The 72,089-nt window shown below is 42.9% G+C and overlaps 1 long non-coding RNA gene across 1 annotated transcript; it reads right to left on the bottom strand.

Moving 5' to 3' along the window:
• Window positions 1–30,912: 30,912 nt before the first annotated feature.
• LOC132249166 (uncharacterized) lies at window positions 30,913–41,785 on the bottom strand. Its single transcript, XR_009460574.1, has 3 exons — window positions 41,551–41,785; window positions 37,116–37,372; window positions 30,913–31,168 (listed from the first exon to the last, which is right to left on the bottom strand). It is a non-coding gene; the product is annotated as an uncharacterized LOC132249166 (long non-coding RNA).
• Window positions 41,786–72,089: the final 30,304 nt, after the last annotated feature.

The following is a 72,089-nucleotide window of genomic DNA, read 5'->3' as shown; positions in this document are numbered from 1 at the left end:
GCAGTGTGCTCTGTCAGGAAAACTGCCTATCAAGAGGACAGGGCTAAGACATTTGTTCCCTCTGGTCTTCTCCAAAGGTCACCAAACCACACCTTCACCCCACATATGTGCTAAATATTGTGTGGGCGACTGAGCAGAGATCCTTAACCCATAAAACACAACCATTGAGGATATGAAACAGGTTAGATAGGAGAGTCCTAATGGATCTGAAGATGGTCATTACCAAGGAATCATTGCAACCAAACGTGCCGGTATCTATCATGGATCGTCCACAACACTGTAACACATAGCACTGGATATAGTGGAACAACTCCACTCTGCTGAGCTGCTTCTCACTAGCTCATATCAAAATTATCTGCATTATACAACTGCCTGCTCTTGCAGCATGATGCTGATTTACCTGGTCTGAGGTTGTCTGCAGCTGCCAGGGAAAAGTTGAAGTTAAAGCGTAATCAGAACCACCAATATGCTGTCGCCTACCAGGGAGGCTAGTCCTACCAGCCCCACGTTGGCTTCCCTGGACTGGATTCTCTTTCCAGATCCACCCGTCATTCACCACACATGAAGTGCTTGTTTTTGTCCTAACAGAACATCCTCCAAAATGATGCAACAGCTTGGCTTATCTCAGCAACCAGCAAACATGCAGGAATGAACTAACCACCTCCTTCTTCTATCCAGACAACCTTTCCCCATGGAGAGCCAGATCCTGGGCTTGCTCTGCAGTTTGCTTTGGTAACCATTTTGGATTTTTCAGAGGAGCTCAGGATTAGATATTTAAATGTGTGATGCTCAAACTGGAGGTTGAACTTTCAAAAGGATCCCCCACTCTCTGGAAATCTGGCCTTTTTAGGTGCCTAATGGGAAATCACTTTCTTTTGAAAAATTTGTTCCTTGCTGTGGGTCCTAAGCACTTGCCTGGAATTCACCTAGTCAAAGGATGGTGTTGAACCTAGGATAAAACATGGGTAACAAGTCATTTTTCTGCTAAAAACATAGGTGCTTACAGACTTTCAGGGACCTAGGCAGCAAGGCAAGTTTTTTGTGGATCACTGGTTTGGATTTAAGCATCTAAATTCCACTTTTGATGCTACAATTTTGACTTTGGCCATAAATGACTTGTCCAAGATCGCAGAGAAAACCTACAAACTTGTAGAGAATTAAGCCTTGGTCTTTTCTCACACACACACACACACACACACACACACACACACACACACACACACACACACACACACACTAGAGCTCTATCCTCCTTTTTATTGTCCAGTTTGAGCTAAGTCCACTGGAAACCATAAGATGCAGAGGAAGGCTTATGAACAACTGATGGACTGATAAACAGGCCAGCAGAACACAGCTAAAGAAGAACCCAAGTGAGCAGGAAGGAGGCTAAATTTCATTTCTATAGGAATTGGAAAAAGCTGCTGCAGCTACAATCCTCCGCTTGTAAAGCCACCACACTTGGGAACGAGAGAGCTGCTCTACAGACCACAGCTGCTCCCCTCAACACAGAATTCAACCATTGGGACAATAAAGGCAGCTAATTGGGAGACTCGTCTGTAGGATACCCAATCTGTCTATGTATTTACAATGGGCACAGGATGGAGTTTCCATAAGGCAGATTGAAAAGAGAAACCCTCTACTTTGCTGTGATTGCTAGAGGGTTTTTTTTAGAATGAGGAGACCAGAAGATATACAGGTGGGGTGAGCATGTGGTTAATTTTGTTGGGTGGATTTAGCATAAGATATGGAGTCATGTGAGGCAGGACACAAAGTGAATTTTCTTTCTGGGATGAGGGCATTGGGACCACGCCTGAGACCACAAATCACAATGTGCACACAAGGTAAACAGGACAAAAAGGAGCGGCCTGTTTTGGGTCTGCTGGAGATAAGGACACAACTGCTGTACTCTGTAGCAAAGCCAGGGTAGAGGAATTTGCCTCTAATGACTTTTTTCACTGGACCATTGGAGATTCAGAGATTGATTGGGAATTTTATAGTGTTTTTTTTCCCCCACTGGAAAAGCTTTTCTTTGCATATGAGATTGTTCACAGGCATGGCTTAGCATCACTGAACTCTTACCAAAATGAAGACCTGCCTGGTCTCCTGCCAGCAAGGTTAGCAGGATACTGCGGAGAGTGCACTTCAAAGGCTTGCAGGTCTGGAGCAGCCCTACCATGAAGACTGCTCCAGGATCAGACCATAGGGCTTCTGGGGTCTCAGCCACAAAGTGAACAGCCAGGAAATAATGTTTTTGGAGTGAACAGCTCCAAAAATAGGTTGCAAGGATCTTGTCAGACAAGGTTGTTTGGGTAAATCTGATATATGTTATTAGACAAACTCAAATAGTTAGAAAAAAATTGTCTTTGCAAGCTTTTGGGTACAAATACCCTTTGTTGGGCTGATGAAGTTTCAGCAGTTGGTGTGTGCTCTTCCTGGATGGAATGAATAGTGAAGAAGCCAGAGGCTGGTCTGCATGCAAGACTATGGTATGCACTGGGGCTGTGCAAAGCTTCGGTCCCTGTCCCGATTCGGCAGAGATTCAGCCCAATTTGGTGGCCAAATCTCTGACTCTGAATCAAATCAGAGGACCCTTTAATCTCTCCAAGTTGAATTGGAACCCTCTGAATCAATTCAGAGAGATTTAGAAAGAGTTAGTGATTTGGGCATAGACACAGCTTTAAATGTTTTTTCTACATACCTCAAGGTAGCAGGGGCTCATGAATGCTGCAATGCTGGGGCGGATGGAGTGTCTCATAGGAGCGTGGGGGGCTCCCCAGTGCGCTTTGCAGCAGACCCAGAAGTGGACCAGAAGCACTTCCAGTCCACTTCCAGGTGCACCGGGGAGTGTGCAGGTCCCCCCACCCTACCCCACCGTGCCCTGCCTGGCTCAGCGACTGGTGCCTCCTAGGTCTGGGGGCTGGGGATGGGGGGGGGGGGCACCTGGTGTCCCCTTGTGGTCAATCGCCAAGCTGGTGGGTGGTGTGTGGGGGCGGGGGGGCTCCCCTGCGTGCTCCCCAGTGGACCCAGAAGTGGACTAGAAGTACTTCTGGTCCGCTTCCGGGTTTGCTGCTGAGCATGTGCCCCCCCCCCCACACACTCCTGTGGGATGCTCCGTTTGCCTCAGCATTGCAACGATCACAAACTGCACTGGTACCTTAAGATATGCAGAAAAAAACATTTAAAGTTGTGTCTACTTTTGAATCGTTGATTCCCTGAATCAGCATTGGATCTTCAGATTCGAATTCGGCTGAATCGAATGGGGGACAGTGATCCGAATCAACTAATCAAATCCCTGTCCCTGATTCAAACTGAATCCAAATCTGAATCCAATAGGGCCTGTTTTGTACACTCCTAGTATGCATGCAGACCAGCCTCTGACTTCCTTATTATTCAATCCACCCAGAAAAAGCACAAACCAACTGCAGACGCTTCCTCAGCTTGACAAAGGGTATTTGTACCTGAATGCTTGCAAAGAAAAATATTTCCAATTATCTGAGTTGGTCTAATAAAAGCTATCAGATTTACCCAAAGACCCTTGTCTGCCTATGTCCTGAGACCTACACAGCTCCAGCCTATACCCTTGCAAGGATCCTGGCTCCCAGTTGTACAGCAGGGCATGTTCAAGCCCAGAGAGCCTCTTGAGGAGGGACTCAGAGCTTCCAGGCTTCCTCTTCCATAGCTAGGAGCCAGAGCTCCCGGTGAAATAAAATGTCCACGTTCTGATCCAGTGCTGTTTACCTACCCTCAGGAGGTACATCTACATGTGAAATGAATGCAATGAATGAACTCTGGTGCATATAACATCAGAGTTTATTACTCCTGGGTGCCCCATTTATGTGTGTGCCTGGGACCATAGCACATTGAGCCAGGCCAAAGCAGCCTTGGCTAGCATAGGGTCCGGGGGGATGGTGGGGGCGGTTATCTCGCCAGCCCGGAGCTGTTTCAACCTGGCTTAACATGCTGCAGAGGGGCTGTCTAGGGCACAAGGGAGCTCCAGTGCAAGGCTAGCCAGCAAGCAGCCCCAGTACTGAAGCACTCATGTGCCCCAGCCAGCCTCATCAGCCTCTACATATGTTGCTGCACAATAAAAAAAAACCTGTCATAGGATAGTACTTGTGTTTACATGTATTAAACTACAGCAGACTGAATTAGTTTACTGTGGCTTAATAGGGGCGCACATATAGATGCTGAGAATTTACTGCAGAGCTAATTAGACAGCTCCACAGCAAATGTCTCATATAGTCACACCCCTTGAGATGCAAACTTATAAGCACCTCTGATTTTGTAGTTCGAACTGGAGCTGCACATCCGGAAAATCCAAGACCACAATTTTCCTGTGTGATTGGGTTTGGAGGTGTTTGACTTTCTCAAGTGAACTTTGGAACAGGGTTTTCTATCCCCATCACACGCAGCCGAGGCAGAAAGATAGATACCCTTGATAAAAGAAATTCAACCTTGCAAAAATTCATCTGCTGAATAATAAGATGTAATTTGTACATGTACTTGTTAATTCTATTCAAAGCTCTGGCAGTGATGTCTAGAAAGCCTCAGTGCATTTAACTAGCCTAAATTGTACATTTCACATTCAAGACTTAAACTATTACAATAACACGTTTAACTAAAATTTGGACTCCAGAAATGTTCGCTGGAAAAAAGCAAAACAAAACAAAATAAATACATGAGTGCCTAATGGATTTTGGTTTCAAGTTGTGCCTTTTTCTTTAATAGGTCTTAATTTGTTTATGCTCTGCTGTTATTAAAGCCCAATAGGTCTGAAAACAAAATTTATCTCATTGTTTATTCCATCTTGTGTCTTTCTTTCTTTCTTTTTCTTTAGACATTGGCAAATAATGATCTTTCTGTCTTCCAATGATTTTCCTGGAAGCTGCAGTCCACACTGCAGAGGGACAGGCTAATGTTAAGGCAGTCGAGAGGAGCACAAACGGGTCATTTTGAATTGTAATTCTGCTACAGGCTTCCTGGGTGAACAAATCCCAGTCGCTTAGGCTGGCAGGGCTCTTTGGGTAGGCTGCGATCCTTCCACTGCGTATTTACCTGCTTCATTTTAAGCACGCATAGAAAGTTAAGCTGGTGCATAAATGTTTGCAGGTCAGAGCCTTAATCTCACCGTACCTCAATTCCTTATCTAAAAACTGGGGGTGATAATAACTCAGTGCCCCTACCCTTTGTCTGGTTTGTAAGAATGAACATCTTTGGGGGCAGGAGGCTATCTCACTATGTGCATGATCAGCACTTAGCCCCATGGTTGGGGACTCTTCTGCAACTATTTCCCCAGCATTTGAAGAAAAGGGGACTCTTGAACCTACTACAGTGCAACAGTCGGTCTCCCCTTCTGGATGGTAGGGTAAGAAGTGAGAGACATTAGATTCTGCATGACTTAGAAGATGCTTTCTACCTGGATGCCCTTTGCTTTGTTACCTTCCAGCTATAGCGTATCTCATTCCTCTTGAGAAAAGGGAGAACCGAGAACTCTGTGTGCAACTTATCTACATAGAGTCATTGATAAAGCAAAACCAACCTGGTATTAATAGGTACTGCCTTCTGAACTAGGTTTGAAAGCCACCTCTTAATCACAAGTAGTCATTATGGGCCAGTTTCTATTCCATTTACTAATCACACAGGTGGACTTTGGATGCCTAAGTACAATTCTGTTCTGTCCTGGTCCAGTCCATGAAAACTTGCTAATACTAAAGGTGGGCCTTGCTCCTCCTCACTGCCTTCTGTGACTCAGTCTGAATGGCCAGATGATGGCATGCTGAAAAAGTAGCTTTTCCTGGACTTATAAAATTATAGCTTCATAAGAAATTAAGGCTGCAAAGGCTCTCAGGAGTTCATCTAGTCTAATCCCCTGCTCAAAGCAGGACCATCCCTGACTAAACCATCCTAGACAAGCGTTTGTCTACCCTATTCCTGAATGACCCTCTCACACAACTATCAGATGCGACACCTGAAACTCCTAGCTCTAGCTTGCCACAGGTGAAGCAGGGGAATAGGGGTGCCCTCAATGTCCTTCTAATGGAAGTACAGGCAGTAGTTTGTTAAAATAGGTTCAAAAGATCCAAGGATCACCCCCACATCCCTCCCCACATACAGCAAAAGGCACCCCCCCAGCAAAACAACCCATGCCAATCTGACTGTGAGTCAAAGTTTTCTGGTCCCAAATGTGTCAATTGGTTTGACAATGAGTGAAGGAGCAAGACCCTCTAGCCAGAAACCTCCTTTTTTTTTTTAAAAGTCCTAACAGGAACATCAGAGCACCCCAGTCAAAATCCCCAGCGTTGGCTGCAGCCAATAACAACTGACTCTGAATAAGCCGAATAAACCCTCAACACTAGGAGCAATAGGTAGGGAAAAATCCCTTCCCAGCACTACCTGGTGACCAGCTGAGCCCCAAAGCATGGGAAAAACCAAACAACCTCCGCTCTACACTGCAACCGGAGGGCCCAAACATAGCTCCATGCCTCACACACCTTGACTAGGGAGACAACTCTATTCATCCTTTCCCCTCCATCCTTTCCCCTCCATAAACGTATCCTTCTTTGATCACCAAGCTGGTTGTAGATCTCAGTTTCATTCTCCTTTTGCTGATCATAGTCCTCCCCAAATTTCTTGTGCTTTGAGCTGCAGGGCTTTTATTATCTCTAAGTGATGTGCATGCAGGTGCCTCCTGGGTTTCCACCTGTTGCTCTTCACAGCCCAGTCCAGGTATTGATATTCCTAAATCACCCCTACTTATCCTGCCTCTTCTTGAAAACCTCCAGTGAAGACACTTCCACGATGTCCCTAGGCACTCTATTCACTGCCTCAGTTTGAACAATGCATTTTTTTCCTGCTATCTAGTCTAATTTTCCAATATTTCGAATATTTTTGCAATTCCAAGCCATTGACATGCATCTTACCCTCTGCAACATGGGAGGAAAGCTGTTTTCCCTCTCCGTTATGGCAGCCCTTCAGATATTTGAAAACTATTATCATGTCCAACCTTATTAACCATTTCTTCAAGCTAGGCATACTTATTTCTCTCAACTTGTCCTTGTTTGGCCTGTTTCCAAAGCACTTTATAATATCTGCCACCTGTCTTTGAATGCACGCTAAGTGCTCTGTGTACTTTATAAAATGCAGAGCCCCAAACTGTGCCCAATACTCTAGATGAGGTCTAAGTAGCATCCACTACCTCCTGGGTCTTGCATCTAATACTCTTGTTGGTGAAGCCCAAAACTCTGCTGACTCATGTTGTGTCTCTGATGTACCAAAACCCTGAGATCCTTAAGAGTATTGCCACCCAGATAGTTATCTCCCACTCCGTATGTGTTCTTCCAGTTACTCTTCCCTAGATGTAGTACCCTGTATTTGTCTGAACTGAACTTCATCCTGTTGTCTTCAGCCCAGATTTCCAATCTTTCAAGATCTTTCTGAAGATCTTACTCCCCTCCTACAATCTGTTTGCAATACTTCACAGTTTTGTGTGACCAGGCCAGGCAAGTCCCTATTCTGGCATCCAAGTCATTAATAAATACAATGAACCCTTTGGAACTAAAACTTTCTGCCAGTTCCACATTGATCCATTTATAATTACCCTTTGCTTGCAGCTTTTAAGCCAGTTTTCTGTCCATCTTATAATAGTTTTGTCTAGCCCACTTTTCTCTAGTTTGTTTTTAAGAAGGTCATGTGGGACTGTCAAAAGCCTGTCTAAAGTCCAAGCACAGTATATCCATTGGCTTCCCTTCATCGGACCAGCTAGTTATTTTGTTACAGAAGGAGACCAAATGTGTTGGCTCAATTTGTTCTTAGCAAATCCATGTTGGCTGCTTGTGATCCACCCTTCCTCCTCTCAACAGTTACAAATTAATCTCTTCTTACTTTATTTCAGCAACTTCCTGGGGACAGGCTTCCCTCACTTTATGCAGGTTCTGTATGTGCAAATTTGCTCTTATGCGATGACCCTTTTTATATAAAAAATGTGTTATATGCAAGGTAAATTCACACTTATGAGATTAGCGTGGTGGAAGCTGCTTTGTGCAGTGCATTGTGGGAGTGATGAGCACCAAAATAGTTTCCTGTGTGAATCTGTGCTCTTTGCTCATTGTCTGTGACGCATGTTTCTGTAGTTTTCATCCCCATTACGATAGTGCCCTGTGCTTGTGTGTACATTAATAAGAAAAAAAAAATTACCTTGCTGTTGGTGAGTACCAAAATTGTTTTGTAAAAGTGGTAGAAATGGGTCTGGGGGTCAGTGCAGTCGAGGTCTTGGAGCATATCCCTATTTGTTACATTGTAAAGTGGGTTCCCTTTACGTGAATTCAAATTATGCACCATTTTCCAGGAATGCATGTGCAGCATAAAGTGAGGGAAACTCATATTGAAGTCAGGCTAACCAGCCTTAATGACTTTCTTCAAGAGGGACATTACGCTAATTCGAACTGGATGGCTTGGAGTTGCACCTTGGCACTTCAAATGCCCAGTTAGACGCCCAAAAGGTAGACCAGAATCTGGTTGTAAAGGTCTTATAACATTTGTGGAAGGGAAGTGTTAATCCAATTATGCATACTGGTTCTTTTTCCTTCTAGTCCTAACCTACTACTTTGAGACATTATGGCCTGATGTTGCTTGCTAAACTTACTGGACTTTTTTTTTTTTTCTTATTAATCTCTGTTGGCTAATATTAGACCTTTGAACAGTTGATACATTCCAGCCAAAGGTAGACTCCTTTTCATCATATATGAAAGGAGTGCTTGCCTCTATAGGCTGTTAGGAAGTTTATTTATTATAAAGCATTTTAAGATCCTTGGAAGAAAGGTGCCATAGAATTAAGTGCCTCCCAGAGTTAAAGCGCCAAAGAGCTTGTGCCCACGTCCTCAAAGGTATTTAGATATCTAACTCCTACTGTGAATTAAGCACCTAGGTAGGCATGAGGTGCTTAGCTACCTTTGAGAATCTAGGCCTTATAGTCCCAAATACAATACAAATAATGAAGGGGACAAACAGAAAGGCCTGGAGAAGGGTTATAGGAGACAGGTTAATAAAAAAAATAAGAAGATACGCACAGTTCTTAAATAATGAGAAGTAGTCATCACGATTTGTAATCCAGATACCCCAGGGATGTGCACGCTACATTAAGGGGACCTATCATCAAGATTTTAAAGCACTTTGGTATTCCTCGAGATGAATGGCATTATATAAATGCAACATATCATTATTATTATTATTGCTGCACATTACAAATAATGTTTGTCTTGAGTGTTTTCTGAAAGAAACTGACACTGGTACAATCGCTGAAGTTTCCTGTAATGGGAAAGCCAATTAGTTTTCAGTCATTTGCCTTCCTGGGAGTGATACATGCTAAATTACATCTCTGGCTCTTCAGACTCGGGGACATAATATTTATGTCTCAAGAGTTTCAGTGAATAAGGACTGAGGTTTTATTTTTCCCCTTTGCTGTCTGTGTCATTGTTTTTGGAAGCTATAATCATGCTGTGAGTGTCTAGCATTGCCACAGTGAGACTTTGAAAATACTCCCTGCTGATTCTCCAGGGTCCCTGCTAAAGTCTCAGGGAGTCAGACATGTGACATGCTGTGGCAAGCCTTTGGGAATAAGGGTGACAGTGAGACCTGCATGTCTTTCCAGAAGATATGATCCAGAACAACCAGAAGTGACCTGCCTGATACAGGAATCACTTGGTATAATTATTCGACCTATGTTATACAGGAGGGATAGCCAAATTATCATAATGATCTTTACTGGCCTGAAATTCTATGGATCTATGACTTTACAAACATGAAATGCTATAGAGAGAGAAACTGCACACATACTAATTAGGAAGTAATTTGTGTTCAATTCAGATAAACACCCAGATGTTTAGCTGCTCATTTGAAGTTTAGCTGAACTCTGAATCTCACAGAACTGAAAATCTGAGTTTCTGCCAGGAACCAGACCAGCACTAATACAGAAACCGCAGCAGTCTTTTTCAGACTTTCAAGTTTGGAAGGGCAGAGTTGAAAATGAAAGGAGAACAGGAAACCATGGTTACTTGTCATGCCTGAACCTTCACTTGGTTTGGACAAAGGGGAATAGAAGTACAGCTGATGGGTAGGTTGTTCTCTTATAGAATCAGAAAATCCTAGAAAATGAGGGTTGAAGGGACCTCAGGAGGTCACATCTAGTCCAACCCCCTGCCCAAAGCAGGACCAGCCCTAACTACATCATCCCAGCCCAAGCATTGTCTACCTGGGTCTTCAAGGGTGGAGACTCCACCACTTCGCTGGGTGACCTGTTCCAGTTTTACTACCCTCCTTGTGAGCAAGTTTTTCTCAGTATCAAACCTCAACTTCCCTTGCTGCAACTTGAGCCCATTGCTCCTGGTTCTGGCATCTGCCACCACTGAATAGTCTAGCTCCATCCCGCCCTTCAGGGAGTTGAAGGCTTCTATCAAATCCCCACTCACTCTTCTCTTCTCCAAACTAAATAAGCCCAGTTCCTTCAGCCTCTCCTCATAAGTCATGTTCCTCAGCCCCCAAACCATTTTCTTTAACCTCCGCTGGACTCTTCTCAAAAGTTCTTCATCAGAGTAGCCACGAATAAAATGATTCATTATTTCTCTTACTCAACATCTGTTTGACATCCTAGAAGACATGAAGAGCATGTAAATGAAAGTCAGATATCCATTTCTCTTTCAACCATTTGAATCTCTCTGGGAGCCTGGAGGAAGAATAAAGGGATGCCATATTTATTTATTTATTTTTTTTTTTTGCATACCAAACACCTCAGAAGATATGTAACCTGTTTTTAAAAGGTACAATAAGGACCAAAAAGATTATTCCTGTTCATCGTTCTGCTCCCTGTGGGTCATATGCACATTTGATTTCCAATTTTGACTGTAACCAGCAGAACCTTCTTACCGTAATTCTCCAATGCAATTTGCATTACAATTTCCAGAAGCTTTTTGGAGGGGGAGAGGGGGTGAATGTGTGCTGTATGTAAGTAAGTATGGTAAAACTCAGTATGAACAAGAAAGAATCCATGCTGCTCGTACCTGCGGAGGTGGTGCAGACACCTACCCTGGAAATCTTCAAAAGGGGACTGGACATGCACCTTGCTGGGCTTATTTGACCTCAGCAGTCTTTCCTGCCCCGAACAGGGGGGTTGATGATCTCACAAGATCCCTTCCAGCCTTAAACTCCTGTGAATCTGTGAACTCAAGAAGCAAAGATTGAAGGAACTGGTGAAAAGGTGACATCATCTCCAATTAAAAGCATCTGCCTCAGGAAACACTGCATTGTACAGTTCTGCTCAAATGTCATTCTTCTAGGAGACCACAGTGGCCAAAAATGCCTTCCATTTTCTCCAGCTGGCTATTTTCATTCCTCTTGAGTAAGGATTTAGTAACCTACATATCTATCTCCTTCAGACTGAAGTATGGCAATGCACTCTGCTTGAGTCTGACTTTAGGAATTTGCAAGGGTTGCAGCAACAGTGGCCTGAGCAGCCTGCTATGGATAGGACTCATCCATGCTCTTCATTCCCTCTTTTTTTAATTCTGAGTAGTTCAAGGATGCTAAGTTTGGAGAGAACAACTGCCTGGTTAGGGCCATTTACCTAAGGGACGGTGCTGCTCTCGCCGTTCCTCCACCATAGTTACTCTGAAAAAAGGACTCTTATCCCAAAGAAGTCCAGGTTACCATTTCAGTCATGTATGTCCCATAGTAACGAGATTTAGTTTTGCACCAGATTAGTCCGAGCTAATTCTTATTGCCTTTAGATCACATCACAAAATCAGTCGATAAGAATTAACATTACCTGGGTTAGAGACATCCAAGAATGAAGGAATCATCTACCAGCCCCATTCCTCATTAAGATAGGAATCCTAATGAGGGAAGGTCTATACTGGAGGCCTATTGAAGAGAGGTCTATTGAAGAGAGCTCTATTGAAGGGAAGAGAGGTCTATACTGGAGGTATGAATGATGTGTTTTAATGCTTGTGAAGTCCTCAAGAATAAATAGAGTTGGGTGCTAGAGAAATGCCTATACATTAAAAAAAGCATTCTTATTTTTTCCCAAATGATGCTTCCTGTCCTTTGATGATGTGTGACTGAAGCAAACACTTGGACAGTCAGGAAGATGGCTTGGGGTGGAAATCTATGCCACACTGATGTGATGGCAATTTTTGTCCATGAATAAAACAACAACCCAAGTCTATAACAAGGACCCAACATCCTTGAAAATTATTCAGAGGGGAAAAAAAAACAACACCTTCTCTGGAAAGGAAATGCTATTCGTTCATTTGCTCTGTAAACAAATTGTATGTCCGGAAGGTACTGTTTGAGTATATAAAATATTAACACATAGATACCTGATAGATACAAAGAAGACATCTACATTTATATTCAGATGTTACCTGAAGCAATAGGAGGCCCTTATGGTTCGATGAGTCTTACATTAAATATAAAACAGGACAAGAAAAATTAGCCATGAAGGCATTGTAAGACATTGTGTTTAGGTCTAGTTTCATTATTTTAGGATGGTTTTTGCAGAATGTTTTTACAGAGCACATGCAAATACTTCAGTAATTATCTACTTTACAGTAAAATTAGTGTGTTCAGCAGCTGGATTGGTTAAAGAAAATCTGAATACTGTGATAGATGCATCTCATGACAAGAAGGTAGTAATGTCTATAGGGAAGAACTTTTCCACAGGCATGTTTGGTATATTCAAGCATGCTATACATAAAATGGGGTAGCCTAAGCTGGTAGAGCTATCCATAGCTTAAATGTGATCCATCTTGAGATCGCGGCCAGCACTTCCCACAGGAAGAAACAAGAGCAGGTAGGCAACATTTCCTACAAGCTATGCCGTAGCTTGAGGACTTTGTTCATAGCACTACTGAACTCCAAACCAATGCCATTTTGAAGAGATTCTCAAACATATCAACCAGCGAGTGTTCATGCCCACGTGCAGCATGTTTCTTCCTCAGGGAACATGATTCCTGGGAACATGGACCAAAACCTAAGATCCTTCCCTCCTAGGCGATTGACCCCACCACTAAGCAACAGAATTAAGTACCCTCTTGCCTTTTCCCCTTGGGCCCCAAGGCCTGCCCAATGATTATCTTTCAACCCAAAAGGTGGTGATAAGAGCACTTTCCTGGCAAATGAGAAATGTGAGTTTGAATCTCCTTATGCTGAGAGAGGCTTAGAACCAGGTTTTTACAAATATGAAACAACTGCTTTTCCCAATAGACTACTCTGTGTCACTACCACAGCTGTGATGGGTTGTATTCTGGAGTGAAAGTGCTTCAAGACTTGTCATTTCAAGATCCAGGGAATCCAGATGGGAGTGCTTTACTCCTGTACAAAGTTGTCAAATGAACCGGGCTGTGTCAGGTGCCTAAGATGAAAGGAGGAAATCATTCACAGCCTTCTGCCTTGTATTTCTACTGGTCAATTGATGGCACTTCCCTGTTCAACATTGAGCTGCTCTAGTTGACCTATAGGTGAGCCCAAACATCTTCTGATTAAAGGGAATCCCAGGCTCTTAATCTTGACAATTTGAAACATCTCAGGGCACTATTTTTTTTTTTTAGGTGTTGCAAACCTAAGTAGAGGAAGTAACAAGAAGAATTTGGATTTGGCCCTTAGCAACTTTGCCATCTCCAAACCCATAAGCAGACTGGGTGTGCTAGGTAAAGGGTGCTTCCTTGTAGATAAGTTCAGATGTGGTCCCTGCCCAACAAAACTCACATTATTTTAGACATGATGCAACAAGTGAGCATGATAAAACATTACAGATGGGATAGACATCTAGATAGAAGACTGGATATCCAGATTTGCAGACAGAGGGCTTGATAAATAAGGGAGGATGATTTTCTCACTTCTTGTGGACTTGTGGAAGAAGTGAGTCTGAAGGAGTGCTTGGATGAGACAAACCAAGAGGTCATAACTTATGCTTTATTCTTGATGATATCAGTGGTAAAATCTGATGTACAAAGACAAACCAACAGTCGCTCTACTTCTGTCCCTTGTCCTTTAAAGTGGGCAGGGCCAATGTCTCAGAGCCTGGCATAAATCTTTCTGATTCTCTGCCTAAATCTACTGTACCTACTGCAATTTAGCTGTAAAAATTGCCACTTCAAGGATAACTCCCTGACCATTCAGACTGTGAAGTTCAAATGGTTGCTGTATAACTAAAAACCTGGCCTATACTCTCTTTTGTATATATAGATTAGATATTAGGAAAAACTTTCTCACCAGGAGGGTAGTAAAGCACTGGAACAGGTTATGCAGAGAGGTGGTGGACTCTCCAACCCTAAAGGTTTTTAAGACCCAGCTCGACAAAGCCTTGACTGGGATCATGTAGTTGGGGCTGGTCCTGCTTGGAGCAGAGGGTTGGACTAGATGCGACCTCCTGACGTCCCTTCCAACTTTAATTTGCTATGATTCTATGTTTCCATAGCTTTCAAATATAGCTCCACTTCTGTGGTAATTTGATGCCTGGCATAATCAAAAATTCCTATTGCCCCATGTGAAGGTTGCCTGTATGAGTTCTCCCACAATTTCAGTTCTTACTCAGGCAACAATCAGAGGCATAAAAACTTATATTTGCAACAGTCTCTTTTATTAAGTTGGACAAAAATATATCCCCCTCCACTTGACCACAGGGATGTGCAACAGACCCTATGGTCAGTGAGCTCTGTCATTGTATTTAGTCAGTCTCCCATGTGATTCTCATGCCTGTAGGTGCCCTTTTACTTGAATGCTATGTTCTCTTCGGTTCTTATGAGCAAACCTGGGTAATGCTACTCATGCGGGAAGTTGTGAAGACTCAGTAGCGTCATCTGCCCCTTTGGAGTCAGCCCAGAGTCTAGGGCACAAGAAGAAGAAAAAGAAGACAATGGCTACTAAAGAGGAAGACATTATACTCAATTAGACACACACCCTCTGCAGTTTTTAGCAGCAGTGGAGAATGCAGGTGCCAAGTTCATAGCTGTTTAAGAATTGCCAAGGGGTTGTTTAAAGCTGTGCAGAGATTTTGGCAAGAAAACTTTTTTTGTTATAGAGGCTGTGCAAAGAGGCATGATTGGGAAGAAGAAGTCACGGTGATGCCTGTGTGGAGTAAAGACTCAGATGCCAGGCTGCAATGTGTTACGGAGGTATCTTTCTTCTATAAAGGTCATCACTTTTTAGTCAATACTTATTAACCTGTGTAATAAGTGACAAGCTTTACTTGACAGATGGGAACCACTCTCACAAGGGAGCTTACCGTTCTCTAAAAGACAATGCCTTTTATTTTTTCATACTTCAAGGGGAAATGTAGATGTAAAGAAATACAGTCAATACGCTTCCTACATGACATGGGACTCATTTTTGTTCAATATGAGAGAGATTCATTTTTCAAACGTTTAAATGAGTTGAAGTCATAGAAATTCTATCCAAGTCAAATGCACCAGTTTCTCTCTATTTCAAGTGTTTATTTCAACTAAAATGGAAGAGAATTTTGAAGGAAAATTCCATTTTCAATAAAGAACTCAAACTAGTTCTTTTAGAAGATATTGAAATGAAATATGTCTAATTTCTCAATCCCCCCCCCCCCCCCTCAAAAAAACCCCAAGCAAACCTAGAATGAATTAATGAAATATTTTGGTGTCACTGAAGCAGCCTTTTACCTCTGAGAAACTGCTTCTTTTACTGGAAAGTATCACCTATCTCGACTCACTAGGCTTCCTACTCCTCTCATCAACACCTGCTTTTCGTTACCTGCCAATTTCTCCTGCTTTACATTGGCACAAGAACAAAATAAGGGCCATTATTTCTAAAAAATGTTGCTAACATATTTTATGACATGATTACTCTGGCCCAAATTCCCAATGTGTGTAAATTGGCACCACTCCATTGAAATCAGATTATACAACATCTTTCTTGAGGCCTGAAGGGATCCTATTGCTTTTCACAAACAAGTTGGGAAGCTTTGAATTCTAGATGTAGCAGCCCTTTGGAGGCGTGCTGGCTGGGATTTTTTGGAATATGTTTTTTTTGCATATTCTGTTCAATCAAAATATGGAAATATTTCCTTGTCAACACAATGCTTGTTGGGAAAGGTTATTAGTTCCAGGATGGAATTTCTTCCCGTGGCCATCCACCTCCTAGGAAAGTGTCCCAGCTACCACATTGCTGACTACTGTAAGATAAGTCTCTCTCTCACTCTCTGGTCTTTCATGGAAGCATTTACTAAGGGCCTTGTTAGACGTTACAGTGCACAAATGTAGCTGTATGTTAGTGCTTGCTTAAGTTTGGACCAGTCACACTTCAGGCCAGCAGGAGCCTGGAGGACTGAATGGTAAGAATTACTCACCCTTCGCTCCCCTTGCATCCCTGGGGCTACCACCCATCCTTTGGAGTTCACCCTAACCCCCTGCCACCCCTGGGATTACCCTCCACCCCGTCCCTCTGCTGATATGGCTACCCCTTAGCATAACACAAACTGCCCTGAAGTGGGGTATCTTCGGGCCACCTGACAAGTGCTTAAAACTAATTTCAGATGTCAACATGCAGACAATTGAGGTGGTAAGAGCTCCAGAGGCCACCCAGTATTACTGGCTAACAAGGCGTTGATTCTGCACTTCCTCCCGATGCAGAATGAGAAAATATTTTTAGAGGGTTTATAACACAGGAAAGCCATTTCACAGCCTGCTCCATTCCGAAGTGTGGGGTTCGTGCCCCATCTCTGCTACTTTTGGTGTTCATGGGCAAATCACTCTTCCCATTTGATCTAAACAGGGGCATTGATGCTTACTAGAGCCACAGAGAGGAGTTTAGCCCGAGGGATAGACAGAGGGTAGGAAATCCAGCTGTTAATATCATTTTGCAATTGGGAAGCATCATGACAAATTCGGTAGCCCTGAAAAAGTGAGATTAGCAAGGATAAAACAACAGGAGACCTCAATCTTTATGTTCCAGGTCATGAGCTATTAACCAGATGGTGTCAAGGAAAAAAAAAAAAAAAGACCTCCTTTCCTCCTCTCCCCCAAGACTAATATTGAACAATTCAGTCGGTTGGCCTGTCTACCTTTCTCCGAAGCATCAAACATTGGTCTTTTCTGGGGGAAAGGACAATGGACAAGAGAGTCTCCTGGGTGTAGTATCTTTTGTGTCTCCACAGGAATGGTGAGGGACAGACAGATGGATGCACAGTTTGGAAGGAGGGCTACAGAGGCTTTTTTGGAGGACTCGAATCTATGGTGCACAGCTCTCTCTGCCTCTGGGTTAAACAAAGTTTTGCCATCCTCAGCCTCTGAAGTGATTAAATTTATCCCAGTGTCATTACAAAATGGAATTAGCAGAAATTCATGGAGCCTCCGTAGCCCGGGGGTGGTTTCAGCGGCTGCAGTGACACAGCTCTAATAACGAGGACTGAAAATGACATGTCATTATTACAGTTGGTGTTGCTGTTGATTTACGTCAGTGCATCAGTTCCATGGCAGCCATCATTCAGTTTTATGCTGATTTCCTGGCGTGTATTTCCAGGCATGTAAATGTTACTGAGGATTTGGTATCTGCTGTCGGGTCATAAAGAGAGACCTATTGTGCTCATCTCCTCCTGTGATGGAAGGAGGTTGGAAAAGGGAAAGTTTGTGAAAATCAGAGGCATGAGTCTCTGGAAATAACTTCTTCCAGGGGTTAATGGGGGCAAAAAGAAAAAACCTAACAGCTTCTAAAAATTGAGTTTATGAAGTTGCCTGTGCTAGCCAAGGACTGGACTTGAATCAGGAGGTCTGTACCACTTCTACTTTCCTACGACTAAACCTACTGAAATGCATCACTCCCACTCCACTAATGTGAGCCCTTCATAGACCCTCGCAGTCCTCATCCACTCTGACACTGTTGGAAAGGAAAGGGAGGTATTAGCTTGATGCTTTAAGTTGATTTTTCTTCTAAGGCAATGGATCTCAACCTTCTTAGACTCAAGGCAACCCCTCAGAAAATGCCCACTCTTTTCTTTCACTTGTTTTTTGACTATAGAGAAACATTAGAACAACTCTTTCTGTTACAAAGGATTCAGATAGACCCCCATGGCTCACCATGGTTTTGTACGATGGATTCCTATTTGAAATCTCTCGGTTCATCTTGTGAATTATGTGCAAGTGGTTGCATACCTAATGCTGCTAATATTGCACTGCACTCTTAAAGGATAGTGCAACTCCCGGGTTGAGAGCCTTGTATTGCTCCTGTTGACATTCTTACCCCATGGGAAGTGGAAGCTAAACCACAGTAAATTTGGCCTCTTTCATTGAGGGACAAACTACCACAGTGAACCTAATACTCCCCCTAAGGAAAGAACATACATATCGATAGTCACCATGCAGTTGATGCTCAGGAAATCTCTGCTGCCATTTATCTCATAGCAATTTCTGCATTTGCCCATACCTTATTGAATGTTTCAAACTAAATTAAGCCTCTCTAAAGCTTTTAAAAATTCCCTGAATCTTTCGGCCAAATTTGTTGTGAATCCAGAGTCACCCACCCTGACGATCTTCAAAAAGGGTCTTGACGCCCACCTTGATGAGGTTATCTAACCTTAGCAGTCTTTCCTGCCCAAGTGCAGGCGGGCCTGGACCCGATGATCTTGTAAGGTTCCTCCCAACATCTAGGAATCTAGTAATCTATGAATAATTTCTGTGTTTTCTGCTATGAACACCCTGGTAACGTGTACACATGTAAAGTCTTTCTCCTTAGTCCACATCTCTGTAGCTTTTAATCAATTATCCGGCTCCACCGCCTGACGATAAACGCGGTTGGGAAAAGCTCTGTGGAAACATAGAAGCTTTAAGATTCTTCGTAAGACACGGTGTAACCTCTAAACTCCAATGTTATAATTGTCTGAGCACTTATAGATTTTTTTTTTCCTGCAGCTTTCTTTGGCTGACATAAAGGTTGACAAGTCTGGTGACACGATGGCTATTATTTCGAGTAGTTTCTAAACAATATCATTTTTGTGCCTTTCTGCTTTCAATAAAATTATAGGTTTCTTTATTTTTTATGAAACAATGGCTCTCAGCTCCCCTGTTACATTTCCCGGGCAAATTTCCGATGAGGCTGCCATGTCTCACCATTAATGCAATTATCGTAGTTGACGTCAATGGAGGCATCAGCAATGCCAGTGTCTCAACTCATGCTGGCATTTGCGAGGATGGAGTTACAAACACGGGTCTGGTTATTTAGCCTGCCTGTGTAAAAAAAATAAAAATAAAAAATACAATGAAATAAAATAAGCTGCTAATTCAAAATGTAGCCAGATAAATAAGAGCAATATTTATAGGAATGCACAGGCGAGAGATCAGCTGTGAATGTGAACGAGGTGCTGATAAATTCTCATTACCTGCTTGGGGCTGACAACTGAAATGACCCGCTAGGCATCTGCTGGAAATTTAATCTGGTACCTGCAAGTAACAGACATCCCATGGAAAAACACATGCACACAAATGTAGGGTTTTACTTAATATTTAAGCATTCCATCACTTTCCGGTGATGTTTAGAGAGGAGCTGTCAGGTTTATGCTCACCCAAACTATACAGAACCTTTTCAAGGCCTATACCTTTCCCCTCTAACCCTCAAACTACTGAATGGTCTGGTTAGTATTGGTATGCAGGCATAGCACTGATCATTAATTCAAGAATCAGATTTGCACAGCTAGGTGTGATGTATCCTATGCAGCCAACTTTCCTCAGCTTGCATTAAATGTATTTGTACTTTTAGGGCAGAAGGCTCAGGGTTTGAGCCCAGTGACCACCATGACGTTCTGCATACTGATGGTAAACAAGGAAGTGATAACCGTTAAGTCAGAAGTGGCCGCGGGGACCTTGTCTTATCACTCACCCTCTTTCTTGCCAGGTGTCAGGAGCTTTACCAATTTCAGTTACTCCTTTTTACTAAAATCCAACTCTTTAATCTTAACCTCTCAGTCTCTTCAAGTGTTCCCTTCCTCAGGTGACAGCACAATGGATGGGGGTTGCAAAGACTAAATGTGGTTAATTGTAGATGGGAGGAGTCACAAGAATTTGGGTCCTACTTTGGTTCGCCCACTGAGCTAGTAGGTATTCTTGGGAATATTGCTTCATCTCTCTGTGATGCCCTTTGTCTGCCTTATCTTTTTAGAGTATAAGACCTGGACCTTGGGTTTGCTTCTATGAAACTGTACGGCACCTGCCTCTGTCTCTGTTGGAGCTCCTAGATATTGCTGCAATGCATACAATGGAATAGTAATATATGATTATGATCTTTTTTATTCTTCTTCAAAGCACCCCCTAAGAATAAACTCCCAATCAGTGGGATAACCCTAGAACACATCAGCAATGAAAACAACTTCCTTCCAGGAGATGCCAGCAGCAGTGCAGAGTCCATAAGTCCAAGTTAGAAGGCCCATTGTAGGCCAGGCAGTGAGAACAGAAGTGTGAAAAATCAAGCTCCACCATCATCAAAGGACAATTTGAATTACAAAATATCATAAGAGCTGTACTTTGGGACAACATAGATCACAAACTCCCCAAATTTAGGGAACCTGGGACAAAATAATGCCAAGAGTGGCCTACAGAACAGTCTTTCAGAGATCAAATGAACACAGATTCTTACTCCTTTTAGGAAAAAAAAAACTACTAAACTTTCCTATTCACTTACATAAAATAGGCAACAATAATGCTGACAACATCTTTTATCCATAAACCTCAACCAACCAATCAACTTCCTCCGCCCCCACCCCTCTGCTCTCCAGAAATTAGTAAAATCTATAACAATCAATCAAAAAAAAAAAAAAAAAAAAAACTCCACACCAAGCAGAAGAGCTAAATGTTGACCTAAGAGCCATCCTGAAGTCTTTTTTTTTTTTTGTTGCTCTTGATTTTATAAGAAGGTGCTGGGATATTATGCTGATAGACAGCAGTGAAAAACCTTAAGGTAGGGAGCTGTTAAGATATCAGGGTAGCTTGAGAGTAGGCTAGCTAGCAAGTTTTTTAGACAGATAGAACAACCTCCCTTTTTGCTAAACTAAAATACAAAATCAGTGCAATACTAAAAAAAATCATTAGAATCATACAAAATTAGGGTTGGAAGGGATCTCAGGCAGTCATCTTGTCCAACCACCTGCCCCCAACTACATCATCCCAGCCAAGGCTTTGTCTACCTAGCTCTTACAAACTTCTAAGACTGCAGATTCTATAACCTCTTTGGGGAGCCTGTCCCAGAGCTTTACTACCCTCCTCATGAAAAAGGTTTTCCTAATATCAAACCTAAATTTCCCTCTCTGCATCTTGAGCCCATTGCTCTTTGTTCTGTCATCTGCCCCCACGGAGAACAGTCCAGCTCCATCCTCCTTGCAACCCCCCTGTAGGGAGGTGAAGGCTGCTATTAAATCCCCTCTCAACCTCCTCTTCTCCAGACTAAATAAACCCAGTTCGCTCAGCTTATAAATCATGTGCCACAGACCTCTAACCACTTTTGTTGCTCTCTGCTAGACTCTCTGCAGCTTGTCCACATCCTTTCTGAAGTGGGAGACCCAAAATAGGATGCAGTACTCCAGCTGTGACCTCACCAGTGCTGAATAGAGGGGGGAAATCTCTTGTCTCGATCTGCTGGCAACGGTCCTATTAATCCAGCCCACTATGCCGTTAGCCTTCTTAGCAACAATGGCACACTGATGGCTTATTTTCAGCGTGTTGTCTGCTGTCACCCCCAGGTCCTTTTCTGCAGAGCTGCTGCCCAGCCAGTCAGCCCCATTTGTACTGGTGCATGGGATTGTTCCACTTTAAGTGCAGGACTTTGCACTTGTCCTTATTGAACCTCATAAGATTACCTTGGGTCCAATCCTCCGATTTGTTGAGGTCTCTCTGAATCCTAGACCTACCCTTAAGCATATCTACTACTCCCCCCAGCTTGGTGTCATCAACACATTTGCTAAGGGGGCACTTCATCCCATCTTCCAGATAGTTGATGAAGATATTGAACAAAACTGGCTCCAGGACTGACCCCAGGGGCACTCCACTTGATACCAGTTGCCAACTATGCCAATCAAGTCATTGATTACTACCCTTTGAGCCAAACATGCAGCCAGTCTTCTATCCACCTTACAGTCTGTTCATCCAACCTGTACTTCCTTAGCTTGCTTGCAAGAATGTTGTAGGATATTTTATTAAAAGCCTTGCTAAAGTCAAGGTATATCATGTCCACTGTTCCCCCCACATCCCCAGAACCAGTCATCTTATCATAGAAGAAAATTAGGCTGGTCAGGCATGACTTGCCCTTGGTGAATCCAAACTGACTAATTTTTTAACCACTTAGAAGAGAAGGAGGTGATTAGGAACAATGACATACTACAAGTCACTGGTCAGGGATGACATAGAAATAGCAATACCTGGACTGCCTGAGAAGAGCAACAGTTGGAAGCCCAGGAGACCTCCAGAGTAGTACTATAGGGATAATAAGGGATATGGGAGAGTTGGTTTTATGAGAGGAGGCTAGAAAAGCTAGGTTTGTTTACCTTTGCATGACCAAGGTGAGGGGGGTACGGTTGCTCTCTACAAATCAATTGGAGGGTAAAAGCCAGGGAAGGAAGAGAATTGTCTAAGCTAAATGTCAATGTTGGCATAAGCTAAAAAAGGCTAAACTGACCATGAATAAATTTGGTTTAGAAATTAGAAGATGTATTAATGGCACTGTACTAGACATGATCAGGGATGATCTGGGAGTAGTAATGCCTGAAGTGTGCTGTGAAAAGCAGAAGTTGGAAGCCCAGGAGACCAACATGCATGTTGCTTGGAGAGCACAAGAAGAGTTTGCAGCCTGCGAGTTGTGTGGAAGGGTTATGCATGTCATTTTGCTTAGAACAGGTTAAACAGTCACTTGTACAGGGATGACTCTTCCTTGAGAGACCTGAACTCAGTGACCCTGGGGGGGCTCCTTCAAATCATTTATTCCTATGCTACTGATGGCTATTATGGAGTATCCTGGATAGATCAGACACATGCTAGGAAGTAGTGAGTACAGTCAGCGATACAGCAGGTGTGCTGTCGCTGGGTGTACTTTGTACATTCAGCAGCACAGCAGGTGAATACTATCTGGATGTGCCCTGAACACTTTGCCGTATGTCAGGCTCATTCAAGGGGGAGAGATTTACTTTGAATTTTCAACAGCAGAACAAGTATATTATAACCAGTCACATCTGAGTCATGCAACAGTTTTGTCCATCTGGGAATGTCTGGCAATTTGTTTTCTCACAGCATAGGAATTAGGATCCAGGACCCAATGGAAAAAACTACAAGGATAGGATACAGGGAAATGCAGGTTTATTCTGCTGTGAAATAGATGTAGGATCCCCCCCCCCCCCAAATGTATGAAACCTTAAAGACGATAGGCAATGAACATAGTCAGTGTGCCTGTCTCTAATATGAGTTACCAGGTAGAAGCTATAAACCACAGTATTTCCAAATACAAGGTGAGGAGCAGGCATGGGATGGGAATTTCACCCCTTTGAAAGAAGTTGCCTCCTTCCCCTATATATGGATGAATTATGTCTTCTAGGCTGGACTTTCATCCCTGCTCATGTAGGACCAAATCTTCTGCTTTGGGACATTTGAGCCAGATGTCATAGATGGTATGCTCTGTCATGTTGGGACAAATTTTCCAAGACCTCCTTTTCTACAGCACCCCTCTGATGTGCTCCTTTGGCCAAGATTCACACAGTGGCCAGAGGCTACATATCACATCCACTCTTTTCCCCATATCCACAAAGTCAGTCATGTCATCACAGAAGACAATAAGGTTGGTCGGGTATGACTTGCCCTTGGTGATCCAGACTGACTGTCCTTAATCATCTCCTTCTCTTCTAAATGGTTAGAAATTAATGGCATGGAGCAAGTCACTGGTCAGGGATGACATGGAAGTCAATGCACTTCTATATAGCCTTTGGCCAAGATTTACTCAGTGACTAATAATTTTCAGTGCCTCTGCTTTTGGGTGGAGGACAACTTGATCCACCTCAGGGTAGCCTGATTGTTAAAAACAGCACTTGCCTTCTGAAATAACAGACTCTATTCAGGTACCTCCCATTGGGAATCCCAAAAAGCAGACCTTCCATATCACTGGTTACTTTCAAGCTTTGGCTCCCTGTCAGGAAATGATTTATTTCCAAGAGCAGACTTGCACTCACTGAAAGTCTCCTGGTCTGCATCACCCTAAATATACCTTCTATTTTGCTCTGCTGTATTTCATACAGGTTGTTATACTGCCCTCATCACTGCTGTAGCGGAGTGCCTTTCAGCAGTGCATTCATTGACATGATTAACATCAGTCAGGCATTATTCATTCTCTCAACTTCTCCCCAAGAGGAGGGTTATTTGTAGAATATTTCATTTTCCTAGACTTTGGTTTTAGGTTTTTTACATTTTTCTTTTTAGTGGACAGACTGCTCTACATTTATATTATAAAATGCAGGCTGAAGGGTGCCTTACAGTTGGAGCAGAAGGTGGTAACATCTGAGATGGTCCTTCATTCCTAGGGCAAGCTTGAGCTATGGTGCTAGACTGACCCATGAAAAGGTGGTAAGAAGGATCAGGCCCTGCAAAAGAGGAACTACACCACCAGAAACACACACAACCTCATGAGAACCCAAAGGACTCTCCGGAGCCCCCAAAAGGAGGACACTTTTCTCAAGCTAAGCATTTGGTGGCAGGATGGAAAAAAAGTTGGGAGGCAGCTCCTCAGAGCCCTACAGAAAAGATGCTTCAAGTTCTTTTGGTTCACAATAAAGACATATTAATGACTTAAGAAAGGAGCCAGGAAATAATAGTAGCAAGAGATGAAACAGTGGAAGGCTGTATTTTTCTCAGTTCATTTCCATGATGTTGGACTTGCCCTTTCTGACAAGGTCTGGGGAAGATGTAGTTTATGAGGGTGCTTCAAGTGTGATAAAGAAGCTGCAAGTTGAGGACGTGAAGGGTTAGGTGCCCTTGAGGAGCAGATGGGCTCGAGTGCTTTGCAAGGATTGATGTTATTAAATTGAATTATTATTATTAGCACTTATACAACATAGGAAAAGGATGAGGGGAAAGGAAAAAAAAAAAAAAGAAAAGCTAAATTAAAATGCAGCACAGACGTGTTGCAAGGGAACTCCTAAAGCAGCTGCTGGCTTGTAAATAGAGAACAAGAGCTTTGGGAAAATATCCAGGTAGAGGAGTGGCTTCTTGATGCATCCTATAAACTCTACCTTAATGTCAAAATTCAGTGCTCGGTTCCAGAATTTAATAGCTATTTACCTCCCACCTCCCCTAGCGCCTCAGTTGCCAGGCTGTGGCTGGACACTGCCCAAGTTTGGTGACCTGCTAAATAATGCATAACTGTGTGGGAGTAAGTGGACACTATTTGCTGAAGAGGAAGTCTTGGTATCATTAGTATCTGGGTATCAAATTAATATCATTGCACCACTATTTAAGGATGGGGCTGTGCTTGGAATTATGGGGGAGAGGAGGACTTATTGGAAATGGCAGTCCTGTGACTTCTTGAGTGCACAAATGGCAGAAACATTGAATGCAATGGAAACCTGGAGCCACAACCCATATCTTCAGCCAGGCCTGTGCTCAGAGCTGGCATGTATGCCCACTGGTTGATGTCTTAGACACAGCTTTGGCTTCCTTATGTATCTTGAGCAGAAGGCACAGAAAAAAGATGCATTCATCATGGGCTGGCTGTCCCTTCAAGATCAAATGTATGCTGAAGGAGAAAACAGCATGGCAAGATGTACATGAAGGGAAGGAGCACAAAATGCTCATTAGCATGCATTAAGCAATGCCCAGACCATGCCAATGACAGGCTGGCAATTGGGAGGAGAGCTCTAGTGCCACGCACTGTGCATATTACTATGAAGTTTGACTTTTTAGGATCTGGAAGGCATTGAAGTAACACAAATAAACATGCCGGCTCAGAAATGCTGTAAAAATGAATCCCTGCTAGGCCATTCAAACTGCAGCATATCAGTCTAGCTGTGACCCTAGGCTGTCTAAGGTATTCACAGATTTTAAAGCCAGAAATGACCAATAAATCAGCTAACCTTACCTCCTGCATAATGTAGGTCGTAGCATTTCACACTTACCTCAGCACTGAGCCATTTAAGTTGTGTTTGGCCACAGAAAAGTAGCCTTCTTGACATGCCATCTCACGTTCTTATTGTGAGGACATTCACTGCCAGGATTTCATAGGATGGAAGCCAGAATCCATGGGCATTTCAAGGCTGAAGGACTAATGAACATCATTTCCACAAGAAGACTCATGCCATCAGTCTGCACCAAAATACTCAGGAGACCCCCAATATATAGATATATATGTATATACCTACATACATACATAATATGCATATATATATATATATATGCATATATACATGCACATATACATATGTGTGCGTGTGTGCATATATATATATATATATATATATATATATAAGCATTGATATTACAGCTCTCAGATTGAAAAGCACTAGTCAATGAGGCATTTATAAAAAAAAAAGAACATCCAAAATATTAGGCTCTTGGGTTTATATCTAAATATGTGAAATTAAACTGATTAAAATAACAATAACAATAATAATGATGATGATGATGATGATGATGATGATTCACCCCCCCCCCCTAAAATAATAAAATTCAACTTCCTTTGACATGTTTCATGCTTAATTTTCAGGAAGGGAAGGAACTGACCATTTATAATTGACTGGTTTAATCACATGGTGGTTCCCTGATGTGCAAAAACTGAAAACGTTTCAAGGATTCACTTAGAAACTTCTGATTGTATGGAGTTAAAAAAAGGTTGATAAAAATAAGGCTTTCTGAAAAGAACAAGAGTCTATTTCAAAATTAAACACAGATCGTGATGCATTTGCAAGTTTGGGGGGGGAGGGTCTCACTGATAGTGCTGTATGTGATACTTAGCTATCAGGAGATATAAGTGAGAGTTGGCTGCTTTGTATTGTTGTTATGCCCACAGGCCTAAACTGAGACTGACAGCTCATTTGTGCTTTGTTTTGTACACACACATATCAAAAGACATTCCCTGCCTCAAAAAGCTTAACATTAACATAGACCGGTGAAAGAAAGGATGAGATGGAGGAATTAGAGGGAGAAAAAGGGGAAATTACTTTCCTAAACTTGCATGACAGATCATTGACTCACCTGGGAATGGGACTCCTGTCTTCTGCTTCCAAGTCTGCGGCTCGATATCTGGTTGAAAGACAGACAGGTCGATCGTCAGCCCTTGAATAGCACAGTTTTATGGCACGATCCCTTCTCATGTTCTTGCTTGGATGGAAGAACAGTTAGACAGGAATATTTAGAGCAATGTTGCTTTGCTTATCATGTCTATGCTTCCTTTTTCCTTTGCCTTGGCCTTTTTTGTGTTCTGGTTGCAGCACTATGACAAGCCCTTCAGTTTGCCTTGCTCCGCACATCTAAGTGGAGGCTTTTTTTTTTTTTTCCTCCTGTGAATTGTACAGGGTTTTTTTGTTGTTGTTTGTTTGGTTTTTTTCTCTTCTTATATCTTCATCTTCATCTACAATCGTTCACCGCACAGCCAGTGAGATGATTAGAGAGATGGGACATTCATAATACCTGCTAGCCAGAGAAGAGCTCCAAAGTGGAATTAGCATCAACTCATCAACAAGTGGGGGAAACCTTAGCGATACGCACAGCATTCGAGTGTTTCAAAGCATTAATGGAAGTGACAAGGCCGCGTGTGTCAGGTCCTCCATGCCATAATAGGGCCTGACAGTTTTAGAACAGCACGCACTTCTGTTGGCTAAATATGTCAGAAACCTAAATGGAAATTTCCACAAAGACATTTTTATAGGTAAGTACAAAAAAAAAAAAAAAAAAAAAAGATTATTAATAAGGATATATTGCTTGAATTGACAACGCTGTGTTTGTAAAAATCACAGAAAGAGCGAGACAGAGAGAAAGATAGGTAAATAAGCACATGAAAATGAATGGTAATCTCCCATTGACTTCACTAGGCCCAGGATTTTACCAACAAGAGTCAAATCCAGAATTAGATTGACTTATTTTGTCCAGATGCCATCTCTGCTAATGGAAAAGTTCTCCAAGAAAGTCAACATTAGAGGATCATTTTGTCCCCACTAGAAGTCCAAGATGAGATCACCATTTCTCAGCCCTCCCTGTCTGCATGCATGCCCGAGTCTCCATGAACTAATGCAAGCATACATATGAAAATCAATGTTTCCTACACATATAAACACTGAAGATCTGAATCAATCTTTCAAAGCCAAAGAGGGTTAAATATTTAAACAAGCTATGTATTGAAATGCATTTTTAATGCTCTGAAGTCATTCTGATGAACGATTACTCAAGAGCCTTCATTACAGAGTTTAGAGAGTAATGTGGTATTATCCGAACAGATGGCACAGCTGTGTGCATCCTCAGCCTCACTCCCTCCCCCCCTCGGGGTAAATCCAAGTGCCACTCCTGTGCGAAGTCATCTGTTGTCAGCCAATGGACTGAATGGATGACTGCGTCTATCTTGCACACTCCTACATGACAGCCAGGACAGCTGAGGTCTCCAAGAATGGCTTCTCCTTAAGGAGCAAAACGCCTTTTGTAATCTCATGTTTCCAACGCTTAGTTGAGGGAAGAGGCAATATTACGAGCGTGCAGAATGAACTCGCTGTGCTGTTCTGTGACTTAATTGCTAGGATTATGTGGTATCATTATGTCAACTGCAATTGTCTCTGTTCTTTTCAAGCTGGCATTTCCCCCCCCCTCCCCTTCCTCCCCCTCCCATCTGTATGAGGGGGTTGGTGGTGGCAGCCGGAGTGGCGAGAAAAGGGAGGGGGGCAATCTGGACATGTTGATAATTATTAATTAAAACAGACAAAAGGAAACGCAGGGTAGCGTGCGGGCCTGGCTGGGGCTGTCACGGTTCAAGGCAGGATGAGCTGCATGACTATTCAGGCAACCACAGCTGTGGGCCGGGGGAGTCACGCACCTCACAAAGCTGTTGTCGGAGCTCTTGGGCTCCTTTCACTTGTGCTGCGTTCATGGCTCGATGAAGACCTAGGGAATATAGGCCTGTGCCTCGGGGCCTGGGGTCATGGAGTGCAGTCAGCATCTTAAGAGGAAAACAATTATCTTTGTTGCAAAGCGAGCTTGACACCATGAGTCAAATATCAATAATGCCTCCCTGAGTATGCAGAGAGCCTACAACGATGACTTTAACCAGCATCCACCCAGCCTAACTCTGAAACCTTATGGCTTCCTAAAGGAGGGTTCAACATAATGCCAGAGCTTGGGGATACATGCACCATTTTGGTCATGCCTGGAAGCCAAAAATGTCAAAATGCAGCCTCGTATTCACCCCGGTGTCGTTTCTTTGGCTTTGATGGAGTGACTCCTAATTTTGCAGTGATTGCAGTGATGGATATTTAGTGGGTTATGTCCAGATCCGGGTCTGGAGCTATAGTTATCTATAATGTTTCCTAAAAAAAAAGGTGCTTTCTAATCAAATCACTCTTTTCCCCTAACTCTCTTCTCTCCTTATTTATCAACTCTTTTCACTCCTTTTTTTTTTTTCAATGGAAAAACAGAAAAGGAAGGTTGAGGAAGAAAGAGAAAGAGAGAGAGAGACATTGACATTGAAATTGTCAAAACAGTTCATTTCTGCAGGTCCTCACTATAAATTTCCATTTCTGGTTTCAAAAGGAATTTTGAAGTTGAAATTTTAGGAAATTTATAATAAAAAGTTGTAGATTTTGAAAAGGTACGAGTTAAATGTTTTAAAAGTGTTTTGAAGTGTTTCAAAATCATTTAAATGCTATGTTTTGATTGAGCTCTTAGGGTTGTTTTTTTTTTTTAATTTAACTTATTAGTTAGCAACATTTTTTCAAGATTTTGACGTTTTGCCTTGGTTCAGCATAGGACATTTTTTGAATTTTCTCATGGGCTAAGAAAAATATTTCCCTTCCAGATCTAGATATTTTTTGGTGTCCAAGAAGATAAACCTTTATTAGAACACACACTGACAAATATTATGTGCTTAGTTGCTCACTATCCATTGGATGTCTGCGTGTAGGGACCATGCAGAAGTCCTCGTTCATTGAACAGTTCTGAAGTCAGCAGCTTTAAATATTACCAGTAGCTAGAAGTCCTCAAAATGCCATTTACCAACTGAAATTGGCTGGCGTCCAGTCAATCTATACTCTATCCCTGCCCTGATATGTATGACACGTCCTCTGTGCAAAGAGTTGCTGGAGAGGATGTCACAGGAACCTATTGACCCTATTTCCAGTCAACAACTTCCACACAACAGGAAAATGTACTTTATCCCATGTACACAACTGGTCCAGTAAAAGAGATCACCCTAAGAAATCTTTGTGTCTCACACAATTTTGGACTATCACGGCTACAATATTATTCTTACACTACTTTGAAAAAAACACTTATTTTTTTTTCTTTTGGGGTGCTCTCCCTCTTTCTCTTCTCTCCTTTTTCCCTCAACCCTTATTCAACTCCTTTTCCATCAGCAACACAGAAAAGAGGCATAAGGCCAGTTTCTGTTTCTAACACACTGCACAATGGCCAGAAACAGAAGAGGAAAGACAATGTTGTTCAGAAGAGTCTCAATAATCAGTGAGCTCTTCACACAGCATAAAAAGTACAGAAAAAACCTCAGATAGTCATAAAATGTTAGTGATTCCTGGAATTGTATGCCCCATCGACAAACAAGAAGGATCAAAGCAGGCAAAATTTGACAGGTAAATTATTCTAGTTATTTACTTGCCTGTATCGATTCTACCATATAACAATGAAAATATAAAACAAGGAACACAAAGAGAGTTACTTTGTAGATCACTTTTAATTTAGGATTTTGATCATTCCTAACAGTTAATAAAAAAGCTCAATATAAGTTTGGCTCTGGAAGACATGATAATATTAAATTCAAGTAGGTCTCGGTTGTCGTTGGTGGCCACTGAACGGACCACCACAAGATAGCAGTGACCTTGTAGGCATTATGGTACAGGAGGTTTAAAGGAGATGAAGATAGTGGCAGTTTGGATTTTGATGGGAAGCTCTGCTTACATGTAAAGTTTCCAAAATAGTTGAATCTCTGCTCCCTAGAAGTAGGGAAAAGAGGAAATTAAATCAGTTTTCAATAATTTTTCAGTTTTTTTTTAGGTATGCAGAAATTGCTATACTGGTCTAGCAGCAAGATTAATGTAATATTGTATGCCATCTATGACAGCAGTGAGCAATAGATGCTTCTTATTTGGCTATTGTCTTTTAAATCAGTCTGCAACATCTTTTCTGGAGATGTCTTGGGGATAGTCTCTGTGTCTTATATAAGCCTGTAGAATATTCTTGGTAGCTAGGGTGTATAAAACAAAAGTCCTGACCAACTGTTACACAGCTATTCTTTTACTTTGTTGCTTAAAAACCAAACAAAACACCTCCATCCCCTGCCCCAGTATGTCTGGAAATCAAAAGGCTACAGATGAGAAGACATAAACAGAAGAACCAAAATAAAAATACAGTACCTGGAACTGCAATGATCGTCAGACTTGTTAATGGTTTTAACAATTGCTGCAATTTGTGTTGAATTGAATTGGCAGGGAGATGTGGGAACACGTTTAGAAGGCGATACTTTTGCTAAAATAATGCTACATCAACAAAGCTAAGATACCGGCGGGTATGGAAGCTATCTAAACTGCAGGTGAACAGAAGACCCATTAAAAAGCAACTGCACTCTTTAACAAACTTGCTTAAATTTATGCATTTTCACTTTCCGTTAACTTAGACGAGTGTCCCTGCCTAGACAAACTCTAGATTTAGTGAGATGTTTCTACTTTCCACCATTGGGCTAGTGACACTCCTGACATCTCTCTTTAAATCTGCATAACTTTCATTCCTTCTAGAAAAAATAACAACATTGGTATAAGAAAATTAATAGCTGGAGATTTTTATTTTTTTTTTTCAGGGAGAGAAATTTGCCATAATCTTTCTCAGTGACAATATTTCACTATAAGCAAAGGATGATTAGAATTAATTGCAGCATAAAAGATACACAAAGGGATTCTGTCATAACAATAAAAGACATAAGTATATTCAAAAAAAGACTTGTTACATGAGTTATTTTATTTCTGTTGAAATGAAAACAGTGAGGGCTCTGATCCCCACCCCGTTCCTCCCCTCCCCCCACTTTTGGTAGACTCATTGACTAGGGGCAGAAGTTACACATAAACCAGTTTAAGTGATCAGAAACTGCTTTAAACCTGTAACAGAACAGAAGTTCAGTGCACATAGACTGCTTTCAAAATGATCAAAACTGGTTTAAGATAAACCTGGTTGGATGGAGTATCAGACTACAGTGATTTAGGTCAAACCATTTTATGACACTTCTGTCCCAGATCCTTCCTTATTCAAGTTCACTCAGAGTCCCCCAGCATCCCAAGATGCTTTGCAGCCCTGAGCTATGCTGTCTGATCCAGTGGAGCAGGGAGTGCCTTGTCCTCTGCTCCTTAGCCTCCTTCTTGCCTGCATTAATCAGCTCATAGGGATGGGGAGCAGGAGAACAGACCCCCAGACCCCCTAGCCAGGGTCTACACAGCACATGTGGGGAGGGAAAGCCCCTGTGTTGGGGGCTTTTTAGACTCTGGCAGGTCTCTCTCCTTTTCCCCTCCCCAGCTGCTGATTGCTTCAGCAACTGTTACAGGGTGGAGAGAACTGCAGTCCTTTGGGCCAAGTGCCTGCCCACGCAGCCCAACATGGGGGCACTGGGGACGTCCACCTTGTGGGAGGTTTCCTCCCAGTCTAGCTCAGGGTCCCCCAGCCTGGGGAATTCTTTCATAAATTTAATAGATTTCATAGACATTAGGGCTGGAAGGGACCTCAGAAGATCATTGAGTCCCGCCCCCTGTCCCAGGGGCAGGAAGTCAGCTGGGGTCAAAGGATCCCAGCAAGATAAGCATCCAAACATTTCTGAAAAGTCTCCAGAGTAGGTGCTTTCACTATCTCTAGAGGAAGTCTATTCCAGGCCTTGGGAGGCTCAGACAGTAAAGAAATGTTTCCTTATGTCCAGCTTAAGACAGTCTTGGAGAAGTTTATGACCATTGGACCTTGTCGTCCCTTGGGGTGCTCTCGTGAACAGCGTTCCCCCAGATCCTGATGCACACCCTTTATACACTTCCCCTCCTGAACCTTCACTCCTGCTTTCCTCAGCCCTGGCAAGTCTCAGGGAGCTTCATGGAGTGAAGGGAAATCCTCCTGCTCTTTTGCAGCCAGTTTTGCTGTAGCTGCAGCGAGTCTGAGGCAAAACTAATTCAGGGGAGCAGAGGAATGTCCCTCTGCTCCCTGGGTTATCCCTAAGACTCATAGCAGCTAAGGCAAGGGGTCAGCATTGGGGAAGGGAAGAATTCCCCTCACCTCCCTGGGGCTACCCTGGGCTGGGGGACCCAAGGCATGGACAGGCACCTGGTCTGAAGGACTTCTTCTCGTTCCCTCCTGTGGCAGGTGCTGAAGTTTCTCTTGCCTACTTGCTCTAGTTTCCCCTGCCTCCTGGCTGGGGTCTGTGCCTTTCCCAATTAAAAACTGAACGTCAGGTCAGTTGGTTATCAGTTCAACCTACAGAGCTTAGAAGCAGTGGTCTTCAACCTTTTAAAGTAGGAAATCACCTCTGGCATTTAAAAGCAGCCCAAGATCTACCATGAGCCACCACCACCCCCAGCCAGTAGGTAAGTCTGTGGGGAAAGAAAGGAGGGGGCAGATCGAGGCAGAGGGAGAAAAAAAATATGATTTTATGAAGAGACCCTGATAGTTAAAAAAAAAGGAGCTGGCATTCACATCATACATATTTTCTTTTCTGACCAGTCAAGGCCAGGATTTTTACAGCAGCTGAGGTAAAGCATCCAAATCTCACTGGAAGTCAGTATGAACTGAGTGCCTAACTCCCTTATTTCCCTTTGCTGCTTAAAACTAAGAGCATTACAAATCCAGTGCACTTTCCCCATTTTATATTGTTTGCTCAAAGACAACGGTGATGAAAACATGCTACCCAGTCCCATTTTTGTTTCTAGTTGGCGGTTCTCAGGTGATAGCTGCATGCTGCAGGGTTTTGGCATATGGAACGACCAGCTGTCTTTGCAGGTAAAGCCAATATTATTCCCTGAGTAAGAAAACAGCCTTGCAAGTGAAGCTGAATAGTGGCTCTTGTGCTAGAAAGCTAATATCTATAGCAGCAGTACTCAGCCTTGGCGAACTGGAGTGCCACTTCATCACTGAGTGGAACCACAAGATAATCACCCTGACATTGCACTGTTCTGTTGCATCATTTTGACTCAGTGTCATGGTATATTGATACATCACCATAAAACATTGCCAGGCCCCAGAACAACAAATCAAGAGGAGGAACAGGAACCTGGTCATTCTTATACAAACTATCCTTTATGTGCCTGCTGCGAGCCACCATCCTTGTTTTCTGCCTACTGAGCAGTAACAACTTGACAGCATTCTTCTTTCTTGGGGGCCTCATCCAAACCACATTGAAGTCAAGGGAAAGACTCCTATTAACTTTGACGAGTTTGGGATCAGATCCTACAGCTGGGAGAATAGCACAAAGCGTTTGGGAACATTAGTCTGAGTCTCTAATTACTGTTTTATTTTTTCCATGTTTGTTCCCTCTTGTTCGCACAATTGTTTAGGTAATAGCTAGTTTGGACCAAATATCAGTATTCACATTTGCAGTGTTCTTGTGTGCAACCCTAAGTATCTGCTATTTGTTGTCTCTCACTCTCCATTGGAGTTGGCTGGAACATTTCTTGCAGAGTGCAGTTTTGATACAAGAAGGGTAATATTTCTTTTCATGGGAAAAAAAAAAAAAAAGCGTGGGTTTTGCACCAGCTGCAGTCATCAGTGATTGCTCATTATCCTCCCAGCTTAAAGAGGATCTCAGAGGGAGTTTGGGGCCCAGTGCATGTAGGTGTTATGGTAACTCCCAGGCGTTTCCCGGGGTTGGGTCCAAGAGGATGCAACAATGCTGTTGCACCCCCCTGTTTTTATTTTGTAATGCAATAAGCTCTTCCCCACCCAGTTTGGCAGAGGACAGCTTTTGGGGGTAGGGGTGTTTGTATGTGTGTAGGGGGGGAATAACGGGGGCACAGAGCAAACACAGGAAGGTGGACTGACCTCCACTACTGCTGTCCCTGACCAAACCTGGCATCCTGCATAGCTTCTCCCTGTATTTGGAGGCCCAACAGCAGGCAAAGGAAGGAGAGGACCTTCCTGCCAACCACTGCTGTCCTCTGCTGACCCAGGCATGGGGGAAGCTGCAGGGCCGCTCCTACCCTAATCTTGCTGGGGGAAGCAGGGAGCAGTTTCAGGGGATGCCAGGTTCTGCTGGGGACAGCGACAGCAGGAGGTCCCCCCTTCCTCCCTGCTCCCTAGGTCTCCTGGCTTGGAGGTACCAGCTTTGTACAGTGGCTGCATGTACAGCAGTGGTGGCGGGTGGTCCCCCCATTTCTGCATCTGCCCATGCTCTGGGTGCACCTGCCAGTCTGGGGGCTCCAGCCACACCTCACCCTCACCCCACTCCCCACGGTTAGGCTGCAGCACCAATGGCAACTTTTTTAAACCGTTCCAAAATCCTGGACCCAATTACAGAGCTGCCAATCTGCATTTTCAAGTCCAAAACACATTAGCAGGCCCTAGGTGAGCTGCCTCGGGGGACGGTGACAGGGGCAGGGACTGAATTCAGGCCTCTCACATCCCCATCCGGTGGTTTAAACAAACGCCTCTCCTTTCTTTCTCATGTGAGCTATGGGGTTTAGGACGAATGCTGCTAAGAGTGCAAGCCGTCCGTTTTTACAGTGAAAGGGAGCACTCAAGGCTCTCACACGTCAAAACGCAGAACAAGCTGAAAAATGACATTGGCATGGGCCGACCTCAGCATCCAGTCTGGTTAGGGTGAAGTCTTTGAAGCAAAGGAGCATTCAACATTATTCAGTTTCCTAGCAGATAAAAAAAGCCTTCAAGGGACTATATCTCTGCCACTTAACATTTTATTTAATAAGATCCCCCCCTTCTTTCTTGTCATATTTAATCTATTTACCTCCCATAACCCCTTCTTCCCTCTTCCCCACTTCTTAAACTATCTCATCCATTCAGATTGTTACAAGAATCTCCTTTTCACTTCCTTTCTCTGCCTCTCTGGCTTTGCAAGCTGAGGTGGAAAAAAAAAATGAACTGATTGGGTAATGTTTGCCTCATCTCTTCTCAGAAAGCATCGCCGTTTGTGCTGAGGAACAGTCACTCAGGGAGAGATTTTGTGACAGTATGAACAGGTACGAGAGAAAGGACAACCAACTTGACACAAGGAAACAGCCAGTCCTTTGGAGGTGGCTGATGTTAGTGGCCATTATTTAACATGCCAGGCAGCAATGCTGAGTTAAGTGGACTTCTGTGAGCATAGTGCATCACATCTTCCAGGTCCTACCCCCAGCAGCATTGCTGGGAAAATATTGGATTGCTTTTAGTTCAATAGCTAAAGTAAAATACTGTGGGGAGAGGGGAGGTAAGGACATGCAGCTCAGGTCCAAATTAAAAATATATTGTTCAATATTTATTGTCTCTGTTCTTTCTGACCCAAGCATTAAAAATCTGGTTTCATTTTCAGGGTTTTTAAGCCATTGCTAATCTTTTTGTTTGTTTCCCTCCAATGTAGGTCAATTTTTAAATGAAAAATGCTGTTTCAGAAAATGTCGGAGTATAAAGTTTTGGCATTTCTGGAATATTTCATTTTGAAAAACCATTCCCCACCCACATCTATTACTAGTTTAAACAGACTGTCCACAAGAAGATCGGGTTGTCTGCTCCTGAGTGGGGGTAAGCTCAGCAGAGCGTTGCATGAACGTGGCTACTCTACTTCTTGTTCATGAAGTGGTAGCTATGGACAAGACCTGTCCATGGAGGCTATCCCAAACTGTTCACTCCTTCCTGTTCCCTAGACTGTGAACCAACGTTCAACAAAACCACTATGCCATCCCCCATCGTCTTTGCAGCACATTTCCTTACCTCTATCTTCCTTCACTCACAGGAAATGATGGCTCTCCAAGAAGATGACTTGGGCATTGCTCAGCATCCTCCCAAGTTTCTTGAAGTCCTGTGTAATCCATGAGGCATTCTGGAAATCACTGTTGTTAATGCCCAGTCACACTCTCAACACTGGAGTCTTGCCCACCGACTCCAGGAACCTAGCCCATCTTCAAAGCACATCTCGTGTCCCGGCTCCAGAGCAGGAGATCTCTTAGTAGGCCTCCTTGTTTGTTCTTCTGGGTTGGTCAGAAAAAAAAACCAAACACATCCATAGGTATCCAGATCTTCAGACATATCTTCTACACTTTCTGTGCTGCAGACCTGGACAATTTTACATGTGTGAAATTCTTCCTGGTCCTTTCCTCTCTGTGAGTCACAGCTAGCACAACCTTGTTTGCCTCTGCCAGACTCCTGCTTGATCCCTGATGCCCCTGCTAACACCACATATATGTCTTCTAGCCCCAAGCCCCACTACCTCTTCCCTTCAAGGGGAAGGGGAAAATTTTGGGGGATTTTTGAAATTTTTTCTGGGTTCTCCATGACCCCCCTCTACCTCCCATCCCATCCCATCCCATCCCAGGTCTGGCTCTAGAGGAGGCTGTGACATTTTGAAGCATTCCAGCCAGGAAGAGCACAAGGATGTGTGTTTCCTGGATGAAACATTTATTTTTTCCAAGCATTCCGCAGTGTGTTTTGCTTGCAAACATTTCAATTATATCTATGGGTGGGTATGAGTGCAAATAAAAGCCATGCCTTTTTGGATGCAGCAAGTACTGCAGTATAGTCATAGGGTAGAAGGTGAACTGGTGAAAGGGATGCACAGTTTTCACAAGGAGATATAGCTCCAGTGATAGGGAGAGAGACTATCTCAAATGTACTCAAAAGATTCAAAGCTGTGTGTCTGTTTGGTATCATCTGAATGTAATTTGAGTGGCTCACTTCTAATCTAGCTTGGGCTATGATGATAACAGCTTCAATTTATACAATCAGAGCTCATTGCTGAGTGACTTTTCTTTCTCCTACATCAAAGGTAATTATTATTTTTATAGTTCAATTAGCAAACATTACATTTCTGTTTTCCTTGCAAAGATGGCACCACCTAATTTAACAATAGCATACTTATCCCTGATGTCCTCTCTGGGACATGATGTTATTATAATAGACTTCTCTGGACATATTGATTCTCTGGAGCAACTATTTTTTTCCAATTTGTACCTTTCAACCCCTTTCCTTTAATTTTACAGTAGTAGGACAATTTGCTCACTTTATTTCATAGCTTGCATTTTAAAAAAATCTATAAAGTACTTTGCATCGGGATTGTGCTTTTAATACTTTTTTTGTTGGGCTTGCTGGCTAGGGAAGGTGAAAAACTGTGTGTCTTTGGAACTAGAGCAGGGCAAAAGATAAGTTTCCTGTCTCAGAATAATTGGTGAGATTTCCAAAATGTCCCTATGCTGCTTAAGATGAAACCAACTATTTCCATCTTGTGAAGGGCAAAACCAGAACAAAAGGAGGTCTCACAGGCAGCCAGGACTTAGGGTGTTTATCATGGGCTATGGAAGACTGATCTTCAGGTCCCTGCATTGCCTACCAAAGACCTGGAACTCAGGTGAGCATCCTAACCACCAGACTACAGATATAATCTCTTTTTCACCCACTACATGCTAACTTATTTAATCAAATGACTTTTGCAAAATGGGGCAGCTCCAGCAAGAGAGGTCACAACCAGTCCCAAGAGAAACCCTGCTGCTTGCAGAAGATTTCATAGATTTCATAACCATTAGGCCTGGAAGGGATCTCGGAAGATCATCGAGTCCAGCCCCACACCTGAAGGGCAGGAGGTCAGCTGGGGTCATAGGATCCCAACAAGATAAACATCTAATTTACTCTTGAAGGTGTTCAATGTAGGTGCTTGAACTACCTCCGGCGGCAGGCTGTTCCATACCTTGGGGGCTTGGACAGTAAATAAATTCTTCCTTATGTCCAGCCTGAAACGGTCTTGCAGTATTTTGTAACAGTTCAACCTCGTCATCCCTTGGGGCGCTCTAGTGAACAAACGTTCCCTCAGATACTGATGGTCACCCCTGATAAACTTGTAGGTGGTCATCAGATCACCCCAATCCTGTGCTTTTCCAGGCTAAAGAGCCCCATGGCACGCAGCCTGTCATTGTAAGGTTTGTTTTCCTGACTTCTGATCATGCACGTGGCTCTTCTCTGGACTCTCTCAAGCTTCTCCACATCCTTTTTGAATTGTGGAGCCCAAAACAGGATGCAGTACTCCAGCTGCGGCCTCACCAAGGCCAAGTACAAAGGGAGAATGATGTCCCGGGACTTGCTTGAGAAGAAACTATGGATGCAAGCCAGCGTTTTGGTCACTTTACTAGCCGCAGTATTGCACTGCAGGCTCATGTTCATCTTGTGGTCAATGATGACCCCCAAGTCTCTTTCTTTCGTAGTGCTAGCCAGTGTAGCACTGCCGAGCCTATAAGGATGCTGCAGGTTTTTCCTCCCAAGGTGGAGAACCTTACATTTTTCAGTGTTAAACACCATCAGGCTCTTGTCTGCCCATTTGCTGAGCCTGTCCAGGTCAGCCTGGATCACCATCCTGTCTTCTGGTGTGGATGCTTTGCCCCAAAGTTTGGTGTCTTTGGTGAACTTGGCCAGTCCGCTTCTGACTCCAATGTCCACATCATTAATGAAGATGTTGAACAATACAGGTCCAAGGACAGAGCCTTGAGGAACCCCACTGGTTATAGGGCACCATGATAATTGATTGCCATCAATTACTACCTTCTGGGTCTGACCACAGAGCCAATTTCCCAGCCAGCGGATCATGGTAGCCCAAGGCCACAATTGGCCATTTTCGCCAAGAGGTGACTCAGGTCCTTTCACCTGAATTGGGCAAAGTCTGGAGCATCACTGTCCTATAGCCCAAGTCGATATAGGAAAACAAGGAGCAGTGCTCTCAAGTTGCAGCAAGGGAGGTTTAGGTTGGATATGAGGAAAAATCTCTCTCACTAGGGGGATGGGGAAGCACTGGAACAGGTTATCCAGAGAGGTGTTGAAATCTCCATCCTTGGAGGTTTTGAAGATCCGGGTAGACAAAACCCTGGCTGGGATCATCTAGTTGGGGCTGGAACTGCTCTGAGCAGGGAGTAGGACTCGTTGTGGCCTCTTGAGGTCCTGTCCAACCCTGACTTTCTATTATTCTATAAGTTAAAGCCCTAACCACCAGCCTTTCATGAGTTTGCTGACTCTCATGTTTAACCAGATATTTTATCCACAGTTAGCAAATCCCTTTTCAAGGGAATCTTAGTGTCAAGCAAGACATTTCCAAGGAAAATGTTTGCTGCGGTGAACCTGCATTTTAGGAAGAAAATGCATGTGGTCACAAAAGCCTCAACTGGCTGTATATGAGTTGGACATTTCCTCATTCTTCAGGCTCCTAAGCTCTAAGTAACCTTAAAATAATTCTGACATTCATTCATCAGCCCCATGGGAGAGTAGGGCTCTTGTGAATAATGTGTCTGCTTCAGACCTGAGGACACATACCCTGTGCCTGAAAGCTTGTCCAAGATCTCTCCCAACTATGCAGTTGGTCCAGTAAAAGTTACCGCCTCCAAAAGATCCTTGCCTCTCATTATATTTCTTGGATCATCGTGGCTGCAACGTTACGCCAACACTATTGCTCCCAGGGAACAGCATTTTGAGTCCTTTCCTTTCTCTTCCGCAGCCAGACAAAGCTTTCCCCTTCCTTCCCTTCGTTGTGACACAAGCAAGATATTGTTCTCTTATCTGACAGACCAGTATCGCGTTGGCAGTGCCCTCACCCTTAGGCTTTCACAAAGTGGTTTTAAGTAAGCCTTCGTCACGTTCCTTTGGAGCATGCTTGCATTGATTATGCACAATTATTTCCTTGCATCATGTCCATTCACCTCCCCACATCAACCCCCACCCAAGTGATTTATTACCATCTAAATTGTTTCTAGCAGAAACCTGTTTATCACTGTCACATGTGTAAGCGGCAGATATGAGTATCTATATGATCGGTGCGCGTGTGTGCGAGCCTGAGCAACTCCGGGGGTAGGCAACTGTGTTTAGAATCACGGATGTTTCATGTCTCTTATTAACTCCATCTCATCCGTGCCACCAGAGCCCCACCACCCTGCTCCACCTTTTGGGTTTTTTGCCATCTGACGATGACAAAAAAAATCTCCATTTCATTGATCCACTCAACCTCCACCCATGCAAAGCCACTGCTGAGGTTCTGCAAGAAAGAGCAGTTTGTAAGCAGCCCAATGGATTACCGTTTCAGTAGGACACCAGAAACCTTCAGAAATAATGGCAAGGGCCCTGAAGAAGAGGGGCAGTTGGACTCTTCAGTAGACGCGATCACTTTAGGGATGTCACTAACCTGCTTTGTATCTGCATGGAGAAAGGAGCTCTCTGCTGTTCCTGCTCACTACATGTACAGCCATCTGCAACCTTTCGTCTCTAAACAACGGGCCGGTTTCCGTACTGCATTTCCCTTGACATACAGTGCAGAAGGGAGGGCCCAGCTGGAGGAAATATGGATCAAGGCACCTTAAAATCACTGGCTGCTAAACCCTAAGCTGCTTTTGATGACCAGCTCTCCCCCTAGCACACGGTAAACCAGACCACAGCCTTTTTTAATTTACAACAGTCTTGCTGGTTGTTGGCTGCTTCGCAGCCCAGATTAATGAGCACAAAAGCATGCTAGCCACTCCCCTTCCCTGCAGAAACAGCTACTGCAGGGTGATGAAAGGATTTAGCTGGAGATTGCATCATTCCCTATATCCTAGACTGGAAAGTTTTGAGAGGTTTTTCTTTCTTCTTCCCCCTCTCCCCTCCCCTCAATGTGCTCAGTTAGCACAGAAGAATCGGAGGCTCGGGTGCCTCCTTTATCACTGTTTTCTCTCTCCATTTCTAAGTACCAAGTTAGGATTCAGAAGGGAAAGGAGTGAAGATTATGAATTTGCTTTATAATGAAATAATAAAAAAATGATGAGGCCAACACTTTAAGAGAATTATACTGCAGTTGGCAAAATTCATAGTGTCACATAATGCAAATAAAATGACACTTAGCCAATATGTCTACCCTCAAAAATAATGGAGAGGATGCAGAGAGGAAAGAAACAAAGTGATAATAAGCAGGTTATTCAATTCCTTGTGGGCCATGATTCTTCACTGTCCTGCACCTTTTACTGTTATTTTGGGATGCCATTTATCAAACAAGCCATCATGGACACCAAATGCTACCATCTTGATATGGCAGTATGTCACATCCACTGTGCAGATAACAACCTAAGGTGCAAAGGGTTAGAAAATTGGTCTTCTAACATCTTCTGGGTCACATCTTCAACTGGGGCAAAGCAGCATTATTATGCAAAAGTCAGAGGGACTACATTAGCTAAGGATCGGATCCTATTATCTGCTTCCTTCACTTTTCCTTGTTTGGGAGTTTTCTTTTTTTCCAAGTCAGAGGTGCGTATCTAGTTGTAGCTAAAAGTTTTGCTTTCTGATTTGACGGCCGTTCAGCGATCTCCCCGAACTGAGTCGGTGGTTTCAGTCCAGCGAGCACAACGCCAAGGTTCACATCACACAATTGGCACTAATTGGCACCTTTGTTGGCAGTCGCAGCAGAGAGGTGGAGGACCAAATGAGCTCAGCAACTGACCCGACCTCTTACTCTGCGAGACGATCCTTGCAGAACAGGTTTGCTGCACATTGATGGAAAGCGTGTGCGCCGGGGGTAGAATTGTGCACAGCTGCTGCCTGCTCTGTGCATTGTACTTGTTCAGTGGATAAAACATATAGAGAGGTCTTAGCCATGAAATTCAGATGCCAAACTGGATCTAGACCCAAACTTTCCTGATATGCATAAACAGATTGTATCCACTGTTCTAGCACAGGCCCAACCATAATTGATATCCATGCTCCCCCACCTCCAAGCCTGTCAATCTGTTAGTATTAAATCGACCCAAAAGTACAGTAAAACAAAAACAAAAAAAAAAAAAGAAAAAAACACAAAAACAAACCCATAATTTATAGTAGCATGAAACAAGGAGGAGACTCAACAAACTGGTGGTTTGGTCCTGTTCTACAGCCAAATACAGAGATTACTGGATCAAACAGAGTATGTCCATTTTGTTCCAGGATGTAATTGAGTTTTAACTGGTTTTAATGTACAGATTGCCAAACTCTGCTGCCAAGTCCTTGCTGTATAGGATTAGATGAGGTTCCCTGTGATGGCAGGGCTGAGTTTTACAGCGCTTAGGCAACTCCAACTACCATACAGATGACAAATCTTCTGAGAAGACTCAGTATTTCATGGTGACCATGGAGCTGTCCAAGGCATTTGTAGACTCAGCTCATCCTGGGTTTTTTTGTGATCTTGTGTTCAGGCAATCATTAGAAGTTGAGCAAATGGAAATTCTGATTGTGTTGAAAGGTCATTGCTGGAGCGTATTATAAAACAAAAACTGTCACTTTGGAAATATCTGAGGGTCGGGGTGAAGAAATAGCAGGCCTCATGGATTTTTAAGGAATTAACCACATCCAAACAACATGGCTTCTTTTTTTGATAGACTAACTGGTTTGGTGGACATGGGGAATGAGGTGCATGCAACAGTCTGACTTTTAACACATTCCTACGTGACCTTCTCCTAAATCAGCTCAAAAAATAGGGGCAAAATGGAATTACAATTAGCTGGATACAAATTTTGGCTGAATGGCTACAACTAAAGGATAACTGCAGATGGACTGGTATTTGAATGGCTGGGAATCTCAAGTGAGGGTTTAAAGGGATCTGTTCTTGTTTCTGTTCAACATTTTAATGAATGATTAATATGCAGCAATAGAAAACATACTCATCAAATTTGCAGATGACACAAAACTGGGTGGGGTTGACAGGATGAAAAATCAAAGGGATTTTGATAAATTCAAGAACTGAGTTATAAATGCAATAATGCAATTACAGCAAAGAGCTGGAGATGGGTGTTTCCGTGATAGAAGCATTTACAGATGTTCTGTAACATTATACTGAAGGAATTGGGAATTGGAAGATGGTCTCTCAGGGAGCAGCTAATTAGGAGTCAGTTAAGTGAGAGACAGATCAAGGGTCTGCAGACATTGTAGAATGCTCCATAAATTAAAATGCTTTGTCCTCCTCCACATATGCCAGTGATCACTACAGGTATATTTTTATATTGTAGAGACAGGTAACAGAAACACAAGACTCCTTTCTTGTAAATCTACCTTTTTTCAATTTCATTGTTCCCATTTCCCCACATTTTTAAATCCTTTTTGAACAAGACACATGAGCAGCTAAATGAAGTATTGCTTTAGGTCTTTTCCTGATTGGCACAAGTGAAAAATGTCTATGTGCATAAGTTATTAAGGGCGTTCATATTTCATCAGATGTTTCTGATCTGTCTAACAGCCCTATACATTGTTCTTTCATACTCATTTAATTTACTAATGAAATTGAAAAATGAAGAGCCTAGTGGCAGCCTGTAGAGAAAGCTCCACTAGCTTGATAAGGAAAACTTTCCATAATAGGGTGCTAAAGACATGGTAGAGTCTGATGAGTCATGTGTTCCTGAGGATGATAGTGAGAACAGGATTTGCAAAGTTTGACCAACATAACTTCAGATTAAATTATCATAGACTCATAGAAAATGAGGGTTGGAAGGGACCTCAGGAGGTCACATCTAGTCCAGCCCCCTGCTCAAAGTAGGGCCAGCACCAACTACATCATCCCAACCAAAGCTTTGTCTACCAGGTCTTAAACACCTCCAAGGATGGAGACTCCTTGGGTAACCTGTTCCAGTGTTTCACTACCCTCCTAGAAAGAAAATGCTTCCTTATATCTAATCTCAACTTCCCTTGTTGCAACTTGAGTCTATTGCTCCTTGTCCTGGCATGTGCCACCACTGAGAACAGTCTAGCTCAAGGGCAGGCAAAATCAAGCCTGAGGGCTGGATCCAGCTCACAAGGCAATTCTATCAGGCGGATGGGGCCCCTCCATGAGCCCCCTGTAAACCCTGGCCCTGGGATGCCCCTCTGCCAGCTGGAGCCTCCATACAGGAGGTGCATCTCTGGTTGCTAACCCTCCACCCCAGCCTGGCCTCACCTGCCTCAGCCCCAGCCCCAAGCCAGGGGTGATGAGACAAGAAGCCTCTGCCTGGCAAAGGCTTTTGCCAGGTCACTCCAGAGCTGCTCCCAGCATCCCTGCTTGGGAATGTGGGGATTCAGGAATAGGCCTCACCATGCTGGGACCAAAGACTACCACTGGAAGAAAGGGACTGGGAGCATGGGGAGCCATGCAGTATGGGGCTGGGTCAGGCTGACCCCACCTGCTGCCACCATGTGTGGCTGGGGGCTGGGATGGGAGTGCAGGAACCGCATGCTATTTGGCTGGCCTTGCACGCTGCCACCACCTGCACCTGGGGATTGGGGTGGGACTGCGGGAACTGAATGCTATGGGGCTGGATGGGGCTAGCCTCACTCGCTGCAACCACGTACACCCAGGGGCTTAGGCAGGAGCGCTATTGGGCCGGGTGAGGCTGGCCACGCACACTGCCATGTATAGCCAGGGACTTAGGCAGGAGCTGCATACTACCTGTGGATGAGGACTGGGGTGGGAGTGTGGGACCTGCATGTAATGGGGCTGGGTGGGGCTGGCCCACACGTTGCCACCACACGTGGCTGAGGACTCGGGCAGGACCGTGGGAGCTGCATGTTATGGGGGCCAGGTGGGGCTGGCTGCGCACAGGGACTCAGGTGGGAGAGCTATTGGGCTGGGTGGAGTTGACCCCACATACTGCTGTCATGTGGAGCCAGGGACTTGGATGGGAGTTGCACGCTACGGGGGCTGGTGGAGCTGGCCCCAAGTACTGCCACCATGTGTGGCTGGGGACTCAGGTGGGATCACTGGTGGTGCACCTTTCTAACCAGCAGTGGAGATGTACTTAAATGCTTTCATAAACTGGTGCAGAAGTTTGATTTACTGGCATTTTATAACCCATCACACATGAGTGCAGAATTCCCTAAATTCTTTAGGCTTGGAGATATCTGATTTTTCTTTCACAGAATAGATGTCACACAGCAGCGACTGTGCAAACTTCTCATATTCACCTGTAGCAATATGTCTGTAGGGAAATGCCTTTAGCCTTTAGCCTCATTTTCAGACATATGGTCCACTCATTCTTTGGTTACCATAATACAATTATGAACAATTTTGGCCATGGTGTCTGATGTGTACATCTGATTCTCATGAGCTGGTCTGTGAGCCAGCAATTAATTCCACACAAGCCTTTTAAGAGCCCAGGGACCGCATCACCCAGGGGTGCATTTTAAACCACTGTCCTTTTGGTAAAAGTCTCCCAACTAATTTTCTTAGCAGAATGGAGTAGAAACTGTTCTTCCGCGTGTGTTTTTACAGTATCCAATGCAGTGTGCCTGCATTGCCACAATACAAGTAATAAATAATCATAGATAATAGTAATATGATCCTTTGACTGATTTCTTGATTTACTGTCATTTCTGAACCCATAGCGAACACTGAAATTGTTGTTCTATCTCTTCTTTGGTTATTTATTCCCCCATCTTCTGAATTGTCTTCATTTTTTTCTTACAGTCTGGCTGTAAATGTGAGCTCACTCCTAAATCAGAGACATGGCAGTTGGTCAGCTATGTATGGGTTTAAGAGTTTGCGTATTAAATAAGCATATTCTAATTAAAAAAAAAAGATATTAGTTGGACACAGGACAGGGCAGAGAGTGCGTAGGTTTTGTTCGTACACTCTGTTTGTGGATTTTTATGGCATCAGAGTATAAAGGGAATGATATAAAGAGGCCATTACTTACTCTGGAAAGGACTATCTTTTGCCAGTAATAGCTGTTACTCAGGAAACAGACACCACCTGCCTTGAGTCCATGATAAAGAGTTTGTGGGAACCCAGAATATTTTAGATGCTGTTGGTTATATAATATCAGTAAACCAATTATTAACATTGGATTATTAGCTAGGGATATTTAGACATGTTTTTTAGATTACTGGACATCTATAAGGAATGCTGAAAAATTCAGCAAGTTTGGAAAGTCCTACCTATCAATAGAATTAATTCAAGATTTAGGGAGAGGTATGAGAAAACAGTGTCGGGGAAAGGGCGTAAATTAGGCTGAAGCGTACAAGAATGTGGCATTTCCCATTTTGATTTACTCGGTTTGGAGTCTATCACTCTATCTAAGCAAGATGTCCAAGAGATTGGAGGAGTGGTGGGGTGGGTATTTCATAAAAGGCAGTTTGGATATTTTTCCTCATTTATTCAAGGTTGCATGATTATAATTACACACAGATACATTTAATTAGCAAGTGCCAACTAGGGTTCGATATAGTGACAGAGTTGTTAAAATGCCCAGCTACAGCCTTGGAGGTATGAGTTCAAGGCTTACTCTAGACTTATGCCAAAGGGCATTCTTGGTTGACCTAACTGTAAATAAGTACCTGGTCATTTGGGCTGGGGAACTGAAGGAGCCTCAGCACGATACTAGCCACTTCATTTACTAGGGGAAACGGTGACTATAGGCCTGATCCAAAGCCCATTGAAGACAAAGGGGAGATGAAGCTCTTTTTCTGGGCTATGCTAAATTTGGTTCATTTGTAGGTTGTGGGTAATCCCATTACATTAGTCTCTGGGAATCCCATGTATGAGAACGGATACACCACTCAATCTCTGTAAGAGAGAAGTCTTTATTTTAGCATATTTTCCATATAAGAAATGGAAAGATTAAGTCATTATACTAAGATTAGTATAGTGGAAGAAACTATATCCTATTTCACCTTAATGCACCTATGTGGCACTTACATATGTTGCCTAACTACAATTTTCAGCATTTATATGACTGATGTTCTGGACAGGTACATGTCTACCTGCTGGAAGTTAGACAGGAGGAGAATGGTCCTCCCAGCTGTTACTCCAGTGGTTAGGATGCATATCCAAGGAGCAAGGAGACCTTCATTATAGCCCCTTACTCTTATTGCCCAAAGGAAGTTTAACTTTATCACTCAGCAAAGGGCTCTTATTATCAGGCCATGGACCATGCATTGCCCAAAACACTCTCCAAAACTCTTCTTGAAACTGAGTCACTGGGAAACCAGAGACCCAGGGGACAGCAAATTAGCTGGAGGGTGGTCAGTGAGGTGGATGCCTCTTTCAATAGTTATAGTTCTTCTTCAACTGAAATTTTGTGACATACAGCATGATGGGGATACACAGGCACTACTATCCCTTCCTGAAGCCTAGACAGACACAATGTAACCTCTTAGCATAAAAACCAAATGTGGCAAATATGTGGCTATGCAATACAATGGAAATAGGATGCGGGCTGAAGCTTTTGGCAAAGCCAAGATGTAAATCAAGACCTTGTTCAGAACCTTCTTACAAGAACATCCTTCCTACAACCTGGAAGACCTTGCAGTGTGACTCACTGAGACAAGGTTCTTTGAGTATATGTGATATCTTGTATTAGCCCAACGGAGTAGTTGGAACAGAATTATTTGCAAGCTTTCAGGCACAAACACCCTTCGTCAGGCCTAGGGAGACTCTGCTGTTGTTCTGAGATCCCCAAGCAATGAAAGAAGCCAAAAGTGTGACAAGAGGTCAGTGAGAATGTAAATAGGTGGAAATTAGGAAAGCAATGGTAGAGAAGGGAAGGGAGGGGGAGAACAAGGGGTAAAAATGGGTGAAGGAATGCTAAAGGTAAGGAAGGATGACTCAGCTGTAGTGATGATGTTTTTAAGATAGAAAAGAGGCAGTCTGTGAAAAAGAAAATAGCTGGAAATTAGGAAAACAAAGGGTAGAGAAAGAGGGGGTGGGAGGAAGAGGGTGGGGAAATGTAAATTATAAGGTCAGGCAGGTACCTGGTAAATCAGTTGTCAGGCAAGTTGTAATGTGTCATAAATCCAATGTCTATATTGTGCCCATGACATTTTGTATCCGGTAGGTTGATGAAATGAAGTTCATAGGCTTGTCTATAAAATGTGTTTTGTAAGTTGCCTTTGTGGATGAGAACTGAGAGATCAGAGAGGGATTGTTTGTCTTGTGAGAAGTGTGCACCTACAGGGAACTGGATATTTTTGTCTTGATGGATTTTTGGTTTGCATTCATTCTGGTGCTCAGTTGTTGTTTAGTGTCTCCTACATATTTTCCATTTCATGTATTGGGTGAGATATATGACATTTCTGGAGGTGTAGGTGTGAGATCCAGGAATGGTGATGGTTCTGTTGTGGGGTGTGGTCATTGTGGGGGTGGCAGAGATGTGTTGGCAGGTTTTGTGTTTCTTGTCCTGGCATGGTCTGGATACAACCAAACACTCTGCGCTAATTTAGACACCCATTGGAAAGGCCACAGGAGGAAGCCCAGAGATTGGAGGGTAGATTATAATTACTGTTTATTATTATGGATGTTTCACTTCCTGTGAGTATTGCTGAAGAAATGAGTTTTAACTTCATAGTTTCATAGTTGGTAGGGTCAGAAGGGACCTGAGCAGATCATCAAGTCTGACCCCCTGCCATGGCAGGAAAGCACTAGGGTCAAATGACCCCGGCAAGGTGTTCATCCAGCCTCCTCTTAAAGACCCTCAGGGTAGGAGCCAGCACCACTTCACTTGGAAGTTGGTTCCAGATCCTAGCTGCCCTGACAGTGAAGCAGCGCCTCCTTATATGTCTAGCCTGAATCTACACTCTGCCAGCTTGTGCCCGTTATTTCTTGTCACTCCCAGTAGCACTCGGGGGAACAGGGACTCCCCCAATGCCTGCTGGTCCCCCCCGACTAGTTTGTAAATGACCACCAGATCCCCTCTCAGCCTTCTCTTATGGACGTTGAACAGGTTCAGGTCCCGTAGCCTCTCATTGTAGGGTCTGCCCTGCTGCCCCCTGATCATGTGAGTGGCCCTCCTCTGGACCCTCTCCATGCTGCCCACATCCCTCCTGAAGTGCGGCACCCACACCTGAATGCAGTACTCCAAGTGCAGCCTGACCAGTGCCGCATAGAGGGGGAGGATCACCTCCTTGGACCTGCTTGAGATGCTTGTGTGGATTCACGACAAGGTGTGGTTGGCCTTCTTGACCGTGTCCCCACACTGGCGGCCCGTGTTCATTTTGGCATCAATAATGACTCCAAGATCCTTTTCTGCCTCTGTGCTGATGAGAAGGGAGTTCCCCAGCCTGTAGGTGTGCTGCTGGTCCTTCCTCCCCAGGTGCAGCACCTTGCACTTGTCAGCGTTGAAACCCATTCTGTCCTCATCCGCCCACCCCTGTAACCTGTCCAGGTCCGCTTGCAGCCTATTCCGCCCTTCTAGTGTTCCCACTCCCCCCCCCCCCCCCACACACACACACATCTTAGTGTCGTTTGTGAATTTGAACAGGGTGTTTTTTACCCCCTCGTCCAAGTCGCTGATGTGTTGAACAGTGTGGGCCTGAGTACCAAGCCCTGGGCAGCCCCACTGCCCACAGCCTTCCAGGTTGAAAATGACCCATCCACCACCACTTTCTGGGTGCGGCCCTCCAGACAGTTAGTGACCCAATTGACTGTGTAGGTGTCAACACCACAGTCCCCTAGTTTTTTAATGAGAATGGGATGAGAGACAGTGTGGGGGGAAACTTGGGTGGGGGGAAACAGGCCTTGCATGGGAAGCTCTCAAAGTGCTTCACAAACATCTCTCTAGTTTGGAATCAAAGGTGGGTTGGTATAACATCCGCCACATCGCACCATGTGCTGTTAAGGCACTCTGAATGTTTTCACTATGTTGACTTTGGGCAGGTCTCTGATTTCTGATTCAAAGAAAATACAGCTGTATTTATTTAGGGGAAGCCTTTCATCTGTCTTTCCTGTGCAGCAAGGTAGACTTCAACATAACTGGAGGTATTCTAACATTTAAAGTGAAATTAGTGTATATGGAAAGTTCCAATCTATAGATATATCCTGCTGGGGAACAGCAAAAATAGCCCACATCTGATATTACTAGAGACTGCAGTCCTGTACATACTAACAGAATGGAAAATAGTACATTGGGCTTTCCCACAATTCCCTGTCCAATCTGTGTCTCAAATAAATCTATGACTCTCATGCCAATTCAGGTTTATTTTTTTTAACAGTTCCTCACAGGAGCAGAGGACTGATCCTTCAAACTCATTTCATGTTGTCCAAAGCAAGCTTTTAAATGACTTTGACCCTTTCCAAGAGTCATATAATTCCTGCACATAAAGCAGCTATGCGTTATCACATCTGTTTGACCACTCAAAACTAATGTATTTTTATTTTACCTGAGACAGATAGTGCCGCATGCTGGTATTCTGAAGACAGTGAGAATTCGAACTTATCTTTCTGCTTGAAAAGTGCAATGGTTTTATCTCTAGTGCTTGGGCTGAGAAAGGTAAAGTATTGCAAGACGTACCTCCAATCTACTGATATGATGGGGCACGTTTTTCACTCAGTTCTATGAGGCATAAGACATAAGTTTCTTTACTTTTCTTTTCTTTTCAATTGCAATTAGTTAACTTCTTTTCTGTGATTTGACCTTCATCTTTTGTTCCCCTGACGTTGAATTACATAGTGCATTCTGTCAAAAAATCTACCAAATAAATTCTAACTTTTTTCTTGTCCACTTCCTACAGCCTCTCCCAGTTTCTCTCTGACATGTAGGTGTTCAGTAGTAAAACAGGAACTATAATCTATTATCATTAACTGGATACCTCTAATAATTCTATTAGATAAACCCAGTAGCCCGAATGCCCCCTGTATTATTATATGTTGGCATGATGAGTACCTTGGCATAGAAAGCACAGTCAACACTAATAGTCTACCTTCCAAATTAATTGATGGCAGCTGCCATTTTAAGCCTGTGTTCTCTAAAGAATAACAGCTTAATAAAATGAAAGTTTTCTCTCTGGCCTGTAGCTGGTGTCGTTTACTCATCAGAAAGTCTATTAATGTTCCAAACTGACTAGGTACTAATTAAATACATGCACTGGAAAAAAAAAAAAAACAACAAAAAACCCTTGTATAAGGAGCACAGCTCAACTCAGCCCAGGTTTTTGCAAGTAAATTGTATTCAAACTGTCCCAAGGTCAGGCAAGAACTGGGAAGATTCCACCGCAAAATGCAAGTGCTCATATAGGGCCAACAGTTAACCCACGTGTCCTAAATGCAATATTGGAAGCAAGGACGGTGAGTGAGGCACTCCTAATGTCCCCTATGAAAATATTCACTGGTCATCTACTCTGGGTGTGAATGTATCTCAAAGAGGGATGTGAAAGTTGTACCACAATACAGAACCTGCATCCGACCTTGATACCTTGGTGATTAATATTTTCTAGATATGATAGATAGACCGATATATGGTTTATACCAGTTGTCTTCCCTTTTGCGCTCTGGGATATCCCTGAATCATTATGTTTCCCTAAGATATAATAGTGCCTTGTACTTAGTGAAACAACTGGTCCCAGTATAAAAAACTATTATAGAAGCCCATCCAGCCCCAAATCTGGATGAGTAGCACAGGGCTAGTCTGCAGGCTGGATGAGTAGTGCACACCCTCCCTCCTACTGGCCTCGTGTTGCGTGCAGCATGCGTGCCAATTCAGCCCTAAGTGCACTCCATGTAGTATGTGTGCTAGATCTCACCTGATCCAGCATGTAGGGCCAGTCTGGGAATGAACTACATGCAGTGTACCAGGTCTAGTCCAAGACCTGCTGGCAATACCACAGGCCAGATGATAGGGCTCTGTGGGACAGATTCAGCCCATAACCCGTGTCTTTGACATCTGTAGCAATAGGTAAATCTTGGAAGAGGAAATAGGAGAAGGTGTTTCTCTGGGAAGTGGTAGAGTTTCTATCAATGAGAATAATCAAATCAAGATAAAAGATCCTTCTGCAAGAGCTTTAGACAAAGCACAAGATCAATCCATGGTGAAATGTCCTTGCTAAACAGGATGTTGAGAATGAGATGGTCTATGGCTCATTATGCACTGCTCCTGACTGCAAATGTTGATTCCAAACTTCACCAAACTAAGCAGGCTGAATAGTTCAAACTCTGATGTTTGATTGTTTTTTATCAAATAAATAAAACAACAAATACTGGGTAAAAATAATAGTTGGGAAGCTTCTTTTTGTAGCGTTCAGTCTCGGTTTTGAATGAAAACATACATCAGTTCCTCCGGACTCACCATCCATGCTCTCATTGACTTTCATGAAAACTAAGCTAGCAAGGAAGGGGTACAGGAAGATTAGTTTACGTGGCCTCTGTTTGTCCTTAGGAATGTTTAGCATTGCAAGACCGATCCTTTTATCCATTTATCCTTTGTTTGTTTAAGAGGGTTTCATTGGATTTCTTGCATATCATGTCGCTTGGGTGTACAAAATATTGGCAATGCTTTATAATAAGTAGCAAATCATTATTACGTGCTTTGGTGTTCGTTGTAATATAATTAATCATCATAAATTTGCTTTGGTATATTCATGTGGATGTAACAGCTAATTCCAAAGGCAGTTTTATTCACAAAACTGTTCAATTTATGATTACATTCACCTTTAAGGGCACAGAAAACATATTGCAAACCAGTTTTATATCTAGTCAGCTTTACTGTATATGCACGGACCATGATGGAACTAACCAAACAGCTGAAGGATATGAACCTAAGGCTACATACCTTACATAAATGCTACCTGAGATACCTGAAAAGATATAAAAATGTTGCTGTTGCTGACCACCACTATATTAATCAATTCCACAATATTGAGCTGAGGGTTTTTTGTTTTTGGTTTTTTTTTTGGGGGGGGGGGGGAGGGGTTGTCTTTTAGCCTACCTCTTTTGCATTTTGCTGATCGGACATTTTTAGACAACACAAAGTTTCATCAAAAAAGGAAATGTAATGAGCCCCAAACAGTTTGTTTGAAACATCTTGAACTGGATAAAGCTTCACTGAATCCAAGGCATGATAATGAAGAAAACTTGCCCTCTTTCCTAGTAGGTTTGCCCTAAAGCTGGGGACCCCAGAAACCTCTGGACCTGGTTGGGAAACAGGCAAGAATATTTATTTCACTGCTGTCATTATCTGTCAAATGAATGAGAATACCCATTTCACAGACCAGTTGCAAACTCTGAGGAACTTCCAGTTTGCTGAAAATTTGAGGGGGGGAAATTTTGGGGGGGAGTCAGATTCTGATTAAATCAAAAAAAATCACAGATTTCAGTCATCTTTGGCTCTTGTGTTACCGTGGGTAAGTTGCCATTGCTCTGCTTCCATCCTGTGGAAGACTGCAATATTTGTTTTCATCTGTTGACAAAAAAAAAAAAAAAAAAGAAGAAGTCAAATATCAATTATTATGTGGAGCAGAAGGTTTAAAAAATATTCCACTTGGAAATGCCAAATGTTTCCTTTTGACGTCTATTTATTGAAATGAAACATTTTGACATTCCCAAATAAAATGTTTCTTTTCCATGCCCCTCTCCAAATCTAAGTGTGTGCGTGCAGCTTGCTTTAACATTCACTTGCGATGCTGGGAGCCACTGCAGTGGCTCCTGGGAGCTGTAGTTCAGATGTTTCGTACTACCTTTCTTTTCTGCGGACCAAGACCTCTGAGCAGACTACACCTCCCGTGACACAGAGTAGTTGTGTGACTGACAGAATACATGATCGCCGTATCCCTCAACATTATGAAAATGCTGCAGCATTTTGAAACCCCCACCAAGTCACCCTGGTGGAATATAGCAGAGCTGGGAATTGAGCCCATATCGTTTGAGTCCCAGTCTAGTATTTTAACCAGCAGACTGGTAGAGTCTACATTCTCCTTGCTGTGACTGATTTCAGCTGTTGGCCCCAAATTTTGAAAGAGTGAAACAAGATCAGAAGGACTTAGCATCCTAACTGCTGAATTTTACATATTTTGTTTCAGGCCCAGCTGTCATTAATATGAAGTCGTCACCCACCGGGGCATGCTAATGTTTAACGGTTTGCTTCAGTGGAACCAAACACTCAAAAGCATGCACACTAACCATTTTTATTTTTGCAAGAAGGGGGCCTTGGCTGGGGAATTTGTTAAGATTCAAGCAGCTTCCACTGGGCTATTGATTATCATAAGAAAAGTCATTAGCATTATTGAATTCTCTTTGTTATGACAGTAATCAGCAGCTCCTTCCTGGATTACTTGGAGCGTTTTTGAAAGGTTTATGGCTTACTCCTGATGTAGATAAATGTTTTCAGAATCCATGGTTTTGCCTTTCATGAATAAAAAGGTGATTGAACAAAGACTGCATTCATCATTCTGTTTATCGCCCCAAAACAACAAGTGTAATTTATAAACCAATAATGCTTTTTTGTAGTGTTATACACATGTTCTAAAAGAATGGATCAACTTAATGCAGGGCCAGAAAACAACAACAACAACAACAACAACACAGTAATACATCCAACCCCCTTAAGGAAGTTGAAAGAATCCAACAAACCTGGTGACATTGATAAGTTATGTATTTTTTTAACCAAAGAATAGATCTCTTTATTCAAGTAATATAACAATTCTCTTAACGTTCAACAGCAACAGAGAATGTAAATTAGTTCCTAAGCAGGACATCAGCTTCAGCAGCAACATTGGTGAATTGATTGTAGCCCCTGTCCATCATACCGGTACTCTGAAAAGTCATCTGCATGGCTGGTACTGGTCAAGAAAAGTGTCCAGTATATTCTCTCCTTCCTTGATAAAACAGGGGAGGTGAAGAGAGTAAAAGTAATGGATGGAGCTAAGATAGAAGAAAAAAGGAAATTAATCCTCTCCCTCCTTTTTTTGGTTAAATATAATCTGAAGAGAGCTCCATCAGGTAAGACTCTTCTTCCTCTGTCTGGGGTGAAAAGCTATCCTATTTAAGAGGATATTGTAGCAGAAGGCTTGGTACTCCTGCCACTTTAAGAAGTAGGCAGGCTAGTGATGGGGCAGCCTGCAGGTGTGGCCAGGGTTAATTATGGAGTCATCTGACCCTGGAGAAAGGATGGGTTTAGGTAGGAGATAAGCCCAGACCTGAATGGAGCCCTCAATAACAGTTTGGAGCTTGTTGAGACAACACCATTTCAGTAGGATGGCTGCAGCTCCAGAAAGTCAATATGGGGGTAACACCTAAAGCAGTCCGGAGGTTTGGGGAGGAGGAGGAGGCTCCTAGGGACCCAGGAGAGGGGTCTGAAGTCCAGATTGAGGGGATGAGAGTGTGGGGACCAGAGAGAGTCCAGGAACCCCAAAGGAGGGGCTAAGTGGAAGAAAATACCAATGAAGAGGCCATCTGCGAGGCAGAGGGCATGGTGTAGGGGAGGAATGAAGCCATGCAATTAGTCCATAAGGCAGGGACCACAGGCACCTGGTGGTCACTTGAGACAGCAATTTGGGAAGCCCTGAGGCAGCATCCCTCATAAAAGTACCAGACATCAAGGCATGGTGGATGGCTGAATGGGTGATTGCCAACAAAATGAGGGCTGCAGGGACTCTAGGGGCTTCCTGGCCACCCTTGGAGAGGCACCCTGCCACAGATATGTCAAACTGGTTGTAAAGTGTATATATTGTATCCTCTACCATTGCATATCTTCCTTTAAATAGGGTGGCTTCTTTCCAACATATATTTTCCCCTTGTCTGTGGAGCCCTAGTGTTTTGGGGGCATCTAGGGTAACTTTGACTAAGTTCCAATTTTTAATTACGACTCCAAATGCTCCATTCAAGCCTACCGCAAAAAGAGCACAAAATCACCACTAGCTGCACACTTCTGGTTACCACACATTACTTATGTTCTTTCTATTAGGTTTGGTGTGGGATGGTAACTTATACTTTGAGAGGCCACCTAGGACCATATTCTTCTTGACCTGCTGCTCACAAATGGGGAAGAATTGGTGGGGAAGGTAGACATGGATGGCAACTTGGGCACCAGTGATCATGAGATGATAGTTCAGGATCCTGAGGAAAGGAAGGAAGAAGAGCAGCAGAGTAAGGACCCTGAACTTCAGAAAAGCAGAGTTTTCAACTTGCACAGGGAACTCATGGGCAGGATCCCTGGGAGGCCTATCTGAGAGGGAAGTGAGTCCAGGAGACTTTAGCTTAGAGAAACCTTACAGAGGGGACAAGAATGAACCATCCTGATGTGCAGAAAGTATGGCAGAAGACCAGCTTGGCTTAGTAGAAAAAGAAAGCTTGCAAGAAGTAAAATTATAGACAAACTACAAGGGAAGAGCATAAGTGTATTGCTCAGGCATGCAGGGATAAAATCATGAAGGCTAAAGCCAGTTAGAATTGAAGCTAACAAGGGATGTGAGGGGTAACAAGAAGGGTTTCTATGAGTACATCAGCAACAAGAAGACCAGGGAAAGTGTGGGTCTCTTACTGAATAGTGAAGGCAACCCAGTGACAAATGATGCAGAAAAGGTTGAAGTGTTCAATACCTTTTTCACCTGAGTCTTTACAGACAAGATCAGCGACCAGACTACTGCACCTGGCAGCACGGTTTGGGGAGGAGGTGAGCAGCCAGCAGTGGTGAAAGAACAGGTTAGGGATTATTTAGAAAAGCTGGACGTGTACAAGTCCATGGGGCTGGATGTGATGCACCCAAGGGTGCTGAGGGAGTTGGCTGATATTATTGAGGAGCTGCTGGCCATTATCTTTGAAAACTTGTGGTGACTGGGAGAGGTCCTAAACGATTAGAAAGGGGCAAATTTAGTGCACATCTTGAAGAAAGGGAAGGAGGAGGATCCAGGGAAGTACAAACCAGTCTGTCTTATCTCAGTCCCTGGAAAAAATCATGAGGCAGGTACAGTTGCTTGTTATTACTGTGCAGTAGTGTCACTTGGCATGCAGTGTGATGTGATGCTGCTGTGCAGTAGTAACGAGCTACTATACAGTCAGTGACATCAAAAAGCTGTTTGGGGATGCTAATGCTCAGTAACTCCACTTACTGTGGAGTCTTTTAGGACTTGTGTATGCAAGTACTAAATGACTGCACAATAACAACTGCACAGTCAGCGTCTTGTGTAGATGCGGCCAAGGAATACATTTGTAAACACTTTGAGGAGAAGAAGGTGATTAGGAGTAGTCAGCATGGATTTGCCAAGGGCCTTCTATGATGAGATAACTGCCTCTGTAGATGAGGGGAGAGCAGTAGATGTATAGTATACCTCGACATTAGCAAAGGTTTTGATTTGGTCTCCCACCACGTGCTCACAAGCAAGGTAAGGAAGTCCAGGTTGGATGAATGGACTGTAAGATGGATTGAGAACAGGCTGGATTGTTGGGCTCAAAGGGTGGTAATCAATGGCTCGATGTCTAGTTTGGTATCAAGTGGAGTGCCAAAGGGTTGGTTTTGGGGCTGGTTTTGTTCAATAGCTTCTTGAGCCAACAGTGTACCCTTGCTGCGAAGAAGGCTAACAGCATGCTGGACTGCATTAGTAGGAGTGCTGCCAGCAGACTGAGGGAAGTGATTCTTCTTCTCTATTTGGCACTGATGAGGCCAAATCTTTAGTGTGGTTTGGGCCCCCCCAATATAGACAGGATGTGGACAAATTAGAAAGAGTCCAGTGAAAGGCAGCGGAAATGATTAGGGGGCTGGGGAACATGACTGATGAGGAGAGGCAGAGGGGACTGGACTTGTTTAGTCTGGGGAAGAGAAGACTGAGGGGGGATTTAATAACAGCTTTAAACTGCCTGAAGGGTGCTTACAAAGAGGATGGAGTTGGACTGTTGTGGGGCCACTAGTGGGGGCAGATGACAAAAGAAGGAGCAATGGTCTCAAGTTGCAGCACGGGAAGCTTAGGTTAGATATTAGGAAAAAACTCTCGAATGAGAATCCAACTAACCTGGTGACATTAATAAGTTATGTATTTTTTTTTAACCAAAGAATAGATCTCTTTATTCTAGTAATATAACAATTCTCTTAACATTCAGCATCAATGGAGAATATAAACTAGTTCCTAAGCAGGACTTTAGCTTCAGCAGCAACATTGGTGGATTGATTGCAGCCCCTGTCCATCACACTGTTACTCTGAAAAGTCATCTGCATGGCTGATCCTGGTCAAGAAAAGTGTCAGGTACATTCTCTCCTTCCTTGATAAAACAGGGGAGGTGGAGAGAATAGAGGTAATGGATGGAGCTAAGATACAAGAAAAAAGGAAGTGAATCCCCTCCCTCCTTTTTTTGGTTAAATATAATGTGGGGGACAGAAAACGGGAGGAGAAGCTGTTGTCTGCACTACTAGGTTGTGAAAGAGAGAATGGATGATGTGGCCCTTCAACTGAGTGAAGAAAAGTGCCTGTAGTGGGAGAAAGTATCTGGGTAGACTCCAGGACATGAAACCCTGTTTTCCAGTCCATGAGGAGGGTAGTAAAACTACCTGGAGAGGTTGCAGAATCTCCAGTCTTAGAAGTTTTTAAGAGCTAGGTAGACAAAGCCTTGGCTGGGATGATGCAGTTGGGAATGGTCCTACTTTGAGCATGGGGATGGACTAGATGTGACCTCCTGAGGTCTCTTCCACCCCAATTTTCTAACTTTACTGATCACTAAATCTATGGACTTCGAGATGATGTTTTCTATGGCTCATTGCAGTTTACCTATCCGTTCTACTTATCTGTCTGTGCCTCACAGGTAATAATGGCCCTCTTCCCTTTTGAATAGTCTTATTCTTTTTACATAATGAGTTTTATCTGTCTCAGCTGTTTTTTTCACTTGCTCTAAAATTACTTCTGATGACTTCTCTTTGCTCCATAGGTTTACTGCCCACTTCCCTTCTTAAGAAACCACTTCTATTTACATAATGGGGTTAATCAAAAGTGATTGTTCTACTTGGCATTTAGCTGAGGCTGCACTTGCTTCTTTTCTGGCCCTTGAGAAGGGTATTTTGTGCTCAGAAACTTTCCTAACATCTTTCTGAACTGTATAGGTGATTCAATAAAATATATTGCCAATCAATCCCTGTTTCTCATATAGTCAACAAACTATAATGCCTACAACATTTATACTTTAAGGCCAGTTATGCCAAAAATTGTTTTAAAATAATACTGGTTTCTGCAATATTCTGTTTACACAAAGGAATGACCGCTCAGGCCTAGGCAGCTGCTAATTTTTTAGGGAAGTAATTCACTTGATGAAAATGAAGTCCAACACTGAATTGCCCTGTGTTGAATGAGTATGTGGTTTCTTTCATTGGGAATTTTCTAAGAAACTTTTTTTGTTGCTGGTTAAATAACACACTCTGCAAATGCCCCAGGTTGAAGTCACCCATAATAGGAATCCTCTGCCTTCTCTTCATATCCCCATAGAGGGCATGAACTTAAAAACTTGTCCTCTTCCCCAGTGGTCTGTGCTTGAACAAGTTGCAAATAAGGATTTAAATGTTTGGCAATGTCCCATCCTACCATGTTTTAGTAATGCAAACTATATTATGAATCTTTCCTATTCTTCTACACAGCTAGGCTTCTCCCATTAGTATCTTAACCATCCAATGGGTGTTTCTTACCTGCCTCTGTGTGCTTGGATTTATTATGACATACGTTTGAAGTGTTTGTACTTTGACTGCCCTGTTGATCATTCCTCCACTTCAGGATGCATTAAAACCCCTCCTATTTATCACAGTGTATGCACTAGCTAGGCAGCTGTCTTTACTTACTAATGAGAGAGGGACCATCCAAACAAGGCATGAAGAGGTACAACACTTAACAGATAACCAGCAATCCTCTAAAAACCCACTTCACAGAGCATTTTCTCATCCGGTGAATGACGACCTTGCTCCAGGTGGTTTGAGATCTCCAGAATTTACTGCCACCAATCAAGAACATTAAACCCACCATCTTGTCAACATGAAAGAAGACTTTCTTGCCTTGCCAGTGTCCACAGCTACCAGCTGCTATTATAGGGAGCTACCATCAAGTTTAAGAACCAAAATGATCTCCCATTTATACTGAGGTACATTTGGAGTAGCTCCACTGACAATGCAGGCTTAGCCTGGTGTCACGCTTCAAAAAAAATATAAAAAAAAAGTTTTCTCAGATATACTCCAATGTGAGAGGAGTACCGAGATTTGGAGAGTTTGAGTAGATGACAGGATAATGGAAGCAGTTTATACCAAAATTTGGAGACAGTTGGGTGCCCAAGGAAGATAAGTCCTGATAGGAGTCACTGGGTTATGAAGGTGGTAGACTTTCCTTTTTTAAATTTTTTAATCTGAATATTTATGTCTGGGGATTTCAAAGCATCAGCAAATAATTAACCTTTCTGGTGCCTTTTTCAGAGAGATACATCCTATTCTCCACCAAATGTCACAAGGAGGTCTGCTGATGGGGTAAATGGAAGCTGAACAACTTGCTTCATAACCACGCTGACAAAACCAGGCACAGAACATAAGGGATAGGACTTCCTAGTTTCTTTTCGAAGACCTAGTTCATATGCCACCAACACTGTTAATGATTATCTACTTTAAATCCTCAACTGGCCTAACAGTATGAACTAGCATGATGAGAGGCATCTTGGGTGCCATTTTGCGATTAAACTGGGATCACCAGAGCAAACCATGAGATGCAAAAACATAAATGAAAGGTCCTTAAGTGGGAGCAGTAACAGTTTTATAACCTAGGTGGAGTGGCAAGGAATGAGTGCCACCTGTCATACCTACTCACCAGATAGTTACACTTTCTCTTTACAACATGATTATATAGATTGAATTATGTAATGTAAGTGGTAAGATTTACGTCGACATCTATGATTTGCAACTCCGATAGAACAAAAGAAAAAAAACCCCAGAAATTTCAACTGTCTTCCCCTTTTGATTAGGTACAGCAAGACTCTTATTAAAATGTTACCATTCATTTAATTTGGGCCATGTATAAAATTAGATTCCCTAATTTAAAGATATTCACAAAATTTGGCTACCATTTCTTTGCAGCATTGTGAACCCAGTTACTAAATACATAAGCAAGCAAGCAGCAGCAGGCTAGCAGATAAGAACCGGGAACTGAAACCAATCTGTGCAGTTTGATAGATTAAACGAAGTGCAAAAAATATAAGACATGAGGTTGTTTTGTTTTGTTTTGTTTTTTAATGTGGTTCTCATCTCGACAGTAATAGCAACATAGAAAAAGTAGGAGTGAAAGGACCCTCAGGAGTTCATCTAGACCCACCGCCCCCCAAACCTTCAATGAAAATGAATGTAGAAAAGTCAGAGGAAGTGAAGCCATTGTCCAAATAACAGGTTACAGCTATATTATAAACTTACCCTCCTTGGAGGTCATGTTCTTCACCACAATGCACTGCTCCAGACAAGTTGCTTCTCAGATAGGAAGTAGGGTAGCTGTGCCCATGCACGTGTGGGCTAATTAACTTGGGGAGGGATAATTGATGCTGTCACTCATCAGTCATAATAAGCCTGCCCCAGGCCTGGTATTTTCTGTGAAGCAGCTTGAGGATACTACCAAAGATGGTAAGTTTATCATAGAGGTGTCATAGAGACCTTAATGTCATGGCGGTGTTCCCCTAGACCTTAACTGAGTGCCTGTTGTATAACATTATCTTAGCTCCATGTAAAAGCTGGGGCACTGTGCTGATTTGCACAATGGGATGTTCTCTTCCAATGCAGCTTTTACAAGGACTTAAGGTTGCAGCAAGCCAGAGGAGTGCGTGGATTGTTCTGCTTTGTATGTGTGAAGGGCGGGTGGGAAGAAACCGTTCAGAGTCTGGTCTTGTTTTGAGGCAGAATGAAAATACAACACTCAGAACTTGTTATGAACAGACACTAAGGGGGAAGAAGCCTGCCCTTCCAGACTAACCAACAGCCAACAGCCTGACAGCTGTTGGTGCCTATAGGAGATGTAAAAAAAAAAACTCAGATTCAAGTCGCTTGGACCAAATTAGTGGTCTATAGGAGTGATTCTCAACTGGGGTCCCATGGCACTCTGGGGTGCTACACGATCCTTTTAAGGGCACTACACAATAGTAGCACTGTAGGCTGTGGAAACATCTACAGGATTTATAAGATACTCCCACAACTTTCATACAAGAATCTGTAGTGCCAAAAATGTTCTTACCTGTCGGAGTCTTGCTGAGTTCAACAAAATCATGGATTCATATAATCATATGATCATGGATTCATATAATCAAAATGAGGGTTGAAGGGACCTCAGGAGGTCATCTTGTCTAACCCCCTGCTCAAAGCAGGACCAGCCCCAACTATATCGTTCCAGCCAGGCTCAATCATTGCTCTATTATTTTTCTGTAGTCAAATAACAAATGAAAGCTAAGAGCTGGCATTTTCCAACAAGGACCTTGAGTCTAAATAGGTTGAGATCCACCTATAGGATGAGCCTCCCTTGGTGAAGCTTTTAAAACCTGTAGACATAATAAAGGCTTGATTCCGCAGGGTACTCCTGTGTGAGGTTGAAGTTTTTGCTCAAAAGTCAGGAAAATGGGGTTCATGGGTATGCTGGGGTTCTTCTCTGTCTGGAAATTGTATCCCTCACCTGAAAAAAAAAAACATTTCTGACAACAACTTAGTTGAAATCAGTACATTTACACATATGCCCACACGCACGTACACACAACACTGGTGTCAAGGGGGAGGGGGAAAAAAAAAACATTTCAGAGGAAAAATTGGTTCATAGCAAAACTCCCAAAACTGTTCTAGCTCTGACTCAAATATTACTAAAAGCAATAAGAAGGCCAGTCAGATAAAAGTATGCAACTATTCAAGCAAGGAAACAAGGAAAGCAAAGCAACTTTTTTTTTTTTTTCATTAGAAAGTTCTGCTTCATTAAGAAATGGATATGCGTTTATAACCTGAGGTACAGGAGACCAAAAAGACCAGGGGTGGATCTTCAGCCAGGGGAAAACAGCGAAGGTACACAGCATTCAGCGGGGCTACACTGATTTTAGTGTGGCTAAGGATTTTGAGCAGTCAGAAAATCAGTTGTTGGGGTTTTGGGGTTGGTTTTTTTTAAGCAGCCACTACCGTCTTGTAAATGCGTCGTCTAAGTTAACCTAGGAAAGTTGGCTTTAGTTAGAGATTCATATTCCATATTCATTCTCCCTACTTTCTTAGTTCACAATGAACAAAACTTCAGATCTGGAGCTTCCACATTTTAAAGGGTGGGTCCAGACCTAGCTATCTTCCCTTCAGCATCCTTGCATCAAATGTCTGTACTTTCCCTTGGCCAGCCCTCTTACCCTTTTGCTAGCTTCAATAGAATAGAAATAATCTTTGTAAATGGATTGTGCAGTGCAAATAGCAACTTGTTATAACATATTATATGGAGAGATAAAATTAATTTTTAAACCTAATAAATGTTACAGTTGGATCAAACTGCTATACAACATTTATAAATTGAATGCGCAGGCTTCAGTATCTTCCAAGCATATGCTCACGTATCTTTTATTCATTAGTTAGCAATAAGCATGTGAAATACATAAATTCAGTCTGGACAAAACTTGAATTAATTTTCTTCTCTTTTCTTTGGTAAATTACTGAAAAATAATTTCCTCCTGATATCTTCAGTAGGTCTGTAACAGGGAATAAACCATTTATTAGCACGATCTGATTTGCCAATTAAGCAAAGCCCTTAACCATACTTTTCAAGAAAAGACTATACCTACTGCTATTAAACAAAGCATTTCAATGCATGCTTATTATAAATGTACAGTTACATTTCACTATCTTCATTGCAGTCTAAGCCCATGGTTCAAGTTAAGCATGCACTTAATTTTAAGTAAATATTGACTAGATTGTTCAAATAAATTATCGAATATTTTAAGTAAATATTGAATGGGTTGTTCAAGGAAATTATCGAATAGCAGCTAGAAATGAGATATTATTCTCGGTTAAATAAAACGTAGGGATACGAAAGGTTTCATCAGTTAATATATGCAGCGCAGAATTATCCTTTAGGGCTTATTTTCAAAATTTTAGTTCAGTTCTGTTTTAAATGAGACTTGCAACAGACATGAATTTTCTTTCAGAGAGCATAATATAGTGTAATAAAGCTCCTTGTACCTAGCATCTTCATCTTGAAATTCATTTGTCTCGATTTCACCTTGTTATGAGCCTCATCCAAATGGGATAGAAGTTTTTTTCTACTGACCTCAATGATATCCTCTCGCTTTGTACCAAATAATACTAGAGATGGTTATGTTGCCCCTTATTATCCCAGTCAATCGAATTTGCACAGTAAGAATATTTCAGTACTATTTTTAAACCTCGGTCCCTACATGTATGCATGCAAATACTTATGCATGTGTTTGAGTTCTTACAGATGTGCAGACATGCACATACATAATATACATTTGTCACTATGGTTGTACTGAATCCTTGTAGCTGGGGTGGGAAACAACCCTGATCTTTTGATCTTTCCTAAATCATTTCATCTCTGCTAGATAAATTACTTTAAGTGCATGGAGCTCCCTGAATTCTCCTGCGATGAAAACATGTAGCCTCAGAGGCAGAAAGCTTTGGCTTGCATACACTTTAAGCCTGGATATACATTTAAAACAAAAATGAGGGGGAGAAAAAAAGAGGGGGGGAGTCCTGTTTTTGGTTATTAATATTTTATGACGTGCTGAAAAACTGCTTTCTTTCCTCTTCTTCTGACTCGAGAAATGCTCTTAGCTGTTTACTTCTCCCTCGCCCCCCTTCCCACCCCTACCGTGCCCTATCACCAAACAAAAAACAGGGAACGGAGCTGCCTGCTCAGAGTCGGGACACTGTGCTTGCTATCTTTCCACTTTATTAACTTAAGCATTAGCTTTTTGAAGCGAGCAAAATTATAAATGACATGTAATCCTATGCTGGGTGGCAGAGGGCTGCTTTCTGAAGCCGTGATCGACTGAGGTGAACAGGGAAAGGGAAAAATTTGTTTTGAGGGCTGCACCGTGCCAAGTGATATGTCATGGCCTCTGGCAATGAGAGCAGCATTGTATTTATAATCAGAGCAACATGCTGAGAGGGCAAATTAAGCTGCAGGAAGCCCAGCTGTGGTTCTGAGTGACATAAGGGGACATACTTTACTCCTTATCTTTTCACAGATGTTGGGTGCTGTAGCCACCACTCCTAGTGAATATTTTAGGTCCCCCCACACAAGAAAAAAGAAGAAAAAAAGCCTGACCATCGAAGGAGGAATCAATATTTTCTCAGCTCGTACGGCACAGATCATTGTATATCATCACGCTGTTCAGTTAGTATAAATCCGAATGGCAGCCTAAGCTTCTGCAAACACTTCCAAAAGAGGTTGACAGACCCCACTATAAATTAGGGCTCTCTGTTAAAGTAGGGTAGAAGTAATAAAGTGAGGGCCAGTGTGAGGTTAGACCCAATAAACCAAATGTCCAAATTATGTCAGTGTGAAACGATGAGAGCGACGCATCTTTGGGACTTCAGGTATAAATATCTGCCGGTGCATTGTACTGGAGGGTTGGTGGCAAGATCGTGCTGTGTTTGGAAGAATGAATGCTGAGTCCCAGTGGAGCCCTGTGTCTGGCAGGGGTTACTTGCATGAAAAAGAGGTTGAGGTTTGGGTCATGGGTAATGTCCCATTGTCCCTTGGAGGGACTATGAGTGCCACACCCAGCCTCTTACCTACCTCTGAATGTGTGCCAAGGCCAGGAAGTTAGGCAGTGTAGACAGCTTGGAGCAATCCTGAGTACATGCTAGGAAGAGCACTGAGTCCTCTGGGAATGCTGGGCACCAGCTCAGAGTCACGTTAAGCACGCTTTGTTGATTATTTTGTGGCATATGCTGAGTTAGAGCCGCTGAGCAGGGCGGACATGTGGGTGGTTCTCCTAGGCTCGGTATGGAGCATAGGATGCGTCCATAGTTTGTGTGTTCAAAGCACTTTCCAAGCATCATCCATGCAATCCTCAATACAGGCCAGAAGAGTTTCCGGCTGCAATTGTTTCATATTTGGTAAAAGTCCAGCACAGAAAAAGCAGCATTTTCAAAAGAGCCTAAGGGAATTAAGTGCTGAACTCCCAGTGCTGGTCAAAACTCAGGGATTGTATGTTAATGGGAATTGGAGGCTAACTCCCCTATCATTTGAAAAGCCCAGTCCAGGTGCTTTGTTCCAAGCTATGCAGCGAGGACCTGATCCCGAGCCCATTAATGTTGGCTTCAGAAGGTTTTGCATGACGCTACTGGAGCTTGGAAGATGGGTAACCCTGGAAGCCAGTCCCAATTCCACCTGGGGTCATTGCCTCTCAGATGAGATCTAGAAATGCCCAGATGACTGGCATATTGGTGATTTCACCAGTTACTCCTAAAAGGAGAATTGGAATTAAAAATAAAAAGGATGTTGTTTCTATAGCTGAGTATAGCACAGAGACACAGTGATTTGGGGTAGGGAAGGCAACCTGGAACAACTGGTACTAATCCAAGCTTTCATTCCAGACCTTGACCCAGCCCTTCTTTTTTTTTTCTTTTTTTTTCCTTCTATAGAGAAGACATTTCCATTTCTAATGCATTGCACAGAGCCACATCCTTGTGTGGGAGAGCTTGAATGCACAAACCGTACAGCAGATGCTATGCCACCTGTAGTAGATGTCACAATATTATTCCTGTAGTGCTTTGAGACCTGGGGGATAGAAGGAGGGACTTTGGTTCAACCTGTTCTTGTGGATGCCTGATAAATAACTTGGTTACTCAGATGAGGATCCAGTCATTTATTAGTTGGTTCTTAGTTTTATTTGTACAGCCATGACATCTTGGCTGGATTTCTTAAAAGGTTGTTGAGAATGGGGTTCGCTCTAGCCAGTAAGTTTCTACAGATGAAAATTGTGACACTTGCAGATGTCTCTGCTAAGCCTTAAATAAACGGTAACGGATGAGATTCTCAGACAGTAACCTTAGCTCCACTGAAGTCAACAGAGCTATGTTAATTTAAACCACTAACTAATGTTTAGTTTTGAAACTCTTGAATCAGGTCAACATCCTTTGTGTCAGCTTAACATACTGTGGCGCATCATGAGAAGTTACTGCAGTTTTGAAAGGGATACTCATGGCTGTCTATGAATTTGTTCGTTTGCTTGCAAGGAACCTACAGTTTGAGGACTACTTCTCTCTTACTGTGGCCCTTGAGTCTTAAAAGTCAAAATATCCAGTATGGGATTTCCTGCCCATAAGGTGGATTGTACTGGATTCATATACCACATCTATGACCACCTTGCGTGTGCCATGAAGAACCATTGACCTACCTACCCATTCTTGATTTGCATGTGAGAAACCTGGATATAAGGTAGTGAAGCTCTCTTGAAGGTGCACCCAACCCCACTGTTACAAAGGACCAGAGAGGGAGAGCTTGAGAGTATTGGCTGCAGGTGCCCTCAGGATGAATTAACCACTTCATCTCTGGCTCTGATTCTCAGAGCCCTGCAGAGTGGGTACACCCATACCCCGAATTCCTGTGAAACAGGCACTCCTCCGATGCTGATATACCTTCTGAGGTAGCCATCTCTCACAGAAGGTGAGATGGCTTGCTGAAGGCAAGAGATGGCTCATTGGCATATTCTAGGCACCAAGGGGAGGTAGATATTTTTTGAGTATGGAATGTATGCAGTTAGAGTTTGAGATAACCAAGGTATTCCCAAGTGGCTGTGAAACAAAAAAAAAATTAAAAGCTCTGGTAATATTTTGAGACCCACAGGCTACACTTATCAATGAGGTGGGGAAAGAGATTGAATATTATTACAAAAAATGTGTGTATGTATGAATATCTCTTTCTCTCTCTACATATATAGATATATAGATATATCTATATCTATATAGAGATATTTATATATATTGAGATAGATAGATAGATAGATAGATAGATAGATAGATAGATAGATAGATAGATAGATACACTGCACACAAGGGTATATATCTATATCTAAATCTATACCTTCCCCTGGTATATCTATCTATCTATCTATCTATCTATCTATCTATCTATCTATCTATCTATCTATCTATCTATCTATCTATCTATCCTACCCTTGGTACTTGGAATACTCTGGTGAGCCATTTCTTGCCTTCAGCGAGGCAGGTCTCCTCAGAAGACATCTCTCACAGAAGGCTGACATCAATGAAGAAATCCAACATCATCTCAAATGTGCAAGTGCAGCCTTTGGATAACTGAAGAAATGAGTGTTCGAAGATCTCAACATCAGATCCAAAACCAAGCTTGTGGTTTATCAAACAGTCATGATCCTTCCTTCCGGTACAGTGCGGAGACATAGACAACATACAGGAAACATATAAGTTGTTGAAGAAATACCATCAGTGCTGCCTGAGGAAGATCCTCCAAATCCAGTGGGAAGACAGATGCAACAGCATTAATGTCCTCCTGCAAGGAAACACCAAGAGTGTTGATTCATCAGCCTCCTCCATTTTGGCCTGAAAAGTTCCCTAGGTATCACAGCTTTATCTTTTATGTACATACATAAGCTATCCAGATCAAGCCTTTCTGCCAGGACTTCTCAGATATTCTATATTGGATAGTCATTAATTAAAAACTAGCAATCAATCTAGGAGTGGGGAACAGTAGCTGGGTCTTCCTTCCTCCTGACTGAGTTGTCTCCCTCACTGAACTACTAAGTCATGGCCCCTTTTACTTGGTCTTTGTGGATCCAGGAGTCTTCTACTCTTGGCTGCTCAGTGCAACACCAATGGCAAGGTTTGAGAATACGTGCCCTGCCTGGCCCATTATACATCCTGGTGGTTAAGCTGTAGGAGATATTGGGCTGATTCTCCTCAGACAGAGGGCCTAAACCTGGATCTACTTCCTGGGTGAATGCTCCAACCTTGAAACTATGGACAGTAGTATAGCTAAGGTGAGATGACCAGGGCAGCAGCCTCGGGTGCTGATTTGGGGGTTGCATGTGGAAAAATAGCCAGATCTGTATTGCTGCAGTGGTGGCACAGTGGCACGTGGAAGTTGCCACTGCCTCAAAATATTGTAGCTCCCCAGGTGCCCTGCTGCCTTGTTATACCTCTAGTTAGGGGAGATCAATTCAGGCTGATGTGTTTGAGCTGAATTAAATGCTATCAGTTCCCTGTGCACACCTGTTTAATTGAGCCTCTCTAGAGACTTAGACATCTCCCCAGAAATACTGCCCAGTAAACTTTGCAGTTCAAAAGGAACTTGAACCTAGGCACTGGCTGAGGTTTGTGGCCTGTGGTATATGGCCAATCTGAATTGGGTTTTTTTTTGGAACATAGGCTCTGAATTCTGCATAAATCCCATTTAAGTGCCTATGGAGTTGATTAGAATCAATATCTAGACCTGGGGCATACCTAAAGTCTGTGGAAAAGCCAGGAATTGAATGGAAATTTCTTGAATTTCCATTCAGTGCCCTAACCACTCTCCCTTCTAACTCAGTTCATTGGTTCTATCTATCTATCTATCTATCTATCTATCTATCTATCTATCTATCTATCTATCTATCTATCTATCTATCAGTATAGGTAGCGTAGGGCAAGGCTATAAACTACACAGGAGAGAGAAGACATGAACAGCAGCAGTGAAGACTCTAACTTTCAACTGCATTTAAAGTCATGAAGAAAATTTCACCGTGTAATATTATCTGCCTTGACAGAGACATAGCAGCCAACACCTTCTTTCCATAAATAAGTCAGAAACAAAATGAGCAACTTGCAGTACATGGTTAACTCTCTTCTTTAGACTAAATTCAATACATATATCCCTATTAAAATTGTAATAAGGAAGTGTATGGAGTGAGGAAGAAATATACAAAGCTACGGGGTAGGAAGAGGGCTGATCAAAGGTTTCTTTGCATGACAATTTTTCTTGTTGAAAAGTGTGGTTTTGCTATTCCTTTCCCTAATCAAGAGAACTGAAATAAATCTGATATTTTGATCATACAATTTTGGTTTCAAAACATGCACTTAAAAATTGAAATGTTTAATAGTTAAAGAAAAAATGCTTGATTGACATGTCATATTATCTTACATAAATAAAAAGATGACGTTTTTGGTTTTGACTGTTTGAATTTGAATTATTAAATACATTTTATTTCAAGAACATGTTCAATACCTGAACTTCTTGTCCTGATTCTGAATGGAGGGGACTTGTGGAAATTTGATGTTTTTTATAAAAAGATTTTTTTTTTGGGGGGGGGGGGAATCTTTTTTTTCCCCCTTGAGGCTTTGTTAGAAAAGAAAGTAGTCCATACACAGTGTCCTCAAATATATAAAAAACACTTGGGACTCACACATGTACTGATATAAAAGCATTTGACACGGTATCAATATAAAAATTAATCTACACTAAAAATTTGCCAGTGACACTGACCCAGGCAATATGGCAAGGTTTGAAATATATGGGTCACCTGAGTTTTAAGCACCTGGACCTGCTACGTTTGGGATTGGATTACATGGTGTTTGAAACATTAACAATTCCAACGTTGCTAAGACTGGTAGATCTGGGTTTTTTTGACTTTCAAGACTTTATAGATCAAAATCAACATCACAACTGCACACCAGTTGAGAGTCTTCTGAGAGTCTGAGAGTGGCCCAGCCTCAGACTGACCACAACCTCTCCACTTGATAATAGGCAAATTTATTGATACACATGTGATAACAGACAAAAGCAATACATACAATCAAACAGTTCTCCATATCTACCAAATACTAGGGCTGTCATTGGAGTCAAAGTACATCTGGCCAGGACACAGCCTTCACTCTCTGTCTGTCTCTTAAGTGTCGGATGTCAGCACGTCAGCAGTCTGGAGGTGGGATGCCGAGGTCCACTCCCCCCAACTCCCTTCCTCCAGAGCATAGATGAGATGGCCTGGTGGTGTGCCCTCTGTCCATGGTGGCCTCAGGGACCCTTCCCAGGGGATGGGAAGGGTCCCCTGCTCTGGGCCTTGTTAGCTGGTGCCAC

This window comes from Alligator mississippiensis, chromosome 3, assembly GCF_030867095.1.
Source record: "Alligator mississippiensis isolate rAllMis1 chromosome 3, rAllMis1, whole genome shotgun sequence".
In the NCBI taxonomy this organism is placed as follows: Eukaryota; Metazoa; Chordata; order Crocodylia; family Alligatoridae; genus Alligator; species Alligator mississippiensis.
Note: the sequence above shows the minus strand (reverse complement) of the source record. Positions and strands in the feature narration are given on the sequence as shown.